General features: G+C 40.3%; 2 protein-coding genes across 2 annotated transcripts; one reads left to right on the forward strand and one right to left on the reverse strand.

Moving 5' to 3' along the window:
• Positions 1-13,143: 13,143 nt before the first annotated feature.
• Positions 13,144-16,687, reverse strand: utp11 (UTP11 small subunit processome component). Its single transcript, XM_085291435.1, has 8 exons — positions 16,481-16,687; positions 16,262-16,323; positions 16,067-16,169; positions 15,840-15,959; positions 14,005-14,098; positions 13,735-13,865; positions 13,490-13,600; positions 13,144-13,393 (listed from the first exon to the last, which is right to left on the reverse strand). Exons 1-8 carry the CDS (start codon positions 16,538-16,540, stop codon positions 13,310-13,312), a joined length of 765 nt encoding a protein of 254 aa, XP_085147561.1. The 5' UTR covers positions 16,541-16,687; the 3' UTR covers positions 13,144-13,309.
• A 6,307-nt stretch (positions 16,688-22,994) lies between these two features.
• On the forward strand, positions 22,995-57,264 carry fhl3a (four and a half LIM domains 3a). The gene is made up of 6 exons (XM_085291437.1): positions 22,995-23,201; positions 50,767-50,931; positions 51,910-52,084; positions 55,082-55,251; positions 55,404-55,590; positions 56,212-57,264. Exons 2-6 carry the CDS (start codon positions 50,776-50,778, stop codon positions 56,361-56,363), a joined length of 840 nt encoding a protein of 279 aa, XP_085147563.1. The 5' UTR covers positions 22,995-23,201; positions 50,767-50,775; the 3' UTR covers positions 56,364-57,264.
• Positions 57,265-69,643: the final 12,379 nt, after the last annotated feature.

A 69,643-nucleotide genomic window follows, 5' to 3' on the forward strand; every position in this document is an offset into this window, starting at 1 on the left:
CTAGGCCTAAGACTGCAGTTTAGGCACAGCTTCACTGAGAAACAGCAGTGGCACCTTAGCCGGACAGACGCCCTGGTACTAATGAGAGAAGGTGACAAACTGGGAGGCTGGGGTACAGAAAACACAAGAAAGAGGCACGTAGGGAAATAAGGCATTTAAACATGACTGTTCCTGAAATTTAGATGAGTTATCTACAATGTATGTGTAAAGGCATACATGCATAGTAGTGGAAACCTCGTGTTTATGTCTAAAAATGCGAACCACATTAGAGAAACAGCACATGCATGAGGGAAAAAAATAAAACGCTAGATAATACTTAAAACATGCAAATCACCTGCCTTTGCCAACATTTACAGGAGACTAGAACTTGAACATTTTCAGTCCTGTCTTGCCCTTGTTTTCCCCATCAACTTCTCCCTTATGTGTTTTATTTTATTTTTTTTAATTGACAGTCAGACTACAGTAAAATCTTTTATCCTGACTTACAACAGATAAATCCCTTACCCACCCACCTCACACAGTGGAGAGATAGACTGTAAAAGTCTAACAAGACTGACTAAGAAAAGGATTCTTGTTTGAAGCAGGAAGGGGTTATTGTTCACTAGATGGCTGGGCGTGGGCATCACGGCAGAGATTAGCTACAGAGAAACATTATCTCTCCGGGCCAGTTTACAAAACCCAATGAGGCCAGGACTGGCATAGTTTGGCTATCTAGGTACTTTATGTTCTAAGAGGCTCTTGTCCCCTATATGAACAAAGTTAGGGCTTGTTGTTGAAACCCAGAGGGGTGAGTCCCTGCTTTCCTCCCACCTCCTCCCCTCCCTGCTTCCCCTCCTCTCCTCCTCCCTGGCCCACGGACCAACTGCAAGGCTGCTGGAGTTCAAGTCTGGCCACGTGTTGGCCATTACACTCCCACAATGACCTTGTTGAGCTCAACATTTAGAGTCCCATAAAAACATTATTGTCCAGTTCCTGGGATCATTTGTCCACTACCACAAAGGCTCAGAGAAAACCAAAATGTTAACCACCCCCAGGGTTTTGCGGAGACACATTTTTCAGATTCTGCCCCTTCTCCTCTCTACCCATCCGCCTTCCTGGTACCACATTGCACCCACATTGACGCACTTCCCAGCAGTGCCCACGGGGTACTCCTACACCAGCACATTCAGATATAATGCAAGCTGCATGGTCAAAATGCTGCCCCATAAAATAGCCATTTTGTGTGTTGTACTACAAAAGAAGAAAGCCAACAATAATGTCCATTCTCCTCTGCATACATCACCATTTCTACTTCCCCCCTCTCATTTAATTGACTCCTGCCCTGAAATTGTTCCTGTTTGTCATCTATCAATCTATGCGCCCATCTTGCCTTCCGTTTTCAGATGCATAACTATGGACCCATAACAGCTAAAAGTCCCTAATGGTCATTCAGTCTCTAAATATGTCCACTTCATAACGGCTCAGTGCATGTACCTGCTGAGTGAATAGGCAAGGTCGTGCCAGTCTATTAGCCATATTAAAAACCAACCCATTATGGTAATTGGCGAGGTCTAATGCATGTACAGGTTGCTTAGCGCCCATGTATTAGCTCTGATAGATGACTCAGTGATTAGCATTGAAAGCTACATTGTATTACAAGACTGCTTTTTGCCCCAGTGCTTGGCGTCCTCTGATCCTGTCTCTCAGTGTGGTGACCTCTACTGTGGACAGATACACATGCCCCTGACCAAATGTTTCATGCTGGGAAGCAGAATGTCTGCTATGGATGAGTTACTTACTGTGACAATCACAAAGACCTTTTTTTAAAAAAAATATAATTACTTAATTTCCATTTGGTTGAGAAGATGAGAAAGGTTGGAAGGCACCCTCATTGTTATTTTATCTACCTTACTTTAATTTGCCTAAAATCCACATGTAAATACAGAAACGTAACAGTCTGGACCTAATGCACATGATTTTTTTTATGCCAACAATTCTTAAAAGACAAATACAGTGGGGCAAAAAAGTATTTAGTCAGCCACCGATTGTGCAAGTTCCCCCACTTAAAATGATGACAGAGGTCAGTAATTTGCACCAGAGGTACACTTCAACTGTGAGAGACAGAATGTGAAAAAAAAAATCCATGAATCCACATGGTAGGATTTGTAAAGAATTTATTCGTAAATTAGGGTGGAAAATAAGTATTTGGTCAATAACAAAAATACAACTCAATACTTTGTAACATAACCTTTGTTGGCAATAACAGAGGTCAAACGTTTACTATAGGTCTTTACCAGGTTTGCACACACAGTAGCTGGTATTTTGGCCCATTCCTCCATGCAGATCTTCTCGAGAGCAGTGATGTTTTGGGGCTGTCGCCGAGCAACACGGAGACTGGCTAGGCCACTTCAGGACTTTCAAATGCTTCTTACGGAGCCACTCCTTTGTTGCCCGGGCGGTGTGTTTTGGATCATTGTCATGTTGGAAGACCCAGCCTCGTTTCATCTTCAAAGTTCTCACTGATGGAAGGAGGTTTTGGCTCAAAATCTCACGATACATGGCCCCATTCATTCTGTCCTTAACACGGATCAGTCGTCCTGTCCCCCTGGCAGAAAAACAGCCCCATAGCATGATGTTTCCACCCCCATGCTTCACAGTAGGTATGGTGTTCTTGGGATGCAACTCAGTATTCTTCTTCCTCCAAACACGACGAGTTGAGTTTATACCAAAAAGTTCTACTTTGGTTTCATCTGACCACATGACATTCTCCCAATCCTCTGCTGTATCATCCATGTGCTCTCTGGCAAACTTCAGACGGGCCTGGACATGCACTGGCTTCAGCAGCGGAACACGTCTGGCACTGCGGGATTTGATTCCCTGCCGTTGTAGTGTGTTACTGATGGTGACCTTTGTTACTTTGGTCCCAGCTCTCTGCAGGTCATTCACCAGGTCCCCCCGTGTGGTTCTGGGATCTTTGCTCACCGTTCTCATGATCATTTTGACCCCACGGGATGAGATCTTGCGTGGAGCCCCAGATCGAGGGAGATTATCAGTGGTCTTGTATGTCTTCCATTTTCTGATGATTGCTCCCACAGTTGATTTTTTCACACCAAGCTGCTTGCCTATTGTAGATTCACTCTTCCCAGTCTGGTGCAGGTCTACAATACTTTTCCTGGTGTCCTTCGAAAGCTCTTTGGTCTTGGCCATGGCGGAGTTTGGAGTCTGACTGTTTGAGGCTGTGGACAGGTGTCTGTTATACAGATGATGAGTTCAAACAGGTGCCATTCATACAGGTAACGAGTGGGGGACAGAAAAGCTTCTTACAGAAGACGTTACAGGTCTGTGAGAGCCAGAGATTTTCCTTGTTTGAGGTGACCAAATACTTATTTTCCACCCTATTTTACGAATAAATTCTTTACAAATCCTACCATGTGAATTCATGGATTTTTTTTTCACATTCTGTCTCTCACAGTTGAAGTGTACCTCTGGTGCAAATTACTGACCTCTGTCATCATTTTAAGTGGGGGAACTTGCACAATCGGTGGCTGACTAAATACTTTTTTGCCCCACTGTATCTTACCTCTGCCATTGTTAAGTATATTGCACAGACCAAAAACATTCAGGTTTTCTTAATTCCCTTTTTATTGGACAATCTCACAAGTCAAAAAGCAGTCAAAGACTTGAATTGAGAATGTGGGAAGGAAGAAAAAACAGCTTTTGACAGCAGCGTTAATGCTTCACTACAAGTTTTTAATTTAGAAAGCCATAAGGGAAATGCTTTGCCTTGAGTATCCAAATCACATTTCATTAAATTTTACCATCTGTCCTAAACCACCGGCACCCACCCCAATCCTTGTCTTATTCCCAATCCAGAGCTGGCATCCCCTGCTCTGTGAGCGGCCCTGACTGGGTCTCTCAGGGAAAGGAGTAGATTCTCCTTTCATCCTCTCTTAGAGGACAAACATCAGTCCCATCTCACTGCTCATCCATATTCATGAGCTGCTTATAAATATCTGATAGCCACCTTGCTACAGCTGTTTAGCTGGGAAAGCAACATAAACTGTGTTGCATTGTATATATATAAATATATGCCGGTATGTGTGTGTGTATTTAAATAAAAAGCACTTTTACCTAATGGTCCAATCATATTTAGCACATAGGTGCTTAAACATGCATTGTATTGCTGTATTGTTCTCTCTTTCAAACATATGTGTCCACCGATTGGAGACGAGATCTCAGCTTCTACCTGCCGGGCCTCCTGATACCATCGCCTCATTGCAGGGCTATCGCTCTCTCTTTTTCGCTCTCTCCTGGTTTTAATTAAAGTTAAGTGTGACTATAGAATAAGAGAGGAATCCTTAAGTGCTGTATTTACCTTCTCTCTGACAGGGCTCATGCTTATCAGTAAGGCTGAAGTACTGGAGCCACAAGACAGGGACTTCTCAAAGGTCTGAGTAATCGCTAGGGTCCCTCTCCCTCCCAACAAATAAACCCATGCATACACTTTTTCAATCTAAGCATACCTACCTTGTAGCACATCTCTCCCTGTTTGATGCAAATGGAATACAAATGCCTCACACTTTCACTCGTGAAAGGGGAAAATCTTATGCTCAGTTATATGGTTGCAGTGATTCATGGTAATTATTCTTTTAATCTCAAACAAACAGGATATTTTTTTTCTGTTGTTGAAACATTTCACTTGCTGTTTAGCCTAACAATTGAAATTTACTCTGGAAAGATGTAGATGACTTCTACATGTTTTAGAAAAGCTCAACTTTCAAATTATCACTATTATAATGTGCTACATGAAAGGACAAAAAGAATAAAAAACAAAGAAACAGAAAATAAAACAAAACAATGAAAACGTTGTACAGTCTTTCCCAAACTGCTCCTCACTATGAATGCGTTTGGATAACAGGCTCTGAGGGACGACTGGAGGATAAAATCCAAATAAATAAAAAGTAACCTCAACTCTTTCCTGAGATTCAGCTCATTTTTCCAGCTCTTGTGTTTTGATTTTACGACTAAAAAAAACTTAGTTCAAGTGTGTGTCTCTAATTATCTAACATATTTTCATTAAAGATGATGTACGAGGTGCATTCGCAAAGTTTTTAGCAAATTTCCATTTCAAGGTCACCTTCTTGCGTGCTTGTGGGCCCCTTTTTTTCCACATTCACTGGTTTGTACATTGTAAATTTGCGTCCCAGGCTCAGGCTATCAATGCAGTCTCCAAAATGAAAGTGGCATTAAGACCATGCAACAGGTGATGATATAACCCTAATGTACAAAAATATTTGCCATCCAAATGCAAGCAATAACACGATACACAGTCTGACATTTAAAAAAAGAAAAAGATGCACCCCTTTGATGTTACAATACAACGCTAAAAAGGGTTTAAAATAAAAAAATTTAAAAAAGCACTCAAGATGGAAGCAGTGCAGCCAAAGGGGAGCTAAAAGAGAGTGTGGAAAAACTGATATCAGGTATGATTATTGTTTTTATAGGCAGTGATTTTTTTTTCATTCATACAATATGTCATGTTCACTGTACATCTAATGAATTTCTATTAATGTTTGATATTTGGATTTGTTTGTATTTCTTACAGAGAGTTAGTTAATAGGGCTGACACTCTCCTCTCTGCTTTTCTGTTTGGTAGATATGAAGCGAGAGACAAGAGAAATATTGCATAAGAATGAAGAATGACTAGCGTGGCTTTGTGGGGGGTTGGATTCGACCAGCATCAGTGACTTCCTGAAGCCAGTGATGCAGTAGTAAGCAAATACTTCATTGCTGTGGCTGAGGCAGTAGAGTGGGTTGTCTACCAATCTGAAGGTTAGTGGTTTGACCCTTATCTGTCCCAGTCTTTGTGCTGAAGTGTCCTTGGGCAACATACTGAACGTCATATTTCCTTTGATACATTCATCTGACTGTGTGTGAGATTGTTAAAAAGCACTTTGTTGAATAAAGTGCTGAGTGAATGTTGTTTGTAATAAAAAAAAAAGCTTTGAGCTAGACTAGAAACGCTTAGATATTACTTTAACATTTTGTTTTTACATGGCTTAAATAAACAAAGCACATGTTCTGTTGTACAGACCTTTTACTAGCTGTTTCTACTTGTTTCTAGTGTTAAATTTAAGCTGCTTTTTCTTTTTCAAATTCATACATGAATGTGATATTGTCACACTGATCTGATTCTATGCAAAATAATGCATTTTACCAAGATATCAAAGTGTGTCTTTCAATGTAACATTTTCTTTTCCCTGTCTTTAATATTTTTGAACTTTCATTGTTCATGAATTCTCCTTCTAAGTGCTGTTTTCAAATATGAGCAGGTACCTTACAGAGATTTACATTGCAGAATTTTGGGGGGAGGAATTTTTTCCCTAGTGCTCTAGATTAGACTGGTGATAAGAGCACCTTCCTATCACTCTCTGCTAGTGGCTTCCTAATCACATCTCTGCAACTGATACTGAGGCCGAAACACTGAATGTGAGAGTAAGAGTGAGCAAGAAGAAGAGCGATAGGATGAGGAGCAGAGAGAGTGGGGCAGTTGAAGACACAGTCTTGAAAATCAAACACCACAATCCACCGTGAGCTTAGCACAGCACATATACAGCAGCAGCAGCATTCAGAGGTGACATTGCAATCGATGGTGAATACTGTAACATGTTTACTGGACTGTTAGGAAGGTGGAAGCCACAAACTGCACTTATGAGGAACTCTTACAGTGTTTCTCTTCTTTACTTGTGATTTTATTTTTTATTTTTTTTAATTTACCGATACCTAAACCACTTCCACTCGCTCCACTTCTCTGCCAACTCATTAGAAACATTAGAATTGCTGATGCCGGCAAGAAAACACATTTTGCTTCAGTCTGAAGAATATCTTTGTTCTGCTTCCAATACAAATAGAAGGAGATTTAAATATTGCTCCTCTGGAGTGTGCCTGGGTGGCTCTGTGAGAGTGAGGCAGAGAGTCTGTGCATCTGAAGTTGAGCCGCTATTGGTTGTGTATACCAAAGGATGAGCTATTATGTGAGCTTGTATGTGTGCGTGTGACTGTATGTGTGTTCCCACAGGGTATTTCTGTTCCTTGTGGGGAGTACAGTTGAAGTGAACAATAGGCAGTGCTGCACTGCACCCTACGCTGCACGATACTACAGATGATCAACAAAAAGAAGGCTTCGGCTTTGTACGTGAATCTGGAATCCTGCTCGGTCAAATAAATGGTCAAAAATATTGTGAGTTTTTGGCCCCTAAGGTCATGCGTGACTCGTAAAAAAACAACTCAGGAGCTGATAAAAAGGGAAAGAATTGCACTTGCAGATAAGAGAGGTGAAATATAATGACTGAAAACAGCAAAAACAACAACGACAAAAAAATGTAAGTAAACAGAAGGTGGAGACATGAAAACAGAAAAGGGTGGGATGTTTAAAGCTTGCTAGCTTTCCTCATTAGCCATGCAGAGCATCTTGGCTGCTCTCCCACACCTCCCGGCTCATCATCGCCTGAGCCGTGGCTGCCAGCGCACCCCCACTTCCATGAACCATCCCTCTCTGCCTCATCCCTCCATCCCTTTCCCCCTCCCCTCCCGGCCCCTATAATCACACCCGCAATCACAGCCCCTAATTAGGTTAATTAATTTGTATCAGCCCTTGTAGGGACTTGGCTGATGAGGCTGCCATAATAGCGTCATCACCCCCTCCTTTAAAAAAAAAAAAAAGGAAGAAAAAGATCTGATGCAAGCCTGTCTGTGGTAAGACAGTACTATAAACCATGGGGTCACATTTACATCCCCACCCCCAAACCTTTCTTTCAGCTGCATCTTTTCTCTTCTCCCCTCCAACTCCAACACATCCCTTCCCCCTGCTCTTTTTATTCAATAGGTGTGACGCTGACACCAAAATAGTGATATATAACCTGTCGTGTCACAGTGCATCATTGTGTTTACTAGAATGCAAACATCTCGTGTAATAATAATAATAATAATAATAATAACAACAGAGTCTGCATCTTTACAATGACACACTTCCCCACATATTGAAGTGTGCTGTTTTGCTTGTTTGTTTACACTTTGTTTGCTGCAGCGTTCCAAGAGCGGAGGGGGGAAAAACTGTACGCTATGATAATGATTCTCTTGGCGGTTTGTCTCTGTAGACCGATCGAAGCATCACATTACAATCAGCGGCCCTCATCGCCCCTCATCAGGCCACTGACGAACAAACTCTGATTAACACCCCCATCTGATTACTGCAATCACCCGAGATAACCACGCACAAGCACTGTCCCCCACCGGCGCACACACGCTCACACATACTGATTCTCACACCTCACCGTTAGTAGTAGCAGATAGAAGGCAAACGTGTGCACACAAAGTAGCTCTGATCAGGCATTGTCACATAGTTACCATTAAAGGAAAGCATTAGAGAAGCAAAACACTAACAAATTTTGAGAGGCAAAAAAAAAAGTGCACGGAGGAGAGCGTGATTGTGTGGAAGATGGAGGTAGATTAAGATATTGAGATTATAATTAAGTCATAATGAGCATGCTTGTAGGTGTATAAATATAATGAATGGCTTTTAAAAACTCACAAACACGATATCAAACTCAAACGTGGGTCTCTAGAATAGTTCTTAATTTTAAGTAACCAAGTAACCCCCCCAGTACACTTGAATTGGGTGCATTCAATTGTGATGCAAGCAGACACTTGCATAAATATACATACACACAATCTCAAGTCGACAATGACACAGGGAGACTGCGAGACAAGGACAGATCCGGTAGTTAAAGCGTAATGAACACGTCCCCAAGGCACGCGGCTGGCATTCCCCTGAATGATGGACTGACAGTAATGCCGGGGCAGATGGGTGCGCTCCACGCCCCGTTCAACACCACAGATACACACATATACACACACCCACACCCTCCCCCTGGTCTATTCTGGCCTTCTTTCCTGAAGAGAGATACCCCCTGTAGGTCTGATATGGAGGTGGGGGAATAGCAGGGGTGCTGTGTATGTGTGTGCGCAACTAGAGGTGGGGTGCGCAAGTATGAGGCCTCTGTCATGATTTAGGCTCCCATGCAAATTTAATCAATTCGAGTACCTCTCGCCAGCCAGGGCTCATTAGCGGCAATTTAAAAAGGAGGCTCTGTGATCCCACCTCATTGCATGAGCCAGACATTTGGCTCAGGCACACGTTCATAGTATATACACACAATCATGCTAGAATACACACAGATATCCAAATACTCACACATAAATACACAAAAATGAATGCACATCAGGGGGACTGTCATGGTTGTAAAGATTTTCCTTCAGATACCTTCCCCCTGGCATGGAGAGAGACCCTGCCTGAACATCCCCCATGCTCCCCCTTTTTGGTCTCTCCTCTCTTTCGACAACTTCAAAAGGTCCCTGACACCCAGCTTCAAGTTAAAGGATTGAGGGTATCCATAGATAAAGACTAGCTCTCACCCCCACCCCTCGCATTTGGAGATGCCCTCCCAAAAACTCAAACCTCAGGCTACTTCAGTCTTCTCACCACCTCTCACTCTCCACCTCTCAGTAATTGGGGGATCAATAAGTACTGTCCCCAAATCACGCTTTACTGTGGCACTGAACGCTGGCTTTGCAGAGGAAAAGTGGTACTGGTAAATGAAGTGGGTGAAGTGCAGCAGGTTGTAAGGATCAAGCACCTGTTTAAGGGAGGTGACAGCAGCACGTGTCTAATTAGAACCCTGTATAAATAAGAATACAATTTCACCACTTTCCAGAATAATAAGCCATCACATCAATGCCACTGAAGATTTGTAATGTTTAAATGAAAACTGCTCACAGTGTGGTCTTTAGATCTCTCTCAAGAGGAGTTGTGTATCGTTTTGAATGACAAATATCAATACTGCAAGCAGTAAAAATGAGGTTTTGTTCACTCTGCCTGTACTAGTTGAACTCGTTGTGTGACCACTTTGACAGAATTTCCCAGAAGAATGCAACAATCTGAAGAAAACTGACCAGATATCAGACATCAGTTTAGGTTAAATCTTGAATATATTAGGCCACTAATAATCACACGAGGGGTATGACTGTTCAAAAGATTTTAACAAAAAAATAGATGTTGGTATGATTTTATTCTGCTGTTTTTTATCTCTTGAATTTTTTTTTTAAATTGATTCCACGCTGCCCGTTCTACTAGTTGTTCTTCACCCATTTAGCAATTACTAATATGAGGCATAAATCACTGGTAGTCCAGTCTGATTTGTTAATCCTGTAGTTTGTATACAGTAATTAACAAAATAAGATGGATTACCTGATTCCAGATAGCACACACTGGGACTCCTAATTCAGATCACTCTAACCCAGATTAAGTGTTGTTAACAAATGAACCCTTGAACAATTCAAGTTTATTTAAAATGTGCAGTATTCAGTGGAAATGTACAAAAAAACCCCAAAGTGTGTCATTTTTTAGTTTTGCTCTTTCATATGTTTAATAACTAAAGTTAAAGAACAAAGCTCTGTTGTATTCCATTTTAACCAGGCTACACTTTCACTCTCAGTGAAGTTACTATATATCAGGGTCAATGTCATACCCTGCAGCTGTGTGACTACCCCACAGTACTCCACTTCCACCCCCCCAATTCCAAAAGTGACTATCCGTTAACAAACCTCAAGGGTCATTAACTTTAGAGATGGCTTATGGGGGACAGGATGGCCTGTGAGAGTAGTCAAATGAATTATGAGCCTTTTGACAAAAGAGGAATGCCTGTCTATATCTTTAAAATCAGAAGGTCACCCACTGCCCACCCCTGAGCCCTGCCTCTGCACCCCTGCATAAGAGTCCCGTTACTGGGGAGAATGAAAGGAGAGCTTGAGGAGGAACAGAGGCTGGTCTGTGCTTGGGTCGCATAGTCGGATTGGGGTCCCGGAACTGCGCACACAGTGTTTTGACCCCTGGGCTTTCCTCAATGACCTCCACCCCCTCCGCTTATGGACAGTGAGCCTCAGGGTCCCGGTACACACACGCCCTCATAGGAGTGTGACGCAGTAACAGAGGGCAGAGAGGGTGAGAGAAAGGCGTAAGGAAGGAGGAGGGAGAGCTGGCTGAGGATGCAAATCACTCGTACTGGGTACAACAGAATTCTGACATAAATTGTCAAACATACAAGAGCCTTGTTTATGCTTTGATTAAAGTGAAATACATCAATCTGTGCACTATATACTTGAGATGTTTATTATATAGGTGTACGTGTAGAGGTATTTGAACTTACATTAACAGAACATTTTGTAGTGCTAGATTTGTCAAGCTGTTCTTCTAGACGAGTGCAACTGAAGCAAGCAGGAGTCCTGCTATCACTCTTTGCCTCTTTTGGCCCATTCTGAGCTATTGGCGCACCTTTCCTCTGGTCAGCAGAGTTTGGGCCAAGACCTGTGGTCCCTATCCTGCAGCCTCTATGCCTCTCACTTTTCCTGATGACACATTCACTAGGTTCCCTGCCTGCCCTCTTACCCCCCCAGTGGCTCCCAGGAGAAACTGATGGATGGGCCCCATTTATGAAGCTGCTGCAACCAACAAGGATCAATCAAGACCGGGTCACTGAACTGTTGCTGGGCATCAGGTACTCAATTTGTTTCAAACTACTGGAAGTAAGCAAATATATTTTTACCTGCTTTATGTGCAGACAAGACAACATAAAAGATTAGTGGAGATCGTGAGACAAGGAGCAAGAAAGTCCAACCTTTATTTTATTTTTTTGAAAGTGTGCTTGCTTTACCCTAAATCATGATGCTTTCCTACATTTCAGGGAGTAGAGCAACCTCTGTTGCCCACCCAGGAATGGGATATCAACGGCTAACTGGAAAGGATTTGACGGACAAGTTTCATCATCAGTATATTGTACAATTGAATGCGAGTACTCATTTGGTTAATTAAAATTTCATTTTTAGCACCTTGATGTCCAGTAAGATTCTTAGGAAGCCTCAAATCAGTTCGCTGAAAGAGAACTACCTGCTGAAAATGAGCTAGCTGCAACAATTTATCTCTCAAGGGGGCCTTTTAACAGAGATGTTATTGCATAAGCACAGCTGCAGCTAATAAAATTAATAATGGGTAATTTTGATTAAAGTGAGCTAATGAGCAAGCATTGGCAATAGTGTTATTGTTATCGATGCTTGCTAACTGACATCTAAATCATTTTTAATTGTATTAGCTGCAGCTGTGTCTACCCTGCTGCGACATGTGAAAAGGGCCTGTTAGAGGTGTGCTGCATCCCAAGTCAAGGGCTGCAAACAAAGACATGTCCTTCAGAGGCTCTGAAGGCTAAGCCAAGCCTGTGTCTCCACCACAGAAAGCACTCCAGCACTTCAGCACGCAAACAATGTCCTCAGTTGATGTTAAAAACATATAAATGTGACTTCATTTTTTTTAGATAATGTATCAGAGCTTCGAAAATATTTAACCTCGGTATACAAGTGTTATTCAGGACTAAATAACACATTAACACATCGTGGGTATCTCAACGTTCAACAAAGCATTACGTGTGTAATATGGAGAACTTCCAAAGTTGTCCTCAAACCTGGATAAAGAGAATGTATTTCTTGATGTTGTTGTGTAAATGGGACAGTTACTGAATTAGAGAGCAACAACACATGAGTGAGAAATGTTATAACCTCAATCTGACACAAAAAGGAAATTGTAGGTCGTACTTGTAACTCAAACTGTGGGGCAAGGATGGCCTGGAATACAGTGCAGAGCCAACTTCTACAAAATATGGCATTTATTTAACTACAGTTCAGCTTGGATCTTAATATTATTACTACTAATAACACTACTTTTACTACTACCTAGAAAAGAGTGAGGTGTGGGATGCAAGTCTTCTTCATCCTCTTAAAAAGAGTATGCTAAAAACAAGTTTAAGAACCACTATAATAACTTCTGGGAACAAATGCACTTATGGCTCTCTTCTAGTTGCCTTAGATTGGAACACTCATGAAGAACACTAATGCCCCCTAGTGGTAAAAAAAAAATATATATATATATATATATATTTCTTAGCTAACCAGATCATACAGCACCCCCTCGAGTCATAGAGCCTGAGAGCTCTCCACTTCTTCACAAGCAAAGAAATCCTTAAAATATAAGTTGTCTCCAAATCAAGAAATTAAATCCAATTACAAGTTCTTTTGATATTTATTTGAAACAAATTAAGCATAGTTGATAAATATATACAAAACTGAATTTTTATCCTTTGCCTCTGCTGTGCAGACCCATAGGATTCGAGAAGTTCATTATTTTCAAGTATCACCTCCCGACAGTGATTTTCTTTCCCTCCTCTTGTCAACGTTTCCTCTTAGCTTCAAACTTGTAAATTGCTGCAGAACTGGTGGTCTCCTTCTTTACCTTCACTTTCTTGAACTTATCCTGTACAAAGGCAAAACATAAAAAAAAAAAAAAACTGAAATGAAGACAGTCATAGCACACCAGCACCAAAACTTTCAAGAACCATGTCCTCCTCACCTGCAGGTCCTTACGGGTCTGAATTTTCTGGCTGATGACAAACATTTTCTTTTCTCTGTCAATTCGCTGGGAAAGTATCTTGTATTGATGTTTCCTTTGCTTTGCCAGTTTCTACAGGTACAAATCACATAGACCCATCAGTGGAATGAAATGCCGAATCTTAAACTTTATTACCAATGAACAATTCCGAGGAGCTAAATTTTAAAGAAATATTCAAAAAATGAATAAATATCATCTCCACAAACCCCCAGAGCACGTGGGTCTACAGCTCCCTGTATTCTCTTGGTTTCCAGTGTTCCCAGACTTGGTCTGTTGTACACTCTGTCCACCAGCTCTGGAGCTGTGTTGAGGTGGTCCGCCAGGTTAAATGACTGCACTGAGGGAGAATAAAAACAACTTCTCAGGCAATCTCAAGACTGAAAGCACAAGAGGAAAAGGATAGTTTGTGTGCACAGCACTTACACATTTCCAAGCACTCACTAAATTTATTAAATCTACCAAACGCTTATATTTACCTTCTTTTTTGGAGTCCACAAAAAATGTGTGCTTGTTTTTTGGTTTGCTCTCTGCATCCAGAAGATGGAGCTCTCCTTTCAGCCTCTCAATTTTCTGGAAGTACATCATATACCCAGAAAGATTGACCGAGGCACCACCACAGATATAAATGATGGTGATAATATCTATGCTCATGCTGCTGCCACTGCCCTTAAACTACTAGGCACATGTACCACCACAGAGCCCTCTCATTCGTTACTGCAGATGGCTACTGGAAATTTGCCTTTTCAGGAACAGAAACCCTTCATCCCCCTTTATATTCCAGTACTAGGCCTACTCTGTGGAACCTTTGGAAACTGAACAGTTTTCAGAGGGGAACAACTTTTACCATTTGGTTTAACGTTTAATTGTGATGTGATGCAATGATTTGTATGTTGAGAAGTTATTTCTTTGTTGTTTTAGGTTTTCTTTATGTTTCCAAATTGCGAACTCATGCTGTTGGAAAGAGTCATGCACAATATGCATTTTAAAAATATTAGTGCAAGGATAATATATAGCCTGGGTACACTGCCCTGCAAAGTAACCACTTCCAAAATGGTATCGTGAGTATTTAAAAATTACACTGCAGTAGCATTGCTTTTAACATTTAAGGGGTATAATGTATATCCATACCATTCTTCACCTTTGCTATTCGTGTGTATTGACTTAATTTTCAGATCTTCACAGGTGCATTTCTGATGTCTAAAACAAACTCTTAACATCTCTCATTAAGAAAGCTTCATACATGCCAAATTCACTTGTTACTGGTCCTGCATCAGCAGTGTGTTTGGGGTCATGATCATGCCAAAGAATGAAGCCGCTGCCAATCAGAAGCTTTCCAGAAGGGGTTACGTGGAGACTCAAAATCTCGCTGTACTTTTTGGGTTCGTAATTTTATCAGTTTTAACAAGATCTTCAACACGACTGGCTGAAATGCTGCCTCACACCATGACAGAGGCTCAGTGTTCTCCAGATGGCCGTAGACACTCACTGTCGTACTTCTCTCTTGACCTGCGCCGTACATATTTATGACAATTTGAAGCAAAAATTTCAATTTGGATTCACCACTCCATAAGACGTGTTTGCCACTGATTGTCAGCTGAGTTGTTATTTAATTTGGGATACCTCAGCCTGTTCCCGTTGCTTAAGAATGGCTTGTGTCAGGCCATATTTATTCCTATTTTTTAAGCACATGACTTTTTTTAGTTATTGTTCATCTGCTGCAGATACTTTTTAAGCCCCGCCACTTCTGTTGTCCTCCCTTTGGTTTTCAGCTAATAGCACTTTGCCAAATTGTCTTCTATGTGTAGACAGACAAGTAGTTAATTGTTGAGGAGCATTTTTAATGCTTGGATGATTCGCAGATCAGTATTAAATACTATTTTAAATAATTACAAGAAAGACTGGCTCGTTTGAAGCAGTATATAAAGAAATGAAGGGTGAGTCAAGACTTTTGCACATTACTTTACCACAGTAGTTACTGGTTCAAAGATGTTATGATGTCACCAACCAACTAATTATCTATCAGTCAGATGCCTGGTGTAATCCAGTAAGATGATTTGTAGTAATGAATCTCATAACTGGTCAACAAGCATTTCCAAAAAACCCAAAACAACAACAACAAAAACAAAACCCAACAACATCACACTAATTGAACAGAACAGAAAAATGCAAATTTGGTTATAAGGCAATGAGATAAGCTGTGGCCACTGAGCCTACTTTAAGTGAAAAGTGAGCCTATTAACAAGTCAGTTTTGCCACAGTGGTGGTATTTTGTTTCTTCTGCATGACTTATTACATGGAAATTAAAGGTTACCTTAACTTCTGCAACCCTTTTCATCTCCACGTAGTTGATATCCTGCGTCCTCATCATTTTCTTCTGTTCCTCGGTCACCTCCTCCTGCTCTTTTGGTTTTTTAATTACGTGAACTCCATCCTGTCAACACACCACAAGATAAAAAAAAACAAAAAAAAAACGCTGAGGCAAAACTCATATATGACCAAATCTATGAAGCAAGGAGGTGCTTCTTGTTGCTTTAATACCTGCAGTGCAGAGCTGATCATCTTGAAGTAAAATTCATCCGGGTTCTTCTCCAGAGCTTTCTTTCGCAGAGCAGCGAGTGTGTTCTGTTTCTTATGATAGTCACTATACCAGCAGACAAGGCAAACTTAAACATCCTATCTTCAAAAGGTAAACACAACTATAAAGTGTGGCAAAAAACTTGCTCTTTTCCTTACTCTGCACGGAGTTTGTAGTCCTTCTTCTTCTCCAGCAATCCCAGTTGTTTCCTGAAGCCGGGCTACACACGCACACACAAACAGACAGGACAGATCCAACATTAGTATCTATTACTGTAAGTGTGTGTGTGTCAGAAAAACAACCGAACACACGAGAAGTATGTTGTTTTGCCTTGGCTAATAGGCTAACGAGCTAGCCAACAACATTGCAACGCTCACCTGAGATCTTTCATGGTGGTTTCTCTGTCGAGATTTCAGTGCCTTTCGGAACGAGGACATATTTGTGAAATGACCCCGACCGTATACACGCAAAAATAAGTTAAAACAGATTAATATAAGACTTATTAAGCACACACACAGAGATATCTAAAGCCTCCTTGCTGCCTCTGGTTTCTAGTGCTTCCCTGTGAGAGGGACACGTGGGTTCCTGCCTGATTCAGAGCGAGCCGTTTTTCATTTCGCTGTCGCAGATTCGCAACTCAAATTCCGCTGAAAATGTCGTCATATTTTTAAAATCTGGAGCTCAGCAACAAGTTGTATAACTATTTAAAATTATATATTATTTTTAATTTACATTTTAAATAAAATTAAACATGTTTTAGACAAATTAGAATAGTCGGTATTTTGGTGTTGCTTATTGTACATTCGGGTAGTAACACTAGGGGGCACTGTTGCATATGAAATGTTGATAAGATAACCTGTACGTGCGCTTCAGTGTATTATACAGAGGAGAGAAGAAAATATTAAGCAAAGCATTTTTAGATATATTTAAATAGTAAACCCAGCTAAAAATTCATTATTATAGTTTTCTGTGCATTTGTAATCTTTATCCAAAAACATACATTAAATATATAGGCTATTTTTTTTAATACTTACATGGGCTTTCTGGTGAAAATACTACTGAAAATCTGTTTTATTAAAACCCAGCATTTTTCTGATTCTGACTATAGACGATTGAAAGGTAATTAAGTATTTTGATTATTAAACTTTTTTTATTGATAATTTTAATATTTTTTAAATCAGTAATATTAAATTATGAAGTTATTTTGATATTATTAGTCTACATAGATGGGGAAAAACAGTGGCATATTAACCAGTTATTTAATACATTTTCTAATAAATGTTATGTTTAAAAAAATCAACTAATGTAATATCATTGAAATCCGAAGCCCTGTAATTTGGTTGTCTTTTGGTTTTAAATGTTGGGTCTATAATACTACAGTTGTCGTGCTGTAAGGCTTACTGGCAAAGACAAGCTGAATTAATCTTATTTATCTAACAAGTACTCTCAGGCTATATACAAGCCAGACTTGGCACAGGAAAAAAAAAAAAAAAAACCCAAAACAAGTGAGGGTACTCATACACCAAATTGCTTTGGTTATTATAATAACAGCCAGCATTTACCAGAGAGCACAGTTAACACTAATTGGTAATACGTTTATGTTTTTCCAACATGAGCATTCACTGCGTGTTTCTGTTGGGATTCCAGACCCCTATTTTGATTAATACCCAGTCCAACAGGCCTAAAAAGGATTACACAGAAATCCTGTAATATGCCTTAAAACAATCACATGCTCTCAAACAGAAAACAAACTCAATTACACTTAAAACATTTATATGTGCTTTTCTTATGGCTATAGAACTAAGACACTGTGACTTTAGCTCACATGCTTGAAATGAAATATATACATGAGGAATTTCTGTGTTTTTCTTTCTTTCCACTCTGAAGATGAGGGTCAACCTTTCTCTCTGTGAGAAAAGATTCTCCACTTCCTGACATTTCGGGGAGACAAAGACAAAGCCGCAACGGCACCAGTCCCTAATCTCACCCAGGTTCTCAACTCTCTGTGGGACAAAGCCAGCGAGACAGAGAGTGATATTCCTCTTAACGGCCATTTTCTCCGATGGAAGCCCACTATCTCCTCACCAACCGCAAGGAATTTGTTTTATATGTGCGAGATTTGCCTGGCATGCAGAATGTCTTGCGGGTGATGAGACCTCTGAATAGGATCAGTTTTTCCACATTATGTCACGGGCTTGTTTATCAGTGTGATGGCTAATCACCCCGATTCCTGTGAAGGTTTCAGCCCAAGGCCCCACTGATCCACTCACCCACTAACATGTATTTAACTAGGCAAACACAGACAGCCAGGATTTACGGGTTAATGTCTGCCTTCTGACTTACTGGGCTCCGTGCTGTTTAATTCATGTGAGTATTTATCATTACAAGTAAAATGCCTGGTGAGCCACGGCAGGGGTAAATGCTACTTTGGAAATCGGGGACTTGTAACGAGCTGACACAAGAACAGGAGCACAACAGCTTGTGGGTTTGTTCATGGTCAGCAATGGAGGAATGCCCTTGCAGGGCAGATGCAGAGCCATTGGGTTTTCAAATATGACCTCGTAAAAATAACACTGCTGACATATTGTGAGGCTGCTGCACTCGGGGTGAGCTCAGGACTTTGGTATGTCTCCCCTGGCCGTGGTTGGTCTTCATCTGCAACGGGCCATTTGACCAACCCAGTCGAAAAATGGACGGGCTACAAATTTCTCCTGTGTGATTATTTAGTTGTATCTCCTAAGAGATTGGATAAGTTGCTGTCAGCGGTGGAAAGTAGTGTTCGGGAAATTCTATTTACATCATTTCTATTTTCTAGTACATTGTATATATAACCTTTATTCTTAGATGGAAATATCAAACTTTTTACAACATCTGGCAGCTACACTTCAAACTGACTTAAGAATTCATTGGAGTGAACCCATTATGCCTACTTCTATATCCACAATGCCTTTTTCTTGGCACACAATTTAATATAATCCCTATTTACTTCATACCAGGACTTCATGCAGTCATCTACTTTCAAGATGCTGTAGCTCTTCCCCCTTTAAGGAAACCTTTAGGCCAACTTTCTCCTGATTGGCTGCCTATTGCAAACAGAAGATGAAGATGTTTTCATGTAGTTAGCAATTCTGTCAAGCATCTTTCCTCTTATGAATTCCTCATATGGTTTAGTTTAGATAACTAAGAAGGTAAAATGACCCAACATTAAGAAAAGAGCATTAATAAACAAAACAAGAAGAAACACTCAGTATTATATTATATACCCCAGAAGGATCCATTGAGCACCCCAGATTTATCTTGTGACTGATATACTAGATAGTTTAAAAGTATTTATATTGATTCAGTCTAATGGTGTAACATATAGTAATGTGATGCATAGCTTTTCCCTTGTAATAGAACAGTGTTACATTCTGCTTCTTTATGCCCAGTTCCCAGTAAATTACAACATAGGGGCACTACTGGGTGGGATTCTCACAAAGTTAACCACAAACTCTTGTAAAACAAAATTGTCTACTATTAAGTGTTGATATGGTGCTTATTTTCTCTGCTTGAGTTTTGAGAGTGTATATTGTGCCATAACTGGTTTTATACTCCAAGCAATCATGGCTGCAAAGTGTAGAAAAAAGGGTCATTGTTTTTAGATCAGACCTGATGTGCTCTGTAAATAAGCTCTAATTGCTGATATCAGCAAAAGCCTTTATTCTTAAATTGATAGTCTTGTGATAGGTTATTTTGAGTTTATCTTTGATAATTGATAGACAGTGTGCTCCACGTGCTTCTCTATCTAAAGCTACAAAGACATTGTAAATTCAATTTAAGTATCCAAACACCATTTGAGTTCATGCTATTTCGTGCCTCTCACCACTAAATATGTCGATATTTTTATTACATTATAGCGGGACGTCACGATGTCCACTTGCCATTATGTATCGTGTGAAAACACACACAAATTGTACAGGACACATTTAGATATCACTCAAGTGGGGCATTTAGCAATTTAATAACACCATTGGTCTTGTGCTCAGGGTTATGTTGTTCATTTGAGCTAATTTGCCTCAGATGTTTCAAAGCCACACGTCCAAGAAAAGAGCGTGTTGTGTGTAGTTTAGCACATAATAATCAAAAACATTCATTGCATAGCATTCACTTTAGACATTATGATCCATTTCTGTTCATGATCAAGTCACATTCAGTTGACTCATATTAAACCTTTAACTTGTTTTGCAAAACTAAAATATAAATGTTTAAGGTAAAGGTCACAGTTAACTTGGTTACAAAGTAAGAAACTCATCGGACTATCTCGACCACGATGAATTGACAGGCCTGTAATCCTGTAATGTTTCACACAGCCTGATGGGACCACGCCTCAGAGTGTAAAATTAGAATTCATAATTAGGGGGTTGCGTGGAAGTGAGGGGTCAAACGAGTGGGGATCACACTCTTTCAGTTTTCAAAGAACCATGAAAAACAACATGCCACATGGTCGGAGGGTTTTGATTTGAACTTTAACTTAATATGGGATATCCTCTGTTGCTCGTCCATAAACAATCAAGAAACAACGATGCCATATTAAGTGAATGAAATTAGCAGGAATTTATATTGTAGTGTTTAGTACTTCTGAGCACTGGCATTTCTTGTGAAAGTCTTATTTGAATGAGAAGTGTATTGACTGATCGCTGTTCTTATTTACTGATGGTGGTGCAGCTGTTACACAAAGTATGTCCACAATGTAATACAAACATCTAGTCAGTTATTTCTCATAGAGTGAAGAGATCTTTTCATCTCTCTGCAATAAATTTACATGAAACTTGCTTTAAATAGTGAGTTGAATCCCAGTGATAACAAATAGCTAACAGATAGCTGAGGATGGACACAGAGAGTTTTAAGTTAGTATGTTAGTGCCTTACAGCCAGAGGGCTTTTCAGATGGCTGAAACAGTGTCTGAAACCTTTTAGCCCTTTACACTGGCACATTTCTGAAACTGTCACTCGGCACACATCACCCAGAGACTAATCCTGTTTTGTTAGGTGGAAGTGAGAAAGGTTTGAAATTCTCTTGCATGGTCTGTTTTTGTTGTTTGCAAAGCTGTTTGTGACACTTTTGATTGAAATGCAGTGTAACGTGAATAATGTCTTCCAGGAGAAAGCGCGCACCACGGTTCACATCTGCGTGGCGTCGTGACGTTTTTTACTTGACCTTTATGTGGCCTTTGATTGAGGCCAGCCTAAAATAAGAGTATCAAATAGCTTGCCTTGCAAGAAGCATATAAACCACAGAGAAGGTTTGAAAATTGAGATCATCAAACTGTGAGAAGATTAATTACTGGTTCAAATCACAGATATGGTCAGATGGTGCGGTGGGTATTATGGTCCTATCTCCGCCTTACTGAAAACTTGCAGAGCACCCTTAAAAGGAAAATCTATGAGAGGGTCTTCAGTATAGCTGCAAACAGCAGCATGTAATAATAACAATACTGACATCCTTGAAATGAAGTCCTGCAATGAGCTTAAACAGTGGTTAAAAACAGCTTTTTTTGGCCACAGGATGATCTTAGGGGCCGCATCAAAGCAGCATAGGTCAGTATGAGGTCGCCAAGGATTGCTTTAAACTGTGAACTGCAATACAAAGCTATACTAGCAGACTAAAAATATGGAGTTGAAAATTAGCACCACAGTTGTTTAATTACACATATTGAACTGTTAAATGTTGAGGTTTTTTTTCACCAATTCACAAACAGTTATTCTTTGAAAACTTTTCCTACAGAGAGTGTGGTCTTTGTGGTCTTTGCTATGTTTGAGCTGCTGCTGTGTATATGGTTCAATCCCTAACCACAGAAAGTGTATGGTGACTGCCGACCTGAACGTGCCGTACTGTTTATCATGCATGGAGGCAATTCTGCCAACGATACTGTGTTTAATGGGTTGGGAACATACTGATTCACTGTAATGACTCAAATGGAGATATCAGGATCATTCACTGTATGACAAAACAGCAGCCAGCTGCATCCAGGGGAAAATGTCACTCCCACTTGTTGAGTCATGACAAAAAATGAAACATGGGGTGTGGAGAAATGGCCCACACTTTAAAATAGGGAAGTGTAATTTAGCAACTGGGTTTGCTCTTTACCCTTTTTGGTAATGTAACTGCATGAAAAGGTCAACAAATGTCACTTAAAAAGCAAGAGATTTGTGTGTTTTAGAAAAGCAAGAATGTCTTAATACATATCTAGGCTGCTTGCTGCTGTTCACTTTCACCAGTTAATATTTATACTTACACATTATTTAGACTGTAGGAAATATAAAGTCTCTATTTGAAGCCAAGTCATTAATATCTGGAATTGATCTGAGACCAAAATGTCAGAGCATTTGAACACTATTATATGCATCCATTCATGCTTTATTTATTTTATCGAAATGTATTTTATTTTTTTTACCCGCTTCTCCAGTTGAGGGTGCTGGCCTGGCTGGAGTCTATTCCAGCTCTCATAGAGTGGTCACGTCTCATGTGTATTAACTCTAAACATTGCATGGGAGGTTCACAGATAATTTCACATTCATCTGTCAGACTTTTTACTTCTGCTTGATTTATTTACTAACCGGCTGATTGCTTGTCAGAATTAATTAAGGAAGCTCGTGAGCAGTATCGCCTTCTCCACCATACTTATTGTAAGTCGGTGTTTCCTGTTAAGGATATTAACTCGGCTATAATATGTAATTCTACTAAAACTGACAGCAGCACGGAAAAAATAAGGCCCGGTTGGGATGTACCCTCCACTGCCTAGACTACTCTCAGGTCTCGTTTGAAGTCGCTGCAGGGAGGGAGGAAGGGAGGAATGTTTTTTGGGGGGGCGGGATCTTGTGACTCACCAGCAACTTCCTCAGTAGTAGGACAAAAGTAGCCGGCAAGCTGCATCCCTCTCTGCCGCAGAGGTTTATCAACAGTCAGAGGAAACACAAAAAGTTGCACAGTTGCGGGCGACACGTCGGAGGAGCGATCTGCGAACTGATCCCAGTCCTGATCTGAGCGAGTGCCTGCAGAGGAGGAGGCGGGTTACCACTTTGAAGTTCCAAAGGTGCCTCCAGACTTCAGAGACCCCTGGTAGGATTCAACTTTCTTTTAAAAAAAATATATAGAGAGATAGAGACTTTTCCTCTCCTTATTATCACGGTATTCCTTTTTACTAAACAATGAATTTACCTTTCAAGCAGGAAATTACTTCGCAAAAGATGGATCATGGCAAAATAAAGTAACTTATACATACTGATTCTTGGTGAGGTATTCAGCTGAAAATACATTTCACAAAGAATCTCGAGTTTAAAGAACTTAAAGTGTTGTAATTACTAGTTGTGTCATTACTATTTTATATTCAGTAAATGGATAATAAATAACAGCCTATGATTGTGTCTCGTGGCAAAAGTTTACTCTTTGTGAAATGTATTTTCAGCTGAATAGTGATCAGCTTACTGAAATACTGATTATTATTAGTTGTCTTTCATGTGGTTGTACTGGTAGCACTGCACTTAGCTGCACAGTATGAGCTTCATGTATAATTTAACATCTTAAGATCACATTTACTCTGTACTATTCATGTTGGGAATTGCAAGAAAAGAGCAGGCTTGGGCTTGACATTATGACAAGTATTAATCCTTCACACCTTAGTCAAACACAGGGCCCGTGGATAAGCCTGCAAAGTAAAACCCAGAGACATTTCAGGGGGTCTGGATCTTTTCTGTCTGTCTATGTGTTTTTCTCCTTTCTTTTCTCCTTTGCTTTTCCTTATTATTGTAAAACAGTATATGCAAACATGCAAATGAGGCATAAAACAAACAATGGAGAAACAGAGTGTGTTAGTTTGTGTGACCCACTGAACTGTGTCGAGGAAGGATTAAGGAGGAACTTTTGTGCCACTGAAGCTCCTGGCTGAGCAACGTGTGAAGGCCTCACGGAGCAAAGTCCCTCGGGCTTAACTTGTCATTTCTCCAGCAGAACAAAGTGGGGTATGGCAGTGTGCGTCTGGGATGGGTGTGTCTGTACTGCAGCTTTGAGGTTTGTGTTGGGCGTGTATCGTGACATCATAATGCATAGTAGCAGTGTCATCCTTGTGGTGATTGTTTGGTGTTTCATCTGTTGTGTCATGCGGGTGCAGTGGGCATGCGGTGAGAGTAACGTGTTCACAATGGGATAAAGTTTAATCCAAGGATTGAAGATGGAAATGGTGTTTATTTTTATTTCTACAGCGTAAGCAGATTACAGACACAAAGTATTGTGTTTTTTCTCGGGTATAGTTGGAAGGGCTTTCAGGGACATAACGACTGCTGTTGTGCTGACACTACATGTGATGCCAAGTTACAGACTGAAGATGCAAATTCAGTTTTTCCATTGTGTTAGGAGGGTTTTTATTACATTGCAGTGCCTGTAACAGATCATTAACATACAAAGATTTCGTCAAGTTAAATTCTAACCATGCTTTGAATCACTAGGGATCTCAGAAACACAGAAACTGTTATGCAGCACTGACATACGATATTGTCACCATATAAAGTTGATATGGCACTTACAGTTGCATATTTGCATATCCAGCAGATAAGGAACAACACAGGCTTTTGTTTAGAGCTCTGAAGCTGGCCAAACAGTGAGCATAGCTGTGATATTGACTTTCCTTTCTTAGTTTTGTTCTCTCAACTAGTTCCTGTTTGTTAGCTTTGTCTGTCTGGAACTCAGCATGTAGTTTACAGTCACACTTTCCAGCTTTAGCTGGGAATAGGGTTTAATGAGAGCAGAGATACGCAGTGAGCACAATAAAGTTAGGATGAGGACACGAGAAATTAGAAAATAATGAGGCAAAAATGCTGATACTCTTTGCAAATGAAGGAACCTGTGGATCTGGGTGATGTCTTTGTGATGAGCGAATGCTTATGCATAGTCTCTTGATCCATTGTTAAAATTAAATTATTATTAGATTTAAAGTAAGGGCTTGACTCCTGAAACCCAGTGGTTCCTTAAAAACATGTGTCTTTGTGGAGCAGCTGAGGCCTAGGAGCCAGAGGCAGTCCTCTACTAATTAGAAGGTCACTGGTTCAATCCCTGACTACTGTAATCTGTATGCTGAAGTATCCTTGGGCAAGTTTTTGAGCCCTGAGTTTACCTCAGTGCATTCATTGGTGTGTGAGTGTTGCTCATGATGGTTAGGCAAGGTGCTTATACATAAAGTAACGTGATGAAGGCTTGTAGTAGAAAGTGCTTTGAGTCCCCATTTAATGCAGAAAAATGCTAAATGAATTATTAAATAAGGTGTGTTTTAATGCAAAGACAACAACTGGTTAAATCAACATTAGATCCAGCACCCTTGTTTTCTTTGTGTCACTACAGAATTGAAGGGATGTGCTCTTTTTGAACTCTCGTTGTGCTTTCACCATTGACAGGTTATGTTTATTATTTTTACACAAATGCTTTGCCACAGTGACAAGCAGAAGTAATACCCTAGCAACCAAAAGACAGTCATTCTGTCCCATTTAGCATCTGGGGAGCTTGCCTTGACAGAGCCCACGGGCTGTATAATGTATTTGTTTGCTTTTTTCCCTCTTCCTCTCTCCCTCTCTGTTTCATTGACCATGGTCACATTCTTCAGAGGTCTCAGTGTTTTCTAAAGGTTTCTCCCTGCATGGTGGTTGGACCATGGCCAGCTCTAAACTGTAGTGGGACTGCAGCTAAATGACTTGAATTGGCTGTAGCTAGTTTTATGTGTTGGCACCATTTGAAATAAGGCCAAGGATAATGATGGAGGAACTGGTGGTCAAGTGCTTGCAGGTGGTTTGAGAGCAGAATATAGATTTGTAAAGAAGTGGTTCTCCCCTGACATTTCGCATTGTATTTTTCCTGTCCCTCGGTGGTATGTGTCAGAGTTTTATTTTGATTACTGCTTCAGCTTCTTTCAAAGTTAAGGCGTGTGTGTCTTTTAAAAAGATAGCGGTGTCTTCCTAACCCTCACTTGCATGCCCCCACGCTTTGGTCCTTGTTGTGTCTTGTTTTTCTTTTCAGTTAAAAATCTGAAAATTTGATTATCCCAGTACAGATATGAGACTGCATAACTTGTTTCCAGAATTTTAATGTCTGTGTTACATGTGAGACCATATAAGGCAAAATGTAGTCCTTTCTGCTTCATATACATACATATATATATATTTTTTTTTTCTTTTTTTTCTTGAATGTGTCTCCTCCACCGTTACTCACTTCCCTCTTCATTAGGATATGGGGGCGCGTGGCTGGCAGCATGAGTGTGTCTGCATTCCGTGAAAGGGGGGAAATGACCTCAGGTTTCCTGTGTGGGGAAGGCCCAGGTGCTGTGCTGTTATTGTGAGGGTCGCAAGACTTCCTCCATGGACGCTTTGTTGGTAAACGTCTGAAACATGATCCCTTGAGCCAGGGCCCCTGTGGGAGGTAGTGCCCCCCTCGCCCCACCACCACCTCACAATTCATTCATTTTGCCTAACACGTGTAACTGCTCTTATTTCTCACTGCCACAGTGTTCAGTCCATATGAGATTTTATGTAAGGAGAACTCAAACTTCATATAGACTGCAAAGGCGTGTTAAAGGTAACTGACTCTGCGCTAATGGGGTAATTATGCTCCTTTAGGAGTGTAATTACGGGTCTGTACCTAGCACTTACAATACAGTACCTGCTATCCTTAAAGGAAATACTGTTTTCAGAAGAAATACCAAATTGTGAGGATGGAATAATAGGTAACTTATAACTACACACCTGCGAGTTTAATACAAGCTAATTATATGGCATGAAAGAGTACATCACTCCGCCTTTCACCTTATCCATTCAAGTTTTCCACACGTGTCCTATAAATTTATTACACATTGAATTTATGGAAATCATTCATAGCTTATCAGTGTTTCCTTTGCAGCCTCTCACATGAAACAGATGTTGTTTGGGTGCAGAAATCCTGTCGATTCAATGCTTCGTCATCACATTCAGTTGTGCGCTGAAGAAATGTGTTAGTCACTCATGACTCTTTCTCTGCGCCCTCACCTAAAGGGAAGAGAGTAGGGTCATGTGCCAACAGATGTACGGGACCTGATAAAAGGAATGTCATGTAAAACCTACGGCCGTTACAAAGCCTTCCATCATCTGTGTAACCTGACTTGTTCCTGAGAGCAGGATCCCAGAAAAAAACTTTCGTTAGTTTCTTGGAACTCATTCAAGTCCGCTATGTGTTGACTGAAACTTTGCCAAAAGGTGTGAAGATCTTTGAATTGCATAATGTAATTGGTTGCTTAAAAAGTTGGCACCCATAAATGATGCTGTCCTGGGAAAGTAGTAGATTTTGACAAAGAGGAAGAATAGTTGCAAGTCCCATCAAGAAAAGGGAGAAGGGAGGACTCAGAAGAAAGCTCAAATTCAAAGTCTGTGGACAAATTGCAGGGCTTTTATATAACTGGTAATAAGATGTGTGTTATAAATTCATATAACTAATGGTTATGTTGGGCTGTGGCTAAATCATAGGATAACCTATGGTTAATGGAAGTACTTGAGGAGAGGAATGTTGAGTGAGGAGAATTTCTTCAAGATCCAAGGTAATAAGATGTTATTCCATCCTCATATGTCTGCTAGGGAAGATGAAAAAATAAAGAACCAGTGCTTACACTTCAGATTGTAACACCACACTTTTTGCATGTGGAATAACAGAGAGAGATTCTTCTGGATAATATAATGAGGGACTCACTGAGTTGAAATGATCATGACTTCTGTCACAAGTAGATGACTCTCAAGTTGGTGTGTCTGTTACTTATAGATCCCTGATCCTGATCCTACCTGCTAAAATGCTTTGTAGGTTACTACATGTACATTAATCTAACAGCAATCATCAACTGTATCATCCTTTCCATTGGATGGTCTTGTACATTGGCTTAATTAGGTAATAATTTGAGAGCATGTGGCAAACAGTCCTTAACCACGCAGTGATGCACAGCAGGCAACAAACACAGCAACAGTGCCTGCAGCTTAAAATGCCACCTTTCAAAACACTGCAACCCCCAGAAAGAATGGGCTGTTAGCAAAGAATTTCTTCTAAACAACATACTAGCAGACCTCTGTTCTCATAACAGATGTCTTGGAAAGGTAATTAAAGCTTGGCTCTGTATACCTGCACTGTTTGTTCCACCACAGCACTACTGTATCTCACCTTTACCCCATGCTGCAGTAGTTGTGTCTTTATTTGGCTGTAACTTCAGTTTGCCGCAATGCCAACTGCGCTGGTGTTGATTGCTTCCCAAATACTTTATAGGGTCGGCTCTCACATCTGCACAGAATGAGCCCAGACTGTGACATCACAACAGAGGAAGTGCCGTCAATCGAGTTTGGGTGTGAAGCAAGCTGTTTAGCATGTGCACATTTTTATTTGACTGCTCACAAATGTTTGCTGTGTTGCACAACTGTCTCCAAGGAATGAACCCCAGGGAGTTTACACGATGTCCTGTGTGAAAAGCTGGTACATGTTCAGAAGTGAATTATCTTGTCTCTGATAAATACAACTCTGTTTATTTGGAGTGAAGCTGTAAGAGAGCACGTTCCCCCTTGCTTAACATAAACACTGTAAAAATGCCTGCTCTGCATGATGAAACTAGCAAATGATGAAGAATGTGATTCTTTAGCCAGAATATCTTCGTAGTTCTTTTTTGCCTTTTGCGCGCACGTATCGCAGGCACACTTTAATCTTTACGGGTCTGTGGCAGAGACAATAGTCTCTACAGAGAAAGCAAGCTGAGACAAGCCAGACTCGCTGCATACACAGAGGTGTGGATTTATGTCAGTCAATAAATTGTGCTGTATATGACAGTTGTGCCCTTTTCAAAATACACAGAGGAGAACGCGTTCACTACTGCTTGGGTAGCATTTGGCACTAATTGTAAACCTGTCAAAGTTACATAGAATAGGTGTTCGAAGAGGGCAGGATATTTTTTGGCCTCCCTTGCTTCCCTGTCTTCTCTCACCTTTACTGGATACTGACTGGCCCTCATTCAGTGCCTTGGAGGAGCCATAAATGGCAGAAAGTGGCCGTTGTCTGGCTATAAAAGGACGTTAGCTTCTCTGTGAGAAGACGACGGTGATGTACGACTAAAACGACTAACAGAGAACTGGGAAGGGATTTTGTGGCTTCTTTGGTTGAAGTGAAAAGCGAGAATGAAAGGGTGAGATGGCTAGGAGAGGTGAGCGCACGCATTTATCAAAGGACTGTTACAGAAAGGTGTAATCAAAGGCAAATGTACATCCCTACTGTTTATAGTACACTCTGTGCACCACCTCTCTGTCTTAGAGAAATTTCTATTAATTTGCAATAATTTCAACAACTATTTACTTTTATTTCAAAAATGCAAACAAGCAAAAGAACACATTGTGCATCCAGCGATGCGTCTGGCATCATCTCTCCACTATGAAACTCCTTAAAAGTGATGCAGTGTAATCTTAACAATGAAATACTGCCGTGTTTGAAAGTGTGTTCACAACCAGCCAATCACATTCAGCTCAGGATGTTTTTAGTACTTTCAGCACAGCTCCTAATGATTCAAACTTTTCCAGCACCCCAGAATTATGTAGGCGTTGTTTTACTTTTGTTTTAGCGTAATCACCTGGCATTGAAAACCATCATTGGCTCTGTAGCAATTCCAAACCTTTTTACCAAGGACAGAAAGTCCACGCATGCAACACTGAGCATGGAGCCTTTCACTGTTTTTGAATATGAAGGAAAACTATATATTTGCTGAAAATTTACAGACAATTTCAGACACTTAAACTTAAATATTGCGTAAGTTTACATGCATTTCATATATAATTTTTGATTATTTGTTTATTATTACTTATCGGATATATGTTGGGCTGTGATGCAATTATTCTTGGATATAGTTGTCTGCACAGTTCAAAAAATTATATTAAAAAAAAATCTAAAGCCAAGATGTCGTCATATGATGACTATGTCTCTGCCACAGCTGGAAAAACATAAAAGGGCACACAAAATAGGCCTTTTTGCAGAACATGTGGTACATCAATACACATATGGCTAAATGAATTTGAAAAATAGTACCTTGGAGTGCTTTTGCAGCAATTCAGTTTCATTTGATGGGGAAAAATTATAAATGTCTGGACCTCATTGTTGCAGCCTCAATGAAGTGTATTTTTGTGTCTTTGGAAATGTCTTCTTTTTGTTCCCTTCTTGCAGCTAACCGTATAGTGTCTATGTTGTCTTATCTGAGCATTATAAGAGTCACTGTGTAGTTTTCTGCCCTTATGCGTAGAAATAAAGCTGTCTTTGTGATGTTGTAGAAATTATGTGACAGATACAGACCCCCCATTACAACTAGCAGCTTGATGTATTGTGTATGGCCTGGGCAGCGAGTCAAACCACCTACAGAGATGGTTTTTGACCGCATTAGTGGCAGCACAGTACAAATATAACATTTCTCCAACACAATGCAACATCCGGGTTTTAAAAAAAGTTTTTTAAAAGTTAGGATGCTGATGTGCAATAATTTGCAAATCATTTAAACCCCATATTTAACTGAAAATAGAATATAGGCAAGTCAGATTTTGAAGGTGAGATATTCTACTGTGTGTTTAAAATTATATTTGATAATAACTACCAGCAACACATTTGAACATAAAGATTCTACATAAATGGATATAAGCTTTTCTGACGCTTTGCTCACATATGATGCACAAGAAATAATTTGGTTTTATTTATATAAAGCCATTACACCACAACAATTGTCTCAAGGCATCTTTATATAGTAAAGTAAAGATGCTAGAAGGTAACGTTAAGGTCTCGCCTTCTTCCATCCTGCTAAACGCCCCTCAGAACGAGACAGTCTTCCATATTCATACTATATTCTCCAGTCTTTTCAGAAGCCTGGCAAAAAACACTAAGTTGTTTTCCTACTTGTCCTAAGGTCCACCATACGTTTGCAATTCTGTCAGTACTTTAATGGACCTAAACATTCAGCTTCAAACAGAACCACATCCAGTGTTGGCAATGGAAATTAGATCAATGGGTAAAATGCAGGCCAGACGGTGAGCAAAGCAAAGCAGAGGGCCAATGACACAAGCGCCATGACTTCACTGTGGAAGTATTCAACCCCCCTTAAAAAACCCCATCCCTCATCGCATCGCACACTTTCTCAACACTGGTGAGTGGAAACTGTTTAAGGTTTAATGATTGCTGAAGAAAAAAGAAGGAAAAAGTGTCCTATAGTATGAGAAGACTTGCATGATCAAGCTCATTTGAGACACTGCGTGTTTCTTGAGAAGGTCAGGCATTGGATTATCTCAGTGTCTCTGCACAGCACTTTGTGCCATGTAGCTTTTAACCTTTATCTACTGCTAGTCTAATAGTGAAGGTGGATCCATGTATCCTGATAATTTACACTTAGCATGACTTACATTTACACTTTACTTGATCGATGAAGAGGCTGTGAAACCAGGATGCTATCCTTGTGGCTTTAGCTAAGTCCTCAACTTGTGTCTGTTTTGTGTTCAGCACAGTTCCCAAATCATTCTTCTATATAGGAAAGAGAAGCAGGACAAAAGCTGAATAAGGTCAGACAAGAGTCGGGTAGGAGCTCTGGTTAATAGATTGAAAGAGATAGACAGGTCTTCTTTGGAAGCAACATAATTCAGCAATGCTATCAGTGTTTACCAAAGCACCTGTTTTCACATCTCGCCTCTCCATTTAACAACTGCAGCTGGGTCTTTGCATTTTATCACCGATAATGAATTAGGTGGGGAAGATGAATGGTGTTTTGCATGGCTGCATGATAAAGAGATCCCAGCGTGTGACACTCTAAGATAAGGACCTGACGGATTGCAGCTCTCTTTCGGCAAAGTCAAGTAACAAGCTTGGATTTCTGAACTTGCGGCTCATCTCGGGGACTTAAAACAATCTCAGATAAATCTACTGGGATGTATTGTGTATCACAGGGACTGCTGTTTTTTGATACTAGTGCTAATCACTTTTAGGTGACTATACGCTTACATCTACTACTATCACTCCACCTCTCCCTGGTTTTTCTGCAATGTTTTTTTTTTTTTACTCCTACGGCTTTGCCTAGGTCACTACACAAATAAATGAATGCACTTGTGCGATTGTGGCCTTGTGAGTGGATGCAAGAGCTCAAAACATAAATGATCAGAACTAGTAAGGGACAAAAGACATATAGTCTGAAGCTTTGTTCGATGGCGGCAGAGAAAAGGGGAAATCGGTAGGTGTAAGAGCAACTGAGGGACGTGGGGAGGTAAGGGTGGATGCATGTCAGTGTGATTTATGGACACCTTTTGAAGTGAGCTCATTGCAGCCACAGAGCCTACCTGCTGCATTTCAGAACCGAGACATTCTCCTAGCAGTCAGGCGAGGGGGATGTCTGACCTCTAGGTCACTAACCTCCACTAGTGCACCGCTCACATATACACATCCTGGTTTTGTAGCCAATCATCATGTGTTTTGTTGGGGTTTTTTTTCCAGAAAGCATACATGCACTGCCAAGACATCAGGTAGTCACATGACTTGGCCCAGAGTAACCTATTTAAAGGTTAAAGCAAACAGGGAGACTGACAAAGAGGAAAAAGAGGCGGCTGATCTCCGGATCCTAAAAAGTGGGTCACAGGAGATATGTTCCTACACAGTCCTTTCTTCTTTTTTTTGCATCAGTATGCAGAAATATAAATGGAAATTTATACAATCTCAAGTTGAGTCTGAATGGAAACTGATTTTTATCGTCCCTTGCACTTTAAATCTCACTCTACGGTAGTCTCACCAACAATGACATCATTGTTTGACTAAGTAAGGCTTCCATCTTCCGAACTGCTGGTGAGGGTTCGAGTGTAAGGGGGCGCCTGATCATCAGCCTGGTGTGAATTCATCAACTACTCATCATGTTTAGATTGTTGTTACCAAGATCTTCCCACTGTGTTTGAAACTCATTTCCTTAATGCATCAGACTGCTTGACCCTATCAGCTTCATTTATGTGAGCAGAAAAGCTGGAGATCATAAATATGAGAGATAATTACACCCAACAGGAAGTCCCCACAAAGAAAGTTAAACAAACGGTGTGTGTGTATGCAGCTGCTCATTGCACTCTTCGTGCCACTTATTGCCCCCTGTTTTGGTTGCAGTGTTTATTTTTTGTTTGATCTCTCTACACTCTACCCTCAGCTTTGTGTGCACTTGCATTAGGTGTGTGTAAAAACGTCCACAATTTGCTGCAGGTGTATCTGTGACTTTGCCCTTCCGCGGGACTGTTTCACTGTGTTTAGACATAATACATCTGTTTTTCATTGTGACTGTGTGTTTGCAAAATGTATGTGAACATCTCTCTGAGAAGTCCCAGAGATGTCTGTGTTTGGGGTAACAGGAAGAAGCAGTGTGTGTGTGCATACTGTCTTGGACTTCTCATTGTTATCCACCGCATACGGGTGAAAGCGGTCATCGGCCAGTAGGAAATGAACCTGGGTATGTTTCTCAGACTGATTAGCAGAGTAAAGGAAGTGGACATCACATCTTTTTTTTTTCTTTTTTTATGACCGGGGAACATGACGCTTGCGTTACAGGCTTCGCTCTTGAAATAGTGAGGAAGTCCAGAGTCGCCTTTTCAGGATGGCATAACACATCAGTTTTCACATTGCACCAGCATTCCTAATAAAACGTTGGGTAGTGCCCTCAGGCAGAAGTGAGCAGGATGAAATGAGAGCTAAACGTCACTGCCAAGAGGTTTATGGTGCTAGGGAATGAGGGCACTGTTTACTTGTTGCCATGGAAATGTGTCTGAGAAGGGAAAGAATGGCAACATGTACTGGAAATGACTTCTAAGCTAATCATCCCAGCCAGTTCACAATTGGCATGTTACCCTTATTTTCTTATCCAGTGAATTGCTTTTTTGTTGTTGTTGTTGTTTAAATAAACCTGTCTTTTCAGGGTAACAGTGTCAAAGGGGGAGAGAGGTGAGTGTTCTGGTCTGCTGCGGTTATGAAGGACAGTTTGTGCAGCTGTTGTCAGGAACGTAGATTTCTCTCACCCCTTATAATGCATAAAACTCATAAAATCCCTGGCGCTCAGTGAATGAAAACATCCACCTGCTTATTACAAAATGCTGAATATTCATGTCTGGGGATATTTGGATGAATGTCTAAACAGAGAAATAATAAAAAGCTCCCTTGCCTTGAAATTAACCTCAGGGTCAGGTGCCATCACTGCAGCCACGAGCCGCAAGTCTAAATGAGTTAAAAATAATTGCTTGCACTTGTGAGTGTATACTCAACAGTTGTGTGTGGCATGCTCAGATTGCTGAGTGTGCGGGCTGTGAAACTCTAGCCTGGTTCCTTGATGTCCTGGCTAGTTATGCTGACTAAGCAGCATTAGGAGACCACCTGGGAATGACCAAGAGTCTGAAGGAGCCATTTTGTGTCTTTTGGTTCTTTAGTTAGCCTCAGGGCTGGTTTCCCAGCCATGAAGTAAGTATAGTCCTAGATTACAAACTTTTATCAATGGAGATGTTCATGGATTTATTTGCTTTTTGCTCTGTTTTGCGTTGTTTTTTTTAGTCTGGGACTAGGCTTAATCCTCGTCTGGGAAACTGCCTATAAATTTCAGTGCCCCCCTGTGACTAATAGCCACAAAATCAGTGTCTAAGGAGCAGAGGTCTGAACATGTTTAAGTTTCCCACCTCTGTGGCCATGCTTATCCAGTATACTTTAAGTTTAGACATAAAATACAAGTGCATAGTTAATTAATTGTGTTAGCAGGTATGTGAAACATTGGTGACTCACATTATAGGCAGGATTAAGTGGATTTGTGCATGTGTGTGAGTTACCCCCAAACATTACAGTTGTTTTTACAAACTTTGTTACTACAAAGTGTCAGTTGCCTGAACCCACTTATTGAATCAATCACTCTTTTGGCAAAACCATAAGCATTTTTTACCTGTTTAGACACATCTTGTCAACACATTGTCATTGTGATGCACCTGTGTTGCATAATGGTGAGCACAGGTGACAAAAGTCAAACACAAGTAAAGCTCAAGTGTCACTGGTTGAACACAACAATTCAAAATTTATCACACTTGTGGCTAATGATGTGAGGGTACATATAAGCCAGAGCACTGGTTTGTGAGGCACTACAATGGATAGACATCCAAAAAAAGGAGTTTGTGTGAGAGGAGGTTGAGCAGGTCAAGGTGGTCGAGGTGGTCAGCGAGGACAAAGAACAGTACGGTAATTTCAGATGAAATCAGAGCTACTGTGATTGATCATGTCCTTGTCCATGGTATGACAATGAAGGAGGTCGGACTAAGGGTACAACCAAAAATCAGTAGATTCCACCATACTCCCCTTTCCTGAACCCCATTGAAGAATTCTTCTCCTCATGGCGGTGGAGGGTATATGAACGCCAACCTTACACCAGGATAAATCTCCTGCAAGCCATGGAACTGGCCTGTGGTGACATGGGTGTGGAGGCATGTCAAGCCTGGATACGGCATGCCAGGGGTTTTCCCCCCCATTGCCTGGCCAGAGTAAATGTGGCCTGTGATGTAGATGAAGTCCTGTGGCCTGACCCAGTACGGAGAAATGATGCTGTGGCGGAGTAATGCACTTCTTTTCTTTGTACTTCATTTTTAATATTTGTGTGCTTTATTTCTACGTACAAGTGCTACATGTAAATGCACAGGATTTCTAGAAATGCCCAGGTATTTTGGTTTGCAACATGCATTTAGCCTAAATAAACATTTATTTCTACCACTTCATGTCCTGAGCATTGTGTTTTCCTTTTTTCTATGTAGTGTTTAGTGACTACTCAGTAGAGTATTTAATTTAGATTGACTTGAGGCATGATTTGATGGCATAGTTCAGTTTTGAGCACAGATTGAACTGTTTTGGGGTGAAAGTTTGGTTTTGAAGAAGAGTCAGAGGTTTTGTGAATGTAGCTTGAAAATTGGGTTTTGTGTTCACAGTTTGGGGAAAAGGAGAGTAGCTTCCCAGGAATGAGTCTTAACAATCGAGAAAAACTGTAAGACTTGATTTTAGGTTTGATGTTAGAATGACATAACAGTTTGACTGGGCAGTGTCCTCTCAGAGACGCAAGTACAAATGCATGTGTGTTTGTATGTTAACTAATGACAGATTCAGTCACTGTGCTACATTACAATGCATCAATCTGTGGCCCTTTCAGACAGGTCTCTAAAGGAACTCTAAAAATGACTGCTCCTCTTGTTTTCACTCAGAGTGAAAACAGCCATTCCTAACAAGGTCAAAAGTTGTATAACACAGATTTAAGTACAACAATAAAGACATAGCCATAGCAAATAGAAAAGAAAAGGAGAAATGTCCATGACTCCATCACAAGTTATTTTTATTATATCACAAAGCATGGAAAACAAAGTCAAAGCATTTCCAAACCACTGTGTAATTAGATTTAATTTCCCAAAATGCCTTAAACAGGTTATTCTGCCCTCACTGATACACTGGATACAGTTATGCAGATAGATAAACTCCTCGACAACTGACAGGTGTATCGTCCCTTTTATTGACGCTGCCTTCAATTATCAACGGAGTGAAACTACAAACAGAAGAAATAAGCAATATTCAGCCTATATATTCACACGATAATGCAAATCAGTTGGCTAAACTAGCTAACATTGGAAAGAAAGTAAATCTGAATACAGTACACCTTTAACCATAAAAGTGCATAAATAATAGCAAATATAGTTGCATTAACTCTTGTTCAACTTAAATACTCACAAGCGATGCTTTCTGTAAAACAACGAAGAGGATGGATGCAGATGTTTATCTGAACAACATGCTGAGTCAGTCTTTTCTCAAAGTGTGCTGCATTACTAACTCTACAGCTAATAACAAACAAATCTTGGCATGAAAGAACTGTAGCGACTCTTGCTGGTGGGAAGAAGAACTACACCAGCACACTCCCCGTCTGACATCTATTGGATGTCATCACCATCTTTAAGGATCAATGTCTCTATTAGTATTTCGCAGCAGGAGTACAGTCTCTGTCACTGGTCTTAAGAAGGTTTTAGATATTCATCCAGAAGTGACCTTTACCTCAATCTTTCTGACATGTCCGTCTTGGCTAGGAAAGGTCTCAACAACCACCCCCATGGGCCAGTGGTTTCTTTTAGCTCGACTGCCCTTTAGAAGAACTAGATCTCCCTTTTGAAGGTTTTGACTCACAGATTGCCATTTTCTTCGCTCTTGGAGTGTCAGCAGGTACTGTGTTTTCCAACGGTGCCAGAAGACATTTGAAAGATGTTGCACTTGTCTCCATTGGCGTCCGAACATATCTTTATTGTCAAAGTGTCCGGGTGGTGTAGGTGGTAATCCAGTTTTCTGCGTAAGGAGGGTAGCAGGCGTAAGAAGAAGGGGGCAATCTGGATCTGATGAGACTGGTAGTAGCGGTCGAGAGTTTACAATAGCGGTTACCTCTGCTAGAAGGGTAACGAGAACCTCATGGGTCAACAGGCGAACTGAGTTGACAGTTAGCATAGAGTCCAGTATGCGCTTCACGATGCCGATCATGCGCTCCCAACTTCCTCCCATATGAGAACTATGAGGAGGGTTGAAGATCCATGTGCATTCATTCTTGGATAAAAAGTCTTGAATTTCCTGGTTGCCGCAGTGTTTTGAAGTTATTCCGAGCTCCTTGCATGCTCCCAGAAAGTTGGTCCCACAGTCGGACCTCAGCTGCTTTACTGGTCCTCGGATAGAGATGAATCGTCTCAGAGCATTGATAAAACTAGACGACTCCATCGTCTCGATGACCTCAACATGAATGGCCCTGATGCCCAAGCAGGTGAAGATGACGGCCCAGCGTTTGCTGCTAGCAAGGCCTCCTCTTGTTCTCCGAGAGCTTATTGTCCACGGTCCAAAGACGTCAACTCCGACGTAAGTGAACGGGGGGCAGACTGTCACACGATCGATGGGTAAGTCTGACATTTTTTGCGTTTCTGTGTTCCACCTGAGCTTGCGGCAAATTACACAGTGGTGGATGACTGAACTGATGCTCCGTTTCCCACCAACAATCCAGAAGCCAGCGGATCTCATGGCTCCCTCTGTGAAATGGCGCCCCTGGTGCTGCACCTGTTGGTGGTAGTGTCGGATTAGTAAAGTAGTTAAATGGTGGTTGCCTGGGATGATAATGGGGTGTGCTTCGTCGCTTTCCATGCTGGCTTGTGAAAGGCGACCACCAACCCTGAGACAGTCTGCATTGTCTTTGAAAGGAGAGAGTTTTCTGAGAAGGCTCTGTTTTGGAATGTCTTTTTGGGCTTGAAGACATGTGAAGATGTCAGGGTAAACCTCGTGTTGAAGACCACTCAGAACAACGCTCTTTGCCTTACTGTAATCTTCTGGACTAAGACTTTTGCAGATATGCCAGCCATGACACCCTTTTGGGGGAGTGCTATTCCTGTAAAACCTTGCAATATGAATGAGCCTTGCTATTGCTCTCAACAGTGACCCCCAAGTAGAGAAAGACGCAAATCGTCTCGTTTCGAGGAAAGAAGCCACGACATTGGTTGAAAGTGATGTCACTGTTGGACGGATCTCAGGATCTGATTCAGGATTGACTAGTTCAAAGGTATGTTTAGTCACTTCAGGAGTTGCTCTCAGTAGGTAATCTGGTCCTTTGAGCCATGTGCTTGATGAGAGTGCACTAGCTGGGATTGATCTTGAAGCTATGTCGGCTGGGTTAAGCTCTGTTGGAACGTAGTTCCACTGCTCTGGGTTGGACAATTTTCGAATCCTCTGTACGCGATTGCATACATAGACGTAGAATCGTCTGGATTCATTCTGTATGTATCCAAGTACCACTCTGCTGTCTGTGAAAAATCTTGTAGAATGGAAGGGAACATCAATTTCCTCTGTGATAATGTCAGCAATCTCGACAGCAAGAACAGCTGCACATAGCTCGAGCCTGGGGATTGTTATTTCTTGCTGCGGTGCGAGTTTTGCTTTGCCAAACATGAATCCCAGTTCATTGTTGCCTTCTGAGTCTGTTAGCTTGACATAGGCTACTGCAGCGATAGCTTTTGTAGACGCGTCACAGAATATACAGAGCTCCCTTTTTTCTGCACCATTGAAGGATATAGAGGTGTACATTCTCGGTATTCTGACTTCTTCGAGAAGTTTCAGGGACTCTTTCCATGCACTCCACTCTTGGAGCAACTTTTCTGGGAGTGGATCATCCCATTGACATATGTCTGTGGAAAGTTCTCTAAGGAGAGCTCTGCCTTTGATGCTGACCGGAGCTGCAAACCCGAGAGGGTCAAACAGACTGTTGACAACTGAAAGTACCCCTCTGCGGGTATAGGGCTTCTCAGCAGTGGACGCTTGAAACGTGAATTTGTCTGTTGCAATGTCCCAGCTTATTCCAAGGCTTCTTTGCATAGGTGGAATGTCAGCTCCTAAGTCAAGGTCTTTTAGACCTTTGGCTAGATCGTTTTTGTGGAATGCCTTCATTACGTCCACGTCATTGGATGCAATCTTGTGTAGCCTCAGATTAGATGAAGCCATAGTGTCTTGAGCGTCTTGCATAACAACAATGGCATCAGTACTTGATTGGAAGGAGGCAAGACAATCATCTACGTAAAAATGTCGTTCCACCAGATGTTGTGTAGTGATGTCTTGCTTGTCTCGGTCCTCTGATGCCCTTCTGAGTCCGTAAGTTGCAACCGCGGGCGACAGGCTGTTGCCAAAGACATGTACAGTCATTCTGTATTCCACGATCGGTTGATCCATGTCATTGTTTTGGTGCCAGAGGAATCTCAAAAAGTTCCGGTGGTCCTCCCTGACCACGAAGCAATGGAACATTTGTTTGATATCGGCTGTGACTGCCACCTTTTCTTCACGGAGTCGCATCAACACACCCAACAAGCTATTGTTGAGGTTGGGCCCAGTAAGAAGAACATCGTTGAGGGATACTCCATTGTGTTGTGCGCTTGAGTCGAAGACAATGCGTATTTGTTCCGGTTTGCGCGGGTGGTACACGCCGAAGAAGGGGAGGTACCAGCACTCTTCTTCTTTAGTGAGTGGTGGCGCTATCTCAGCGTGGCCATTGTCAAACAAAGTTTGCATAAAGTCTGTAAACTGACCTTTTACCTGAGGGCGTTTGTTCAGCATGTGGCGTACTGATGTAAGGCGTTGCATAGCCTGCCGCTTATTGTTCGGCAGCCGTGGCCTGGGTGAACGAAAAGGTAGTGGCGCGACCCAGCTGTTAGCACTGTCCTGGTAGACTTCCTTATCCATTATCTGTAAAAAGGCCCTTTCCTCCTGTGAGTAGCCGAGGCTCTCGTCCAAACTTGTTTGTTTGAAAACTGTTTCTCCAATCGAAGAGTGCTTTCTTCGCATTGGGGTGTTGACCTTGTTGTAGCCTTGCGAGTTGAAACTTTCCTTTACCTGAATGGCATTTTTGCATGGAAGGAAGTGACTTGGACGACCATTGTCTAAGATGTTCGTTTTGAAAATGTTAGCACGCACGGGTTTGTGAGCTCCACCCAGGCAAACGTTGCCAATGATCACCCATCCAAGAGCTAGCTTCTGTGCAAATGGCGCATTTGGAGGTCCATTGCGCTGGTCGAGAACTTTGTGTGCTTGAATAACGTCCGTTCCAATGAGCAGCAGGATCTGAGCACTCTGGTCGAGAGCCGGGATTTCGGTTGCGATTTCCTGAAGGTGGGTGTGGTTTCGAGCAGCTTCAGCTGTGGGAATCTCACTGCGATTGTCGGGTAGCATATCACACTCGATAAGTGTCTGGAGCTCAAGACGTGACGTGCAATCTGCCGATTCCACAATGAAGTTAAAAGCTCTCCTCCCTGTCACTTCCTCCAATCCAGCACAGGTTCTCAATTTATATGGAAATGAGTTTCTTGTGATGCCAAATGTGTCAAAAACCGATGATTTTGCGAGTGACCTGTTGCTTTGGTCGTCTAGGATGGCATAGGCCTTAAGTTTCTTTTCAGGTGAGTTCTTTGGGTAAATGAACACAAGGCAGATCTTGGCACATGAGTGACTTTCAAATTCACTTCCACATACTTGTGTGCATGTCGAGATAGCTGTGGGCCGTGCTGCATTGCGCTCCCCGCCGTCAACTGTTACCGGCTCTGCAATAGTAGCTGTCGCAGTAGTCGTTGATGCCAGTCCCGGATGAAGAGCTGTAATGTGTAATTTTGAATCACATTCTGTACAATGTATTTCTGACTTACATGTCTTTGCCTGGTGGTTTGTAGAAGCACAGCATCTGAAGCATATCATGTTTTTCTTGAGATAGGCCTTTCGCTCCTCCAGTGGCATTTCCCTGAATGCTCTGCATTTTTTGAGAGCATGAGGTCTTTTGTGGATAGGACATTCCTTATTTGGGTCCTCAATGTTTGTAGGAGTTGATTTCGGCTCCGTACTGACAACTTCGGTTCTGATAACTGAGATAGGTTCTCTTTTAGCGTGTTTTTCGTAAAGTTTATTCGTCTTTGAAAGGGCAGGAGGAGGCGGCACAGACTGCCTAAAGCTGGGGTCGTTGCACATTTTTGCTTCTCTACTGATGAAGGCCACAAATGCAGAGAATGGTGGAAATGACACGCAATGGTCCTCTTTGTATTTAGAACCATAGTTCATCCATTTTTCTTGCATAGCATAGGGGAGTTTTTCCACCACTGGATTAATGCCTCTCGCTGTATCGAGGTAGAGTAGACCTGGAATGTAACCTTCACTCTTTGCGGCATCTATTTCTAGGAGCAGGTCCTGTAGTTCTCTCAACAGTAGTGGATCTTTGTATGAGATTTTTGGGAAACGGTCCAATCTGTCGAGCAGTGCGTTCTCTATAGCTTCGGGGGAGCCGTAGCACTCATTTAATCTTTCCCACACCTTAGCAAGTCCTTCAGAGGGATTGTTAATATGCACAGCTCTTAAACGATATGCATATTGCACTGATTCTGTGCCAAGCCATTTAATCAGCAAATCCAGTTCCTCACTGGCCGTTAGGTTTAAGTCACAAATTGCATTCTCAAACGAAGATTTCCATCCCCAGTAATCTCCTGCCTTGTCACTGAACCTTCGGAGGCCACCGGTGAGTAAGTCGCGTCTTGCAAGAAACCTGGCTATGTCAGAAATGTTTCCTTGTTGCATGCTCACCTTATGTTCAAATCTCGGTGAAGTACCTGGTGACATTTTCTGCATTAATTTCGGAGACTGGGAAACGTTTTCTCCTTTGTCAGTACTCAGAGGTTGAAGGACATATTCCTTTAAGGTGTCCGACCTGGTTGGCTCTTGTTTTGGCGTGAGGAATGTGACATTTGGTGCAGGCATTGAATTATACTCGGTATGGCCAATTGGGCTTGTGCTGTCTTTGATGATGAGCTGGTCTTTCACATAGTTAAAGGTGCGTTCCAAAGTGTCAACCCTTTGAGGTACACTCACGTGTTCTTCTTCAAGATCATTGACTGCTGTTTCAAAAACTATTGCTTCGGCGTGTGCCGCTTCCGCGTCACGTTCTTGTTGGAGGGCTTGTAATGTGGCCTCTAGACGTGTTTCCTCTACTTTAAGCTCTGCTTTCTTAACTTGCATTTCGATTTCTTTTTTAGCGTATTCAGCTCTTTTGCGTGCTGCTTCAGCTTTGGCTCGAGCGTTTAGGGCGGCCATACTGGCAGATGACCTACTTGTACCTTTTGACCCATATGATTTCTCTGAACGGACAGATGATGCTTTATCTTGTCTTGCTTCAGAAATGGTTGATGTAGCTGAGTTGACGTAACATCCAAAGGTTGTCTTGTAGAAGGACGCTTTTTCACTATTCTGCCCTCACTGATACACTGGATACAGTTATGCAGATAGATAAACTCCTCGACAACTGACAGGTGTATCGTCCCTTTTATTGACGCTGCCTTCAATTATCAACGGAGTGAAACTACAAACAGAAGAAATAAGCAATATTCAGCCTATATATTCACACGATAATGCAAATCAGTTGGTTAAACTAGCTAACATTGGAAAGAAAGTAAATCTGAATACAGTACACCTTTAACCATAAAAGTGCATAAATAATAGCCAATATAGTTGGCTGCAGATGTTTATCTGAACAACATGCTGAGTCAGTCTTTTCTCAAAGTGTGCTGCATTACTAACTCTACAGCTAATAACAAACAAATCTTGGCATGAAAGAACTGTAGCGACTCTTGCTGGTGGGAAGAAGAACTACACCAGCACACAGGTCAAAAGTGCCTGCCTCAAATACAAAGTAGGACCTGTGTAAAACAAGGGGGGGAAAGGACTTTGTGCAATTTATTAAGGTTAAAACTCACAAAAACCCATGCATGGAGTATGATACTCTTAACTTTATGAAGGGATTAATGGGGAAAAGTTCAGAAATGTTGTGCAATTGGTTTAGTTAGCAGGTCATTACTGAATCTGACTGTTCATGAAACAAAGGCACAAAGAGACAGACAAAAATATATATCGTTTGTTTTGCCATTGAAGATATTGTATCAAAAGGGCTCCCCCCTCCCCCTCTGGAGCATGGTCTCGTGAAAACATCCTCTCCTGGGGCTTGCAAACCAGTAAATGAATCACCCAGCTTGGAAGTGGAAGTACCCTGACCTCACTAAGCATACTTCTGTCCTTAGATCTGAATGGAGACTAGGGTGGCCACACTGAATACATGAGTAAAGAAGGGCTGTTAAAAATGGGAATACATTTATTCAAATGTTATGCACAGCATTACAAAGCAGGTGACTGAAAAGGTTCTCCACTAAACTGTGAAGGATTCAGATTTCAAACGGATTCCCTATCCTGTGGATCATAGGGTTGGGGATGACGGGGAGGATGTGAAGATAGCAGTACAGTGACTTTCCATGCTTGTGCACAAATCTGCCATGGGAAACTTTGGAGAAACAGGTTCTTGGTTTTAAACTCTGTGTTTCTTTAAAGAGAGACACGGTCGTGGTAAATCCTCTCTGAAAGCTATATAGAAGGCTTAGAACAACTCTGTTCATTTTAACTATTCAAAGCAGGAGTAAGACTTTGAGAAAACTGAATTTTTGTCTTGAGATCTTTCAGCACCTTTATTGGCTTCCCTTTGTTGTTTGCCTTTGTTTTCTGCAGGAATCAACTTTTTGAATCGTTTGTTGTGAATTGGCTGTTTATCACACATTCTTTTCAGCGCCATTGTTTCTGAATTCCTTACTTTCCTCTCCTCACTCCACACTGTTTTCCACCTTTAAATATATTCAAAGATTAACTACAGAGCAGACTGTCAAGTTTTAGTTTTTTTTTTACCTTTCTTGCCAGCTTTTACATTTTTTTTGTCTTTGTCCTCGCTCCCATTCTAGTTTTCCCCATGCCATCTAAATACCAGCACAGAGAAATAAAAAAAAGTAAAAACGCCGCTTTTCCTGCATTCTCAAGGCATTGATTCTCCAAAACCTCCACTGGCACACAGGAGTTAACTGCATAGTTCCTCCAATGCAAACCAGATGTGAGGCACTAATGTATGGCAGCATTTTTTTTTTCTTCAAAGGAAGACAAATGTAGGCCAAAAATGTAGCCTTTTGACCATCTGCACACAGTGGTACAAAAATACATTCAGATTCAGTTCACTTCCAAGCTTTCCCTCATGGTGGTTGGGACAGCACTGTATGATTTAAAGTAATTGTAATGTTATTGTTTGGTGTTGGTGGAGTATTGTGGAACACTCGGATTGAGATTGGCTTCTGGAAACGGAGCGGTGACGTGTGACAATTGCATTTTCAGCTGGGTTCTTCTTCACGGAGTTTTGTGATCCATGCACACATGGAGGCCCTCTAGCTAACACGTCCTCAACTCTCAGTTGGGCCAAGTGACTGTCAGACTGTGAAAAATTTATGTTTTAAGTATAGCTAAATTAAGTGCAGTATGTGCTGGGCTTTTGTTTATCTTTTGTACACACATAAATCATTGTGTCAGATCCTTTTAATGAAGGACTCCAGAAGGTTTGAGATACAGTTCTTTCAAGCCAGCTGATATTCACTTGTAGCTTTTCCCTAATACTGCTGTGTGCACAACACAACAGACTGAAGGCTAATATTAAAAGACATTAAGTCATTTCCCACACTGGTCATTAAAAGCTGCCAAGAATGGACAAATTACAAAGGCCATGGTGACATTTGCTGTTGCAGGTACTCATTTTCTTCCTTTATGTTTATGATGTTGGCTTTAACTTGAGCCTTCTGTCGCCTCCCACTCCACACCAGGCGGTGTTTAAATGCTCAGAGGCAATAACAGGTTAGCCTTCCAGTGTCTGGTCCTGCACCCTGTACTCTGTTGTCAAGTCTGACCCATGCTTCCACAGAAGAGCAGTCTCAGGTGACCTCACACCAGACCATATCTACGTCTCTCTGCCCTGCCACATCTTTCTCAACCATGTTGTTGAAAGAAACTCAGCAGAAGAAAGTGTCTCTGTGTACCTTTATATTCAGATGCTCCTCTAATGTACTGAGAATGTGGGTGGCCCAAGATTTCCTCTAATGAAAGACGGAGAGTGCAAAAATGACAACAGATCTAGTGGAGCCACTGGTTATCTACCAATAGCATCTTAACAGTGGCTTGGTGCCGACCCCATCAAATAAACTCTGATGACTGCAGAGTTTATTGCAGAGATTGCAGTTTGGATTTCTTGCTAAGAGTCTGCATAACAGCTACACTAAACAGCGGCATATTTGACTAAACTGTCAGTTCATTGTGGTGGATTTTTTTGCTACTTTTAAGTAAGCAAAGTTGTTGCTTAACACTAGAATTAAAGTGTTTTTTTGTATTTCCAAAACCAGCACTTATATGCTTGTTTAAATAAGCACATCTGTCTTTGAATAGAGCTGCAGCATTATCTCTCATTCATGAGCAATTTCCTTCTCTTCCTGTGATAAGACTCAGTGTGTCCTTTTGATTGCTGGACTTTATTTATCTGATCTAGTGAAAGCCAACAGGAACAGCGCACCAAACAACTGACTAATTTAGCAAATACATAGCAAAGTCCAACCCTGTTTTTGTTTTATTACAACCTAAATATTTCTGACCACTTTCAATGATCCTCACAAAAACAGCCATACTGATGGGATTTCGTTTGTTGAGTGACTTGTGGATTTGGAACATTTTCCCAGAAGGTCTAGTTGCGAGTCACTTGAAAAGAAAACAGAATGCAGTTCTTGTGACATTGTGTCATAAACCTAAGCTCTGAACCATTAAAAGAAATCTTCATTGTGCAATTCATACTTTGACTGCATTAGTCACCATAATGAAATTCTTCCTTGGTTTTGAGGAACTGGAATGAATGAACTCATCTCCATCAGGCTCTTTTCATATAGCCACTGGATGGAGACACAATTGTTTTCACAAGTGTTTTTCTTGCTAATGTGCTTTATTTTTCATATGCTCAAGTAGGCTCTAAAACGATATACTGAAATTTCTCCTATCTCAAAGCCAGAAAAGGCTTACTGTGTTTGGAAGATGTCCAGGCAGCAGACAGGACACAATGTGATCATATGTGTTTATCCAAATGCAGCTGTTTCACTTTTTCTCTAATTTATTGTAAGACTTTTGTAAGACAACATGCATTTTGCTTTTTATCTCACACTCTTTGCTCATTATCTGTTTTTGGGCTTCATTTCTACTTCATCACTGTCTCTGGAACCTTTATAGATGGTGTACTACTTGAAGGTGACCCGCACAAAACACACTCCAACTAGTTTGTGAGTCTTTTTACTGCCGAAAGATTCAGTCAGTTAAAGTGATTGAGTGGCTTTTGTTGCTACTACTTTTTCAAAGTAAATCAGGCTTTACTCTCCACAGTAAAATCCACACATTACAAGTATCCACTTGGATTTAAAAGCACACATGTCACAAAGGACGTATAAACACAGACCTACAATAACAAACAGCAGTTGCTCTTATGCTTAAATGGCTTCTTCTTAACTACTTTATTGCATGCATGCCTCATATTACAATGTAACCACAACTTTTCTGTAATTTCCACCTTAAAATTAAACAGAACAATTTTAAAATATGCTCCTAAAGTGTCACTGCTGTGCCACGGCCGTGATGCTATTTCCTCCAGTTGTCATGCTGGCTTATCTTGGTCCAACCAGTCACACTGCTTCTGCACTGGCACTATTATTAATCTTTGATATGTGACATTTCCCCATTAACTGTTTAATAAAATAGTCATAAAATGTGTTTTTCTCATTCTTGTTGCTGAAAATTGATTCAGTAGTTTCTCTGTTAATGTGGAGTATATGTATATATCTTTACATATATAAATAACTATAGGAGTGTTTATTACAGATCATACACAGCCATCTGCTTTCTGTGGTCAAGATGATCTCTGTCCCCAGTTGGTGTAGCATGATGTCAGGAGATATTTTACAAACATGTTCTCCAGATAAGCTGCAGAAGACAAGGGACAGATTTCGCACATTTGTTCCCAGCAGGCTGTGTGACTGTTCATTTGGAATTAACCAGAGCATATGCAAAGTTTGGGCTGGGGATTAACAGGCCTGCCTGTGGGACTGGACAGGGTGTTTGCTAGCTCTTCAGTGACCAACCATGACTATGTTGCTCAGCAACAGGATACAGTCTGCATGCTCTGGTTGGTCTGTTGCTTTGTGGTGTCTCACAACTGACCCTGAACTTGACCTCCTGATGCCAATCATGGATGGCTGTAATGACTATTAGAATGTGGCCTTGGCATTCTTCTGCTATCTTATAGCCTGATATACGAAAACAAGTCTGAAGGTCTGTTTGTAGCAAGTTTAAACCCAACTATAATTCTATAGTTGCGTTTTGATATGTGGTTGGAGCAAGAGCAATTATTGCAAGTTCATCCTTGGCATAGTATGAATTTGCAATTCATTTTACAGAAATTTATTAGATTTTATCTTTTGGGGTGACTGAGAGTTTGGTTGATAATGGTACTAGAAACTAAGGGCAAAACATTAGAGACCCCTGTGTCTCAAATGTTTTTGAGAGAGTTTTAAGATGACAGTTGACTGTCAGCTCTCAAACAATACCATTTTTAAACTTAACTCGTACAAGTTTATTCTAAATATGACTGTGACATTCCTGCAGAATCAACTTCACCGACCCCGCTGCTGAAACGAATGTTGCTTTGAAAATCTAGAGAATGGTATGCATCGTTGTCTGCATAAAGTCTCTTTCTGAAGAAGCACTATATTTGAACTTTCGGCAATAATTTTGGGCCTATGTCGATTCAGTGGCGATTTTCCTGAAAAGCCCACACTTTTCCCAGGGGAATGAGTTCAGTCACACTTCTGGTATTTTTGAACATTATTAACCCAGAGTGGGGCTTTTAGTCACTTGGTACTGTACACAAAGGCAATGGAACTCTGCCAGAAAGCTAGTATATACAGTAGTAGATACACAGCCCTCTCCCTGTGAGAACTGACTTTCAGAGTAGAGTTCACTGCGGCTGTCTCACCATCTTTTCTCTTCTCTTCTCTTCTCTTCTCTTCTCTTCTCTTCTCTTCTCTTCTCTTCTCTTCTCTTCTCTTCTCTTCTCTTCTCTTCTGATTAGTGGCCAACAATTTCTGCATGCAGTCACGTCTTAAGCCATCACTGCAGGGTCAGTGCACTGACGTCATGCCCCTCTCTGTGAGAGTCTGTGCTGTTAGAACTTCATTTTAGGCTTTGGATTGGTATTTGAAGTAAATCACTTCACTGTAACACTACAAGTCCTGGGAGTAAAAAAAAACAGCCTTTGTTCTGATTCTTGAAGTATTACATGCAATATATTTGTACTTGGTTCTGGAAAATTTTGCAATTACTTCTAATGTTCATCTGTGCTCCACTGAGTTCTTTGGATACTTAACCCTAAACTAGTTTTTAGACAGGGAAACTAGACAAACCTAAAAAAAAAAAAAAAGGCAGACTGTTTAGTACTCTTTAAGGAATCGAAGTGTAAACATCTCACTTCTCTACTTTAACAACTTCTATATACTTTATTATCATAATGGACAGATCATGTATGAATATGAAACAGGCAATAAATACGTGTGTGATTTGCTGTGGAAATTTAATCTGATATCAGACGTCATAGCACTGACTCTCTGGCTTTGTGAGTCATGCCTCATCCCGTACCTTTGCCTGGAAAGCAGTGCCAGGTATGTTAACGTGACGTGCAGATAATATTAAGGTCGCAGTGCTGCTTTTGAGCTTTATACTTTGCTGATCTAATCCTGACGTTGTAGTTATGTGGGCCAATGGCAGCCGTTTCTTAGATGGATGGTGTATCAAATGTACATAAATATAGTGTTAAAACACAACAGAACCACAGCTGCTTATTCTGATCTTTTCGCATAAGCCCCAGAATTTAAGACATTCAGTCATTAAATTAGAGTGACATGGCAGTGTAGTGATGTGCGCCCGTTCATACACATGTCCAAAGCGGCAGAGACGGTTGAAACTTGAGAGGCTGAGACTATTTTTTTCTTTGATGGTGGATCCTGTGTGACTTGGCTTTGTTCTTTTTTTCCCCCTTTGGTACAAAAAATGTCAGTATGTGTACTTACACGCCTCCTTTGGGATTTGTGTGTAATATGCTTGTGTGCATGCAGCCGTGGGTGTTTTTCTAAGGGTGTGGGTGTAAGACAGGCAGCAATGGAGCAGTTTAAAGTTTGATTGATTGTCTTATCAACGATGATTGTTGTTACTGGGTGGTGGGAATGAATAGCCAGCACTAGAGCCTGCCAGAGGGCGGTATAGCTTATCACTGGGCTTTTCTCCAGCCATGTTGTAATGTTTTGGCAACCTGATACTGTTACCATAATGCTCACACAATGTTGTTCTGTCACTTTGTTGTTCACTCAGTCATGATCAAGGGTGCTTTCGTACAACGGAAACCATATTCATAGACAGTTACTGCCTATTATCTATAAGGCACACACTGTAGCTGCATCTTGTCCTGCAAGGAAGCCACTTGCTGAGCAGTTGTGTTCAGACATACACACACAAACACACTTTCAAACGCTTCACCAGATTTCTGTATCTGTTGGTGGTCCATGCTATATACAAAAAAAAACCTTGCATCATAAATATTTACACGCACGTGGATTTCATGTGATGTGCGCAGATATACTACGTCTTTCTGTCATAATCGCAGCAGAGGTTGTTCAGTTTGGCGTTTTACTCGTTAGCTTGCGCTTCATAGAAACAGGAAGGTGTTTTACTCAAAGACAGCAAGTGACAGCTCCCTCTTTTGCCCCCTTCCCTCTGCACCTACCACACACTTTCATCACACAGTAATAAAACGTTAAAAGGCATTTTGAACTGCTCTAACTCCCTCCCTCACTCCTTTCCCTGCGTCTCTTTCCACTTGCTCCCACTTGCGCTGTGTATTTTGTTTGAGCTCAGCTCCATTGCTGGTACAAGCTGAAGTATTTACAGCATAAATATTGGCAGTGAAAGTCTACACTGATGTTCGGCTGCTGTGATGGAAAAGGTGATTGAATCATTCTTGAGCACGCTCCCTCCTTGTTCCCTTCTCTTGTGATTTTATTGTTTGTTCTCACTTTTGCTTTTTAGCATTTTACTTTAGAATCATTGATGACCTGAATGCATCTTTTCTCTATTTTAGGAAATTACGATGACTGACCGATTTGACTGTGACAATTGCAAAGAATCGCTGTATGGCCGCAAGTACATCCAGTCTAATGACAGCCCCTACTGCATCCCCTGCTATGACACCTTGTTCTCGAACACATGTGACGAGTGCAAAGAACTGATTGGCCATGACGCAAGGGTAAGGCATCCATTTCAACGTGACCCAACATGCAATCAGCTATGTGCTCGACAACAAGAGTAACAAGTGAAATATTTTTTTAGATTTGCAGTTGAAAAGCATTCGATAGTTGTTATAAAAAGATAAAAACATGATTGTATATATAGGATTTCCTTATGTAATAAACTACTAATAATGATCTACCTCTTTCCACAGTGTGGACTTTGTATTAACTGTTTAAACAAAGATAAATCACACAAAAGAACTACTCCAATGAGCTTTATGCCATTTTTACAGTGTTTGGACATGGCTTTGAATGGCTAAAACAGAAGTTATGTCATGTTAATGATGCATAATTCATAGTAAACGAGGCGTGATCTATATATTTTGCGTAGCAAGACATTGTAGAGGCTAATTTAACAAGCAATTATGCAGGTAATTTCCACAGAAGTCCATAAATGCCAACTAACTAATTTTGAGATAGTAAAAATGCAGCATTAGGCAATGTCTATTTCTTCCCCACAATCAAGTTAAAATGTAATCCTCCCTCAGTGGAAAACACTAATATGAAGTGGATCAGCTAAAGCCAATATGGTCCATAATGGAGTCAAATAAGTGGAGTTATGACACAGTGCTTGATAGTTTACTTAGCTAAAACATTCCATTCAGTTATCAACACCCTTAAGAGGGGTAAATGAAAAATAAAGCCAGCATTTTCCTGGCTTAAAGCCCTGTATACAATGAATTCACTCCACATGCCTGACCAATAAAATCACAGTCATGCACATGTGCAACCTACTTGTCACTGCATATACAGACATTTGACCTAGCCCAGGACTAAACTCCTCAATGCTCATGCTATAAACACAAATTATTTTTTAGTATTTTTGTTATCCCCTTAGTTTATATGCCTGGAAATGTCACTTCATTTCTTGGACACATTTGTAAGTGTATGAAATGACTTTCAGTGTCCTTGCCTTTTCTTTGCTCTGCTGCCAGGAACTCTTTTATGAAGACCGGCATTACCATGAGCACTGCTTCCGTTGCTTCCGCTGCGATCGCTCTCTGGCAGATGAACCCTTCACTAGCCAGGATGATGCACTGCTCTGCAATGACTGCTACTGTAATGAATTCTCCTCCAAGTGTGTAGCCTGTGACAAGATTGTCATGCCAGGTATGTGTGGATGCTGCAATGTTTCTGTGCAAAGGGACTTTGAAGATGAAATGTGCATTATAGTCTTTTTTCTAAATTTTGTTTGTAACAGTTTACAGTTTTTATTTTTTGTGTCTGTATGAAGTATGCTTCCAGTGGCATTTAGAAAAGTAAAGTTGTGGGGCATTTTGAAACATGAGCCAAGCCATAAGATGAAATTCAATAAAATAGAAAAACATTGTCATAAAATATGATACCTTACTAACCCCCTCCTCCTTGTCCCTCCTTTTATTTTTATGTATTCCACTTGTTTCAAATTGAAAAGTTAAAATATAGGCACATCATTTTAAAAGAACTGTAAGATGGTAAACTCCAGAAAGCAGGGTCAAATGAAAAGTGTAAAGTCAAAATTATAGAAAAAGGCGAAACAGGATGGATTTAGAAAAAAGGATGACCAATGATAAAGAGGCAAAGACGAGGCTTGAATAGTCTGCTTGTATTGACATGTTTAAACTAGATCCCAATGGCTGACAGACTGGAAGTAAACTGATCATATCAGTAGAGAAAGCTGCAAATTCCAGTCCCCGGTACTATCTTTATCAGCCCTCATAATCTACAAATAATTCAAGGAAGACTTTGGCTTCCCCCAATTACTCCTCTTTTTTATTCAGTATTATGTAAGACAAATTTACAGGGACACTTACTTCATCCTGTTTCATTTTTGTGCGTCCAGTTGCCATCATTTGTCATCAAATAACATAAACACCTGTAAAAAACAGAAGCATACTTATCATTGTGTAATAGCTGAATGATAGCCTTAGTGCTAGCGACTTGAGGAGAAAAGCACAGTTTACACTGAATCAGTATAAAGATTCCACAGAAACTGTTTTGGTTATCAAGATTGTTCTGATAAAAGTACTGAAATTATTCCATTGCCAAAGATCATCAACCAGATGTTGTTGTGCAGTCGCAGACAATGGTCCTCTTCTTCACTTCTGAAAATCATTTAGCGTTTCTGTTGTTGTGGCGACTGAAGTCTTGCATAAGTTCTTTTCTATTTTTCAGACAGACAAAACATACAAGATATGTTCTGCTTCACCTAAAAAAACACCAAAAAGTTTAAGTGATTTAACTTTTACCTAAGCTAACTGATATCATTTTGAGTTTTTGGTCTCTGGCTATAAACTCAGACACCAAATAGTATTTCCAGTAGACGAGCTTGGAGTTTTCAAGCCTGAAGAGCAGTGCATCAGGTCAGGCACACTGGGAAATTTTCCCATAAGATCAGACTGAGAGTGCCCAGTTCTACTGTCTTAAAATGGGATTCATGGTACTGTATTTGTGCTCATTTGCGTGAGTATTCGATTATCTCTACAGAGATGCGCTGATGTGCAGTCCTCAAAACGACAACAGTGCATGGCTCAGCAAAGATGATGCTGTGTGTAGATCGAATGCTGATTGGTTGAAAAGTGGAGCTGGGCAGGAAAGGGAGCATTCACTGCAAAGGGGAGACAGAAGCATGAAAAAAGAACAAAATAATACCAAAGATCAAAACAGTAGCGTGAAAAAGCCCAGACACTGGCTGCAGTTGTTTTGTTTTGAATGCTTGGTTTCACTTTTAACTCTTTGCATGTTATAACATCAATCTTCTCCATGGCTGGCTGAAGGATCAACAGCATCACAAGAACAGCCCACAGACTGGTTCTTCCACACATTTTTGACTCTGCCACCTGGTGACAGTAATCAGTTACAGCATATAGATGACAGTCTGCAAAATTGTGCAAAGGCTCTGCACAGCCATGCCAGTCCTTTGAGACGTCTGAGCAAGGACGTTATGTGCAAATGAACTACAGCACACACAACTGTCCTACAAGGGCACAATCTTCACTCACCTCTCACCCTACTCACCACTTTTAGTTACTTGCAACTTGAAGGGTCGCTGTTTTGACAGGCTGGAGGAAATCCAGTGTGTATCACAAATCTACGCCTGCGACTAGTCAAAACAGAGCTTCAAGCGAGTGATCAAAACGTAGCAGTGTATGGCTCAAGGACACGACCTTGAATGAAACGTTAACCAAATTGAAATCCTTTTATCCCTGTGCTGTAAGTGAAAGTTTTTGATTGCATCTCACATATATGGGAAATCCATTTATGGAAGTGTACTGTAAACGTGTACTGTAATAAGCAGAGTACACAGTAGTTTTGTGGTGTAAGATCAAGAGGGCCTGTAGAGTCAAGAGACTATTTAAAGAATACTGACTTTAGACTACATGCAGAAAGCATTCTTTAGAAATTCGGCTTTCTGTGCAGAGATTTCGTGCTTTGTTATAAACTTACTGCCTGTTTATAACGTTTTTAAAGCTTATTGCTATTCTTTTGAAATGCTTTCTCTTCTAAAAAAAAAGAAAGAAAAACAGAATTCTATTTTAGCATGTTCACTTTTATTGTTTTTGTCAAATAGGCATGTCTATCAGTTAATATTATGCTTCTTGAGCCACAGTTATTAATGTCAGTTTCTAATCTGGAAAGATTTTGCTGGGGATTTCAGTGTTTTTGATTAGAGATCACAACAGCACATATACCCTAAGGCGAGGAAACGTTAGCAGTAATGCAAGATGTCAGCCCAACACAAACCACTGCGTCACTGTAGAATAAACCAACCAGTATAATAAAAATCTCAACAGCTGTGGAATACAAGATGGATTGGTTGAGGACACAGAGGGGGAAATGGCATTATCCCTTTTCTTTTAAGGCCTGCCACCAGTTTCCAGTTGTAGGAGAGAAGTATGGGGGCTGTGGTATTATGATGAAAAATAAATCTTAGTGAAACAAAATGGATTTATATGTCTTCATGCAATTCAACTGTTTTATTTCCTATTTTAATAAAACCACAAAAAATACCAAAATGATCGTAACTATCCTATAAAGACGTGTAGATGATGCAAGCTTAGCACTTTTATAATCATTCTTTCCATCATTCATTTTCTGTCTCTTGTTTCCATTCTTCTGTTACTGTAGGCACAAGAAAACTCGAGTATGCAGGTTCGACTTGGCATGAGGGCTGTTTCATCTGTCACAGCTGTTCACAGCCGATTGGCTCAAAGTCCTTCATTCCTGACAAGGATGAGCACTACTGTGTGGCCTGCTACGAGGACAAGTTTGCTCCACGTTGCACACGCTGTAAAAAGGTCAGCAAAGCTGCCACATTGTTATAAAGACTTATTACAGTTTGAGAAACTGGTAAACTGCCACACTTCAAAAAAATGAGTTAAAAATTAGTTGTATTAAATCTCTGCAGTAGTGTGACAGATTTCCACATGACCCTTGATCTTTTTTTAAGACTCTGACCAAAGGTGGAGTGACCTATCGTGATGAGCCGTGGCATAAGGAGTGTTTTGTGTGCACCAGCTGTAAGACCCAGCTGGCAGGTCAGCACTTCACCTCCCGGGATGACAGCCCTTACTGCCTCAAGTGCTTTGGAAACCTGTACGCCAAGAAGTGTGAGGCCTGCAGCAAACCCATCACAGGCAAGAATGCATCACGGTGTATACATCACTATCTTGATTTGTGAATATACTTGTAGTGCTACCTTTATACACTACATACATTGAATTTCAGTATGGTATGGAAGACTGCTTGGACCACAGAGGGTAGATACAGAGAATTTATGGCAAAAAATAGTGTTGAATGCATTGAAGACCTGAAACTAATCACTAACTTATGAAGACGTTTAACATTTATTCCCTCAGATATACAAAAAAATACAATTTCAAATATTAAAAAATATATATTTATATAAATTTATATAGTAAATAATAGCGAAAAACATGAACTTTTCTATCATGTAATTTTTTTATCTATTACCTAACTACCCTGCTGTAGTATAAATGACCATTGGTCTGGTGATGAAACTTTTGAAAACAGTAAAAAATTCAAAATGTATCCACTCGTCGTTAAAATTTCTGAAAGCCTTCCTAACCCTGGGCCATATTGGAGTCTTTGCCTGGCCGATGCTGTCCACCGGGCCTTGTGTTTGACACCCCTGTTATAGACAAAAAAAATGTCGGGATAATTTAGTGTCAAAAAACTGATATTTTATTTTCAAGTATCAACTTTCAGCAGTCAATTTGTTTTTCCTTGCTCTTCAGGCTTTGGAGGAGGAAAGTACATCTCATTTGAAGATCGTCAGTGGCATCAGCCGTGTTTCACCTGCTCGCAGTGCTCTGTTTCGCTTGTTGGTGCTGGGTTTTTCCCTGATGGCGACAGAATCTTATGCCGTGACTGCCACACCAGCCTATAGAGCATTCATTTCCTAAAATCCCACCTTTCCCTCAACTTACTCTTTATTATGGCAAGAACCCTGAGTAATTACCAAGACAGGAAACACAGGCTAACACATACTGCCTCAGGTCAATTTCTTTATATAAGACATCAGTTACTCAATGTCCCGTCTATGTCAGATTCTAATCTAAAAGCTGGTGTCCAAAATCCTGTTTTGATGCTGCATTGTTTGCATGAACCCTCACAAAGTTAAAAAAAATTTTTTAAATAGATTTTGTTCATGGAGTGCCTTATTATTATAAGTGCGAATTGCTTGTAACTGTGTAAAACATTTTTTTCCATCAATAATGTAACTTCAGGTAGAAATCATACTCTGAAGAAAAGACACCAAACACTGATACAGTATAGTAGATGAAACTTGCAGTCAATATTTTAAAAGTATAATGGAGTTACTGTTTTAATGCTCTTATAACTGCAGTTTTATGCATTTTGAATGTTTCCTTTCCTCACGTGTCAGTTGCCTTTCTCTATTGTATGTCTTTCTTTGTTCAACTTAACAATTTACTGTATATAATGATCCAGAAAGAGGTGGGACATTTTAAAGAATTAGACATTTTTTTGTAAATGGTAAAATACGAATGAGAGAACATGAAAAGCTGAGCATATGTTTATTATTGTAGTCGGTTCTTATTATTCACTCCAAATTATTTGCACTTTGGGTAAGATATGTACGTGCACATAAAAACATTCACTTTGCCTCCCTGTAGCTGTTACTTGCTGTTATGAGGACAAGGCACAAGAAATACAGAGCATTTTTTGTCTTGTATCTGCTTATATTGAGCTTTGCAATGACACTTTTTACATAACATTTTATCTTATTTCCTTTTTTAGTTGTTTTAATAATTCTTTATACATATATATATATATATATATATATATATATATATATATATATATATATATATATATATATATATATATATATATATATAATCAATCTACAAAGAGCCAGCATTAATAACCTAAAAGAAGCTGAAACATCAACATTACTGTTGTGTGTGGCAGGCTGTGGCAGCCTGCCGTGATTGGCCACACTAATTATTTTGTTTCTGTTGAAGCTGTTATTGTTTGTTTTTTTCATTGTAAGTTTGTTTGATACACTTGTGAAAATTCTATTAAAAAATACCTTAATAATTTCATTATTTCAGCTTTGATGCTGGTGAGTCAGAGTTGGCAAATATACATTTTAAGATGGAGAATAGGCCATCAGGATTAAAACTATGAACATACCTGTAACTCAGATGAAAATTGATATGGCTGAATGCTTAGTTTTATTTTGAAGACTTGTTAAATAAATTCACACAGATTTTGATGTTTCTTAGCAGTTTTTATATTTTCTATGTTTATATTCTGTGCATCATTGTGGTCATTATGTATGACGATTTCTGTGAACTTGTGTTTACTCTGTAAACCAGAAACCTCCCCACTTTGGCAAATGTCTTTCTAGGAAGAAAATATCTCTGTGTATGTGTGTGTGTAAAGTCAGGGGAATGAGTAGTCGAGCATGAAAGTGTGAGTGCGAGAAAATGGTAGAGACAAACCAGACGTAGGTAATAAAAGAGTGAAAAGTGTATGCCTTTAATTTTCTGATATTTTCAAAATATTTGTGTGTATGTGTGTGTGTGTAGGTGTGTGAATGTGTGTGTGCTCGCATGTGCGTGTGAAAAATGGAGCACGGGTGCAAATTTGTGTGTATGTCCCTGAATGGATATACATGCACCCGTGTTTATGCTGAGTCGACTGTTTCATTGCCTTGATGAAGCACAAATACACAGACCTCCAGATACACTCTCCTATCGGCGTTGGCGAAATGTCCTCCTCCCTGCCTCTGTTCCAGATTTTTTCACCAAAAAAGGAAATGGAAAACTCGTAGCTGCCTGGGGGAGGGCGGGTGCACTGGTGGTGGAAGTGGGAGAGTGTGGGAGACAGAGAGGAGGAGAGAAAGAGAGGGAAGATGTTCACATCTGGAGTTGCTCTATGGCACTTTCACTAGGGGGGTCAGCTCCGCTCAAAGCCCCCTTTGAATTTATTAGAAGAAGGAGGCAGGCGGGGAGGTGATGGCTAACAGGAAGGGTCAGAGGCAGACAGTTAACTGTATCATATGGCACACGATCCCAACAAGCAGTTTAATCATTCACAGTTATTGCTTGCAACAGAAGAAAAATGTGCTTATTCATATGAAAACCTGACTATAACTGCCCTTTACTGGGGGTCATTCTCTTTGTGGTTTTCAACAACAGAATGTTTTTTCCTTTCCTTTGACTCTGCCAGACGTGTTTGTGGCCACTGTCATTCAAAATGAAGTTTACCTCACAAACAAGTTCCTCAAAATCAGGACAGCTCAAAGAAGGCATGTCCTTGTTTGCCTTGAAGTGTGTAGACAGCAGCATTATTTGGGTTCCTACGTGATCAGTCACATAAAAATGATTATAATCACCATTTTGCTGTTAAACGTGTTTCAGTAAAACATCAACCCTTAAATAAACAGTTTGACTTGTAGGACCAGAATGCAGAAACAGGCAACAGTGATTACAGAGAGATGCCATGTTACAGGATTTGTGGATTTAAGGTCATATGTAATATAAACAGTTATCTATTTTAGCGCTTCATGCTTAAAGACGAAAATAACATTCAAGTTCCCAGTGCAGAAACGTAATTTTTTACAGTAGAAATTAGAAAACATGACTATAAATGCTTAATGCTATACAAACTCTTTATCCATTATCAAGACATTCAAACAGACAGTGTTTAAAAAGTCCAGCATAGCATTCACAAGTTCTGCTGAAGGTTGCATGTAAAGGCTGCTTGTATGGCCTATAAAACACCAGTAAAAGGAGTGAGACTGGTAGAATCATATGGGCTAAGAACCCAAAGGTTTACAGAAAGTGAATGAAAAAGTCAAATAGGACTATCAACATTTTTAAATTACTGTTTTTAACCTCTTTTAAGGCCAAGGCACTTGTTTAAGATGCATTTTCTTAAATTCTCTTAGCTATTTGGTGTTGGCTGAGCCTGATACAAAACAGAAAACAGAAAAAACTGAACATCATCTCTGAACAGAAAGCATGTCTTCATGGGAACAGTGAGTTTATTTTACAGCACAATAAAGTCCCTTTAATTTAACCAAAGTTTAAAAAACTTTAATGAGCAGAACAAAGCAGAAAAGCCCAAATGTAATGTCCCCATATGAGGACTCATGGTCTCCTGAGGATACACGGACATCCTGCCTTAAAAACCAAATACGATTTGTGCAACTCTCAAAGGCTTTAATGTTTAAATGTTTGGATTAAATTAAACTGAGTTTAGAGTATTACATTATGATCAGTTTATAATTTATAAAGTTTTCTGTGAAACTTTTCTGTGAAAAATAGTTTAATGAATTCATGTCACATTTTCCTGATTACATGATTTAATTCATTTGACTGAGTCAGTGTGTATGTGGTCTCTTCCTACAGAGCATTTTCAAAGCTGTGGTTACCATGAACAGCCTTTCTTAGTCTGGTAAATGTGTATAGGTATAGAAAATAGAAAATGACACTTTAAGCAGCAAAAAAATTGATAGGGTTAACTGAGTAATAGTAAAAAGTATTAAGATGTTATGGTTTGCTTTCCTGTGTTTGAAAGTTGTTTTCTTTTTTCTTCACTTGCCTGAAAGTTTTATTTCTTCTGATTAGAATTTGCAGCTTCCTGCACACCATCTATACAGCTTTACAACCATATTAAATCTGAGCAGTTCTAAACCTGTGGACCCTGGTCCCTCACCCAAGACCAGTTTGCCTTGGATGACCCTACGAGAAGCAAATGCCCCCAACAACTTAGCTCCTGGGATCACTGGGCCACACAAACTTGTACATCATGATAAGATAGCAATTCAAAGAGGGGACCAGACAAAGAGTAATTCATACCCCAAGACCAACAGCTGTAGGTCTTGGACACATGAATATAAAAAGGGGCGATGGTGGTGAGCAGAGATGGGCGGTAACGCGTTACTGTAATCCGATTACTTTTTTCGAGTAACGAGTAAAGTAAGGGATTACTATTGCAAAAACGGTAATTACATTACCGTTACTTTCCCGTAGGAATGCTGCGTTACTGCGTTACTAAAACCGTGATTTTTTTGCGAGAATGTCTCATGACAGTGACGTAAGCAAGTGCAACGTTCGTGACAATAGCTGTGTGCAGATCAACAATGGATCGCCTGCGGGAGAGAGTATGAGCATGCAGCATTTAAAGCGTGGAAGTACTGACCTTACTTTAAGTTTGATTCCAAAAGTGACAAAAACATTAGCGTCCATTAGCATTGTGCGTGGGAAGAAAACTTCTTTTTACAGCAAAAAAACCCCCTAAACTTCCAAGCAAGCACCGAGTGCGCCGTAATGGGAAATTCACAGAGAAACTCGCGGATTCTTTTACTGACCGCTGCGGCACACCTGCACCAGGGTAAACCTCCACCTACGCCACTCCTGCTTTACAGGTGAAAATAGAGCAACAGGACCGCTTGTCTTTGACTTTATTTATTTTCTGCTGTGTTTTACTTGCATCTATTTGAAAGACTGAGTGTAAACACAAAAAAATATATATTTTATGTGCTGGAATGTGCAGAAAATAGGTTTAAATAGGTTTAAAACAAATTTCTTCCAGTCAGAGAATGTTGCATATAATTAAATTTTTGCTTGATGCATAAAGTTAAAAGATTAAAACTAATAAAACAAGTTTTAAAAAAGGACTTTTCCATTTGATTACATTTTGTATGATGGATTATGCAGAAAAAGTAGAATTGGGCTGAAAGATCTATCGCTTTATCACCTATTCAGGTTGTAAATCGTGTTTTTAAAAAGTAACTAAGTAACTAAGTAATTAATTTTGTAAATAAGTAATCAGTAAAGTAACGGGATTACTTTTGGGGGGAAGTAATTAGTTACTGATTACTTTTTTCAAGTAACTTGACCAACACTGGTGGTGAGTTGGATCAGGTGATGAGGATGGATGTTAGACAGGGCTGGAGTATCCAAATGTATAGGGAGGGTTCACTTTGAATATCTAGCAGAGGCCCTGTTCTGCAAGATCTCAAATTCCCACCTTTGTAGGAACTTCAATACATATCCTGAGGGATGCTGGGGACACTGAGTCTGAATGGCCCATATCCCATACCTCCATTGCCAGAGTAGCTGTACAGATCTGTCATTGCAAGGTAATTGGTGCTTGTCATGGCAGTAATTCTCAAATCAAATGAATGAATGAAATGAATGAATGAAAATGGTGGACACTGGAGCTGAGGAGAGTCACCAAGTTGGAAGAGTACTACCAGGTTTGGTTAGCTTTTGGGACTCCTAAGGTCTGTGCCAGCATACTGGAGAAGAGAGTCCACCTACTGGTCGAATCTCCAATTCATGAGGAGAAACTGTTTTTGTCTTCATCGTGGAACACTAAACCAGCTTTTTTACCTCTCAAGGATATTTGAGATTTTATGGGAGTTTGCCCAACCACTCAACACGTTTGGTGAAATTGGGGAAGTTAATCAACCACATCCCATGGGGAATTCTGTTACACGTGCTACTGGTGTATGGGGTACTTGACCAGTTGCTATTGGCCAGTCAGTCCCTGTTCAGCTACAGTGAGAGCTTGGTCCATATTGCTGGCAGTCAGAGCCAGGTCAGGTCCATTCCAGGACTACACCAAGCCTGCCTTTGTCACTGATTCTGTTCATAACTTTTATCATGAGAACTTTGGTGGCTGCAGGATTTCTTCTCTGCTTTTTGCAGATGATGTGGTTTTGTTTGCTTTATCAGTTGGAGACCTCCAGCTCACTCTGGGTGTGATTGCAGCCACATGTTAAGCAATGGAAATGAGATTAGCTGTAAAAGGGTGTAGTGCCTACTCAGTTTCAGGGATGGGTTGTTGCCCCAAGTGGGGGAGTTCAGATATCTCTATGTATTGTTCACAAGTGAGAGGAAAGGGGAGCGGGAGATTGACAGACAGATTGGTGCTACTTCTGCAGTAATGTACCAGTCCATTGTGGTAAAGCGAGCTAAGCATGAAAGCGAAGCTGTCCATTTACTGGTCGATTTATGTCCTCACTCTCAACTTTGGTCTTCAGCTCTAGGCAGTGACCAAAAGAATCACACTGCAGATGCAAGCAGCAGAAATTTCTTCCAAAGGGTGGCTGGGATCTCACTTACAGATAGGGTGAGAAGTTCAGTCATTCACCAGCATCTCAGAGTAGAGCCACTACTATTCCACATTGAAAGGGGCCAGTTGAGGTGGTTTGGACTGGATAACTACGGGTTGTTTCTGACTTAAATGCCTCCTGGTTGCATCATCCATCCATCCATGGGACAAACCGCAAGTGAGAGATATAATCTCTCTCCTGGGTTTGCCTATGGGCCTCTTCCCAGTGGGACACTCAACTGGTAAAATAAGTATTGAACACGTCACCAGTTTTTCTAAGTAAATATATTTCTAAAGGTGCTATTGACCTGGAATTTTCACCAGATGTCAATGACAACCCATCCAATTCATACTTTACAAGAAATCAAACCATAGATGTCCATAAATTAACACTGGGAAAAGTACTGAAAAAGCTTACTGAAATGTATTTAATACATCTTACAAAATGCCTTTGTTTGTGATGACAGCTTCAAGATTTTCCTCTATGAAGAAACTAGTCACAAGGGTTACTCAGTTGTGATTTTGGCCCATTCTTCCACACAAACAGTCTTCAAAACCCGAAGTTTCTGTGGGACCCTTCAATGAACTTCGAGCTTCAGTTCTTTCCACTGATTTTCAGTTGGATCCTCCCGCTTTTCATTTGCCATAAGATCAAGACAGTCACAATGACAAAAAAAGAAAAGAAAAAAACTTGAGCAAACTTTAACAAGCCGGATGTTGCAGCAACTTCAGGTCATGTTTTTTTTTAGTGTCTAGACATCCGCACCATGAGTCAGTTGTACAGTACTATTTTTCACACCGCAGAAGTATGCAAAAAAGAAAACACAGAGCTGTTCTATTTTTTAGAAATGGGCATAGACAAAAAAATGATAAGCCTTGCAGTTCTTACATAATGAAACTTTAAATCTTTGTTAATTTTCAAGTAATTCATTCACAGTATCGATTTTAGGTGTAGCCACAAATGACACATCTATGAGAAACAATTACTATATGAAGGTTGTCTCGCCTGTTAATGACATATTGGGAGGCCCACCTGTGGTGAGTAATAAAGGTCTTTCGTTTGCTAAAATGTGTGATTTGGTTTCGCTTGTAGAGGTTTGGTGGCATTGAAACAGACTGACTATGAAGTTTGAGCAGTTTTCAAAATTTCCTTCATTGGACTCATTGAACTCCTTCAAAACCTGCTGTGATAATGTTGAACGTAAAAAATGTTACCAATACATACTTTATACAGCTTAAATTTAAAAACGTTTAAATAACATGGCTACTAATATCAGGTGGTTACACCACAGTGGGTCCTATTAGAATTCAAACCTTAAGTAAAGATAATATTGAGTAAAATATTCCCGCAAAAACATGTGTAAGGGCAAGTCTGCAACTAAAGATGACTCCAAGAAGAAACTTGCATGACCTTTTAACTGCTTTAAATTAGGTTATTCTGTAAACCCATCTGCCAGAGTTTCATGTAACCCTTTTATCATGCTCCCACACAGTGTGAGAGGAAGTGTGTGAGTCTAAAGCCCACTTTTCAGCTGTGACACAACAAAAGCTGAAAAAGAGCCTTTGGGGGAGGAAAGGTCTCTTCTTTCACACCACAGTCAACAGTGGGCTTCTGACGTTTGTGTATGTGAGTGAGGATCACTACGTGCACAACATATGTAATGCACACTCACTCACACTTTATTATGTACACTTGTTCAACTGCTCGTTAACGCGAATATCTAATTAGCCGATCACATGCTCGCGTCAGCAAAAACAGCAAACTGTTCACATGGAAAAACATTACCTGGTCTCGATTTCTGAAACATTCAGACAATAGAGACAGACTGTAGCATAAACAGCATGAAAGCATGGATCCATCCTTCCTTGTATCAATGGTTCAGGGTGCTGGTGGTATATTGGTTTCTTGGCACACTTTGAGCCCCTTTGGTACAAAGTGAGCATTGTTTAAACACCACAGTCTGCCCAAGTATTGTTGCTGAGCATGTCCATTGTTGTATGACCACAGTGTACCCATCTTTTGATGGCTGTATACGGTGCCTTGCCCAAAAGCTCAAATCATCTCAAATTGGTTTCTTGAACATGACAATGACTTCACTGTATTCAAATGGCCTCCACATTTACCAAATCTAAATCCATCAGAGCACCTTCAGAATGTGATAAAATGGAAAATTAACATCATGGATGTGCAGCCAGAAAATCTGCAGCAACTGTGTGATGCTATCATGTCAATATGGACCAAAATCTCTGAGGAATCTTTCTATTACCTTGTTGAATCTCTAGGAATTGCAGACTAAAGACATCAGTGTACGTTAAACAAATCAATAACATGCAATATGTCTTTTGATTACTGCATATAATCCGAAAGAGCAATGAGTTTTGACAGAAAACAGACTTTATGAATATTTTCCACAGTAGATCACAGAAGCAGCCACAGCTGTCAAAAACAGAACTTAAAACGTGAGCCATACATCTCTATGGTTTCATCCTGGCCTCCAATGGCCTGAGGATTTTTCAGTTCAGTGTTTGGTGTCCACTTGACGAAGTGCACTGGTCCACCGCAGCCACGCCTTCAGTATGTAACCTCAGCAGACGTGGGTTAACCCCAAATGTCTGAGAAATTATTCTGTCATTGGTAATAAAGGATACCTCAGTGACTACTTAACTGCATGTTTGCTGCTTTGATGATGCACTGTCAGGATGAAATGGAGTTACAAATCATGACAGTTTACAGTTTAACTTGTATACTGAAATATTCCCAATCCAGTAGCTAAAATGGTAAATGGACTGCCTCTTACAGAGCTCCTTTCTGCTTTGCTTTAAAACTCAAAGCACTTTATACTACAAGCTTCATTCACACAAACACTTGCTTCACTTGTATATAAGTACTTTCTTAACATTCGCACTCTCATGAACTACTCAGGCAATTTCAGGGTTCAGTATCTTGCCCAAGGATACTTTGGCTTGCAAATTTGAGGAGCCTGATTGGGACTGAATCATTAAGCTTCTGATTAGTAAATGACCTGCTCTACCTCCCAAGCCACAGCCACGTCAAAAACACTCATAAGGAACAGAGGAGAACTTCTCCCTCCATAGTGAGCTGTCTGGGAATTGATCCCAGGTCATGATATTGGGAATCACGCATGAGACAACTACTCTAGCAGCACAGCATTCAAAGTAAGGCTGATTTCAAATAATTTTGTGAGCGCAGGTGTAGGTACCAGGAGACACCACCATACCAAGTTTGGCCGCTATCAGACCAACTTCAATTTTGACTCAGAAATTTCCATTACAGGCTAATATTTGTTGCGTTTTTATATTACCATCAATTTATAGAAGGAAATAGTTATCTGTACAAATTAGGTTAACTCTTTTTGATCAGGTGCTTTAGACTATGTTGAACACCAATGATCTTATAAAGAGATAAAATATAAATAACGAACAGATGGGAGTTCGGCTCATTGGTGCAGCCTTCCACAACAATCTTAGTTTCCCATGCGACTCCTTGGGAAACTACCTCTGGGAGGGTAATTAAGCTGATACCATATGTGATAGCAGAAAAAGGTTTTATGAACCCATCTAATTTTCTTAATTGTGTGATTGGATTAATTTAACTAAATACTGCGTACATGCCCCGACCCTGCACTCCAGATAGCCACTTTCAAACTGAAAATTTCTGGCAGCAACTGGGATCACAATAACTTTTATTTATTTATTTTCATTCCGTCGCTGAAACGTGGACTTTTTCCTTCTCAGCTGACTAATCGTTAATGAGTTCTAATTGTGTGTATGTGCATGTCTGTGTCTTAGACATCTTAGCAAACAACAGTGCCTAACGAGCTAATAGCATTAAAGCATTGATGTAATTGAGAGGTTAACTGAGTTGCAGAGTGAGTAAACGTGGTCTCTTTTATAAAGACCACAAGGTTAAATGTAGGTCTTATGATCTTAACAGGGAACATTTTGAACAAAAAGAGAATTCTAGATAATTGATTTTACAAATAGAGTGTGGGACACTCACTATGTGTCTTGGTTTTTGTAATTTATTAATTATAATTTTATTTTATTTTATTACTTTTCCCAGTAAAACGCAAACTGAGTTAGATATTGCAATTTTGTAATGAGATAAGACAAACAGCACATTCTCTAACTAGAATGATAATCCTTGCTGTTTTCTCTGTATAAGCAAGGCCTTTTTAGTAGTGGTTTATGCTTAGCTGACCTAAATGTTTAATGCAAGTTAAAACAATAGGTGACTGTGAGCACCTGTGGCTACAGACCCATAACAGAATGAAGGCCTCCAATACATACCCATTAAATCCAATGTCTGCAGGTTTGCATTTAATCCATTTGAGAAAATCAGGTCCAGAAATTTAAAGTTATAGCAGCAAAAATGTAAATTTCTGAGATGTGTAATGAAATGCTTCTGGGGATCTGGGGACAAAAGCACATTCTGCTGTCCGATCTGTGAGTTAGCTATTAAATGATGACCTTGGTAACCCTTCCGGCCAGGATTGTTCAAATACAAAGGTTAAAATTTAATAAAAAGAGAGACTTAAGACTTATTCTTAGGAAGTTAGCACATTTATACATTGCTTGTATCAGTATTTTGCATCTGTATTTTTGTATCTGTGTACAAGGTTTTGTAGTAATGGAATGAGTGTGGAATTTGTAGTTTTAATTGAAAATGGTTTTTTTAAACACAATGCTGACCTCATATTTTCAGTATTTTCATGGTTGTCATAATTTTTTTCAGCAAATCTTTTCTTTCTTTTCTTTTCTTGTCGATGGTGAACTGATCAAATATATTGCTTATATAAAGTGATGTGATGAGTGATGTGACAAAGATAAAATAACTAGAAAAATACATTCCTACTATGCAAGAGTCCATTAGAGTCATTAGAGCCGTGTTTATCCTGTGGACTCTGTGAATAGCTCCCTGTCCTTTTATTGACAATAAGAATGTTTCCACTATGAGGACTTCTTGCAAATATTATACAGATTGTCTGACGAATAACCAAATTCTAACATGTTCGTATGTTAAATGATAAACAAAGAAACGTATGAGCGAAATGTATTGATATTTTAATAGTGAGTGTGTTAACAAAGAACAAGTAACCATGACATTTCTCATCGGAGATCTCCCACAACTGATATGAATAAAAGAGATGCTTTCTCATCCTCAAACTTCTTCTGAAACCTACTCTCTTTAGCCAAAGTATCACAGGAGATTGTGAGGCTCCACACAGCTGTAGTTACTCAAAGTGTTGTGAAGGTCTGTTTGCTGTGCATGGAGGGAAAAACAATGATATACATCTGTGTCCCAAACTGACACTCCTGGGGCTGGTGCTTGTTGGTGAGGTTTGGAGTCTGCCTCTGCGGTTTGGCTCGACTTTCGTCCTCTCCATTCACTCCCATCTGAGGTCAAGGAGTTGTGCTTGTTTGTAGGAAGCTCCTTATACTGTCTCGTAATGAATGCTCTAAGCAAAAAAAGTTTTTCCAGACTTCAGAGTTGGATGTGTCCACCTCTCTGATTTGTCCTCCGTTGACAATCTTAATGTCCTGAGAATGACTAAACACAGCTCCAGTAATGGATGCATTACAGAAATGTTGTGCAGTCACTGTTGCATTTCACACCCACACTGTATTTCACACATTTGCCTCAAAATGTGTTAGTGCAAGTTGTTTGTTCTGCTGCCATTTACTCCCCCCTCATACATTTTACACTTTTAAGGGTTTAATGTGGTTTCAGACCTAAAACAGTGTATTAATGTGGGAAAGCAGGAATGTGATAAATTCCTACAAAGCCGTTCAGACTTGAACATCCCTGGGACAGAAGGACATTAAGGACACTAAGATCTATTGTCTGAATGTGGTTTTGAACTTTGTCCTCTTTTGTATTTGGTCTGGTGAAACCACAAACAATACAATGCATAAAATGTTCTGTATGTAGTAAAAGTATCTTCTTTTTTCCTGCAGAGAGGAAAGATTTGTGTCAACAGATTATTAGCTTTGCTTACATCTCTTTCTTTGTTCTTGACTTAGACTGAGAGAAAAAGTATATCTTTTCACTTATAATGCTCACAAATTCTGAGGTGAAACCAGTGGTACCGATGAAAGCTTGGAATCTCAAAGCTTGACCTTTTAAAGCAGCTAAAGTGGAAATTAAGAAAACAAAGAAATGGGCTGTTAATAAATACAGTTTTAATACCTTTTTGGGCTTTATTTTTACTCTTCACTTGACTTTCAGTGTGAAAGATTGGAGTACAAAACAAAACTCAAGAGGTAACAGGAATCAAGACAGCAATGGAGAGAAGGTCACGGTTCAGTGATTCTCCAGCAATTGTTTGGAAATACAACAGCAGTTGAAAGCAGGTCAGATCACTGGGGAAGACAATGAAAGATGGCTCAAATCACCCAAATGTGCTGAGAGGAAAAGAGGAACCTCTTGATTACTTTTCTGCTTCAGTGGGATTGAACAGTGTCTACAAAAACATTTCTACAGGAGGATGTGTTTGAACTTCGTGGCTTATTGAGACATGAGAAAAGTAAGTGCAAAGGGTAAGGTGGAAAGTTGCTGATCACGCATGCTTTTCTTTACCCAGTGTCAGATCAGTGGTCACACAGTTGCGCTGCTTTCCATTTTGGAGCAGTGCAGCATAACTCCAGTCATTTAGTGCTGCCAGCTGGGCAGCTCAGATGGAACAGTTGTTTGGGATTAGATTTTTGGAATGCAAAAGGTTTGAGGAGTGGATTGACCGTGATTGACTGTAATTTAAAATGTCAGAAAGATTTAGCAATGGACAAAACCAGGAAACCTCTCCAATTCTTTTTTTTTTATCAGTCCTCTAATTCATGTCTTTTGTTCAGGTTAAAATAGTTAATAATAAAGTAAATTGATGGAATAAAAGAGACCAACAAAGCCATGGACGAGGGTAATCTTGTAAAGTTCATGTGATTTAAGAGGATTTATTCAAACCTACTTTAAGTGTTGAGTAAGATTTCAAGAGGTCAGTTTTCTTTTAGTATTGTAATGTGGGAAAATAGTGCTAACTGAATAGGTTTTAAACA

Source organism: Mchenga conophoros, linkage group LG11 (genome assembly GCF_057382185.1).
Source record: "Mchenga conophoros isolate Kocher_MC1m ecotype Shallow Benthic linkage group LG11, M_conophoros_male_GT1.1, whole genome shotgun sequence".
Taxonomy (NCBI): Eukaryota; Metazoa; Chordata; class Actinopteri; order Cichliformes; family Cichlidae; genus Mchenga; species Mchenga conophoros.

What these genes read in the sequence shown, in the direction of transcription:
- utp11 (XM_085291435.1), bottom strand. Translation starts at nt 16,540, where the DNA reads ATGTCCTCGTTCCGAAAGGCACTGAAATCTCGACAGAGAAACCACCAT. An exon ending in TGATCAGCTCTGCACTGCAG is followed by an intron (nt 15,960 to 16,066) that starts GTATTAAAGCAA and finishes GTGTGTTGACAG; the next exon opens with GATGGAGTTCACGTAATTAA. An exon ending in TAGACCCACGTGCTCTGGGG is followed by an intron (nt 13,601 to 13,734) that starts GTTTGTGGAGAT and finishes TTGTACCTGTAG; the next exon opens with AAACTGGCAAAGCAAAGGAA.
- fhl3a (XM_085291437.1), top strand. Translation starts at nt 50,776, where the DNA reads ATGACTGACCGATTTGACTGTGACAATTGCAAAGAATCGCTGTATGGC. An exon ending in TGATTGGCCATGACGCAAGG is followed by an intron (nt 50,932 to 51,909) that starts GTAAGGCATCCA and finishes CTCTGCTGCCAG; the next exon opens with GAACTCTTTTATGAAGACCG. An exon ending in GTTGCACACGCTGTAAAAAG is followed by an intron (nt 55,252 to 55,403) that starts GTCAGCAAAGCT and finishes TCTTTTTTTAAG; the next exon opens with ACTCTGACCAAAGGTGGAGT.